The following is a 60,948-nucleotide window of genomic DNA, read 5'->3' as shown; positions in this document are numbered from 1 at the left end:
TATGTGTATATTGATACTCTGGGTATTGTATTCTGATTGATATGTATATATTGTCTTCCACTGTTAAGTTGTATAATAAAATAACTTTTTACCCGGTATCCAATGCGGGTCGGGTCGTATGAATGATAGTAAGATGATTAACATAGTCGATTTGTGGATGTTGTGGATGATGAGTGATTATTTATTTATTATTGAGAAAAAAAAATTTGTACGGAAATCGGGGCGTCACAGCAACTATGTGAGCTAAGACAGATTCGAAAACAAATAGTTCATCCCTATCAAATTACATCATCATTTGTAGCTTATAAAGGTTGATTTCTAACTAATTACAGTTCCTATTGATAATAATTCAAATCATGAGAATATGTTATTAAATACTAACAAATGGTAATTATTGAGGACATTGTGTCGTTTTCTAGTAAACGATCGACGATTTCAATAAACCCCTCGACGGTTGTTTCGACGGATTAAGATATAATATTTGCTATGAGCAAACCATTGACAGTTTCACTAAACCGTCGACAGTTACGCCTGTTGCTGAATAGATGAAAATCCTAATAGTTGAAGATTTGCTACTATCTGATTGTATGCCGCGATATGAGATTCTTTAGTTGTATTACTTGAATAGTTGTTTGTATTTGATAGCCTATGAGCTCTTTGATTTAGCATTTAATACTTTTGAATGTGTAACAAATATATCTGTTCAAATCTTATATATAGGACATCTTTACATCAATGAAAGTGTCTTGCATTTTCTATAGTAATGTCATGTGTATTATAACAAATTTGAGGTAGAAAAACAATGTTCTTGTAATCTGTCTCGGCTCACCCAATTATTGCCATTAAAATTGTTGCAAGGACTTATGTGAAATGGTATGTCATTGCACTGACTTAAAGTAAGATGATATAAAGTTTAATATAAGAAATTGACATTGAGACTAATTCATTCCATGTGAAAAACAAAGAAGTTTATGCCTCTTTACCTTGATGAAGTGGAAACTCTATTGAGGTTCTCGAGGACCACCCTTGGAGAAGTCGAATGAGTAGGACAAAAATATTACTATATTATATTAAATAGATGAGAACATCCATAATATATTTATATGAAACACAAAATATTCATGCATGCATTATATAAGAGAAGAAATTTAGGAATGAGAAAAATAAGTTATATTATCCATGCAACTACTAATAGACAAATTTATGAAAAAGTTCGATTGATTATAAAATGTATCTAATAGGCAAAGAGAAGAATAAAATGCATGTGCATAAAACTTATTCAGGACTTAAAGACGTGATTTAAAAAGTCGATTTTGAGCTAATACGTAATTCATGTATGGTTAGACAGGCTGCCTGGATGTTTTTGTCACGGTTTTTAAAATGTTGATTATATTTTAATATCTTTTTGTATATATTTAATCAATTATGGTATAATAAAAAAATATTTCAATAAAAAACTCTAAAAAGTAGCTAAGCACACCCACTGCACGTGCTCGAAACATTTAAAAAGAATAGAAACCGAAATTATTTCACGCAACAAGCAAACGTGGCGTAATAATTTCTCCGGCCCACGGCTGTGTTAATGCTCTCCCGTGACGGTAAAGTTTCCCTTCCCACCAACTGCAGAGAAGTACAGACACGACGCGACGAGCCTCATTTCTTTACTTTTCCCTCAAAGCACGAATCTCTCTCTCTCGCTCTCTCTCTCTCTCTCTGAACGCATCATAATTTTTATCCCTTTCAAATAATTTCGTTAACTTTTCTTCGGTGGCTGCCTTTTATTCGCCTTTATCAGTTTATCTCCACAAGGTGCTTGCCCTCTCTCTCTCTCTCTATACTGTTCTCTTCCTTTCAGCAATAGCGGCAGCGATGTCGTTTGGGGGGGTAAGCTTTCGATGCACACTTTTCTGATCGTTTGCATCAGTTCAATTTAAATCCGACTTCGTTTAGTCTAAGTATAGTGATTGATTCTGTTCAGTTTAGCGCTGTTTTCGTTAATTTGGATGCATTTGATGGTAAAATTGAGGATATGAGATGTTTGAATGGCCGTACTGTGTTTCTTTGTACATCATATGATGTGGAGTCTATAGTTTAATTGTTCCGGTGGGATCAGTTTTGCTTTGATCTTCGCTCGTGCTTGTATTGATGTACTTTTTGTGGTTCCAACTGCAGTTTACTGCATCATTGGTTTCAACTTCTTGTGTTTCCTACTTCCCAGTTAAAAAAAAAATTGAACATTCTTCTGCATGATTAGTTCCTAATGACAAACGGTGGTTTGTCTTTTTTATTTTTTCCCTTTCAAAAAAATTTAATTTTACATTATTTGTTGAACATAGTGTAAAATCGATGTAAAATTTTTTCTGATCAACTCCTCTGCATAGTGTTTTGTTTGTTGGCATTTGAGGGATGACTGCCCTTTCTTAGAATTGTCAGTTAGTATTGTTTTTGAGATTGGAATATGAATTCAATGTAATTTTAGATATTTTTCCCATAAATTTTCCCCTTTGTTGATCTCTGAATTGTTTATATTTTATTTAGAATTCTATCTATTTATTTTTCATTTGGGAAATGGCCATGATTCTGATTATAACGTGCACACATAACAAACGTATGATTGCGTGCGTGTGGGCACATATTTGGATTTGTTAAAGCTAAATTCACTGACCCTGCATTTGGGAACATGGATTTTGAGCCTCGGATTTGGATTTGGATTTGTCTGGATTTGAACAAAATGTAATACAAAATTTGTATTCAGTGTTTTTTTTTTCTCAAATCCATACAAATCCAAATCCAGGCCCTGAAATTTATGTTCTCAAACACTATTTTTAAGGATTGCTGGGCAAAAGCAATCAAAAGTTCATAAGACTTTACATCACCACGCTTCACCCCAATATAAAAGGACGAGGAGGATATCAACAAAATCTACAATGTCCTTACAAGCAGAGAAACTGTTCCTTTTCCCCAAAAACAGCATGTTTGAGCCATCTTTTCTTTTTAAGCTTGGAAAGAGAGCACCACACTTTCAAAGGCTTTTTGTTCCTCTCCCTTCCAAGTCCCTAGGATGTAAAACATAGTGAGGGGAATTAAGGACCAAATCTTATTATTGACTTCCCTCCCAATAACTCATTGTTGAACAAAGAGCTCACCCTTCAGAGAGTTGGAGCAAACCCAAGAAATTCCCTACAAAGCAACAGTCATTTCCCACAAACTTCTAGCAACTGAACATCGAAGAATAATATGATTTACTGATCCCCCATCACTGCCAAGTGCGCCCCTCTTTTTATCGTGTTGTCTAATTTCAAAACACACTTTCAAGTGGCCTCCCTAGTGAAGAAAGCAACCAAAGAATGAGGTTTGTTAGTTTAAATTTTGTTCACATTCATGTTGTCCTCAAAAGTGTCATATAATTCAGCATGTTTATATGATATTATCATAGAAAATATTCTACATTTTGAGGGAAAATGTAGGAAAGAATAAACAAGAATGTAGAAGATTATGTAGTAGTATATTGATTGTTGCAAGAAGTTAACAATGCCATATGGATTATGTATTGTCATCATTCTTCATGGTCATTTATTGGAGATAAAGATACTTTCCAAGATTAAGGCTTTTGTTTGGTTGATGGCCCTTTGATAGAGTTAACAACAAATCTGATGCAGAGTAGGATGCCTTCTAAGGCTTTGGCCTTCTAAGGCTTTGTCCCAAGATGATTGTTTCTTGTTTGCTAAAAGTTTGGAGACCATATCTCATCTGTTTTTACATTGTCCATTTTCTTGGGGCATATGGAATATTTTTTTTGGATTATTTAGAATGGATTGGCACACAGCCTGCAGTCGGTCGATGAATTTTTGTTTATTTCTTTCATTTGGCTTGGAAAGGAAAAGATGCTTTAGCTTTGTGGAGGTTTGTGTTCTTTGTTGTTTTGTGGGGGATGTGATCAGAGCAAAATGTGTTCTAATTAGAAGAGGTTGCCTGCCACTTTGTTTTGAAACGTGATTCGGTACTTGGCATCTCTTTGGGCTTTTAGTGCAGGCTGTTTTAAGGGTACTTGTTTAGAGGGTTTTCAGTGGGTTTGGAAGGTGTTGGTGTTAGGGTTGTAATTTATATATTTTCATTATGAGGATTTCATGCCTTCTTTGTGTATATTCTTTTCCTTTCATTAATAAATTTATTTTTTAGTGAGCTGCCTTGCAAAATGATATATAGTCACACTCACACCTTTTTAGCATTTTTATTTTTTAATTTTTAAAATGCTTAGCAGAATTCAAAGGGCAGCATTTTTTTGCATTTCTCTCATAATCAATTATGAGATCTCAAACATGATTGACAAATCACAATATACCCCCTTGTCTTAGGGTAGTAGATGCCAGGTTTTGCAAAGCTATGGGATGGAGGGAGACAATGATCACTTGATCAGAGAGGAGAGAAAAAGGAGTTTGTTAGAAAGGAGTGGAAGCTACGGGTAGCCAGAAAGGAGACCTTAAGAAGGAACTTTGTGCTGTGTATTTTGACTACTTCCTTTGATGAAATTTCTGGTCTACTGTCATGAATAGTGCTTAATTTATGGGGGAGCTATTTTGTTAGCTAGTGGGGAAATGACGAAATGGTGGTTTAGGATGGGAAGCTGGTTCTTGGATGGATGATTTTGACCTAATTTGGAGGTAGACCGATTTTATAGAATAGGGTTTAAGGATTGTTGGGTCCTAAAATCCAAATGTATTTAGTTTAATTATTAGTTAGGCAACTTAGGCTTATGTGTATTTTGGTTTGTAAATATATGCGTCTTTAGGGGTTTATTTGTAGTGTCTTGTATTTCAGTTGCTAGTTGCTACAATAAATTAGCATGTTAAAATTTGTGTAGGCAGTTTGTGAACTTGACAATTGACAGTGAGAAATTACGCGTGTTTCACCTTTTTTCTTCTTCCTCTTCTCATTTTTCTCTCTTCTTCCTCTTCTCATCTCCCCTCTCCCATTTCTCTTTCCTTCTGTCCCTTTTTGATGCTACCTCATTTGGTATCAATGCAAGGTTGGTTCAATTTCACACTATTTGTCTTTTTTAGCTTTCCACATAGCAGTTCACCCTTTTGGCCCAATATTTCTATGGTCGCGCTTTCTCCGCAATCCCTTTTTCTCAATGATAGTTCTTGTATACCACCATTCTTTCAAACAAAGAGAGATACATCTATTATAGAAATCTCAGTCACTGTGACTCTACCATCTCCAGAAAAATATTGGCACTGCCCTTGATTTCAATCACTGATTTTTGGCAACAATTTCTTGACACCTACCCCACCAACTGAAACAGGAACTCCCAAAAGGCCTTTCCTGAAAGTTTTATTGCTGTCTGAATGTGTGTGTGATCCCATGTGCTGGCCAAAGATTTTCCATCTGCCAGCTGTTCAAGATCTGAGCCTTGTTTTAGCTTTCCACATTCCAGGCCATCCTATCCTCAATCCAACTCCATTTCTATTTTCACACTTTCTTGCAATCTCTTTTTTTCAATGATTGTTCTTGAACACCAGCATCGTTCCTAAAAAAGAGAGATCCATTTATTCTATAAATCTCACCATTTCTGCGACGCTGCCATCACCAGAAAAATACAGTTATTGCCCTTGATTTCGATCACTGCTTTTTAGAAACAATTTCATGACATCTCCGCCATCAAAACAGAAGCCCTCAAAAGGCCTCTCCCAAAAGTTTTGTTGCTGTCCAATTGTGTATATGATCCCACTTGATGGCCTAAGATTTTCCACATACCACCTGTTCAAGATTTTAGCCTTGTTGGAGTTATATCAACATGCTACCTCTGGAAACATCTTTCTCTGATCTATCTCCGCACCAAATCTCAATATCTCAACACTGGAAAGTCACTACCAGCAACTCATGAACCGCATATGCTGGTGACAAGTGAATTTTTCACATTTCTGTTACTTCTAAAATTGCAAAACACACTGTTCTGGCCACAATATTTTGATTTTCTTCATTGTATTTTGAAGCTGCTTAATAGAAATTTATTTGTACATTTATTTATCCATCCGCATTTTGAAGAATCAATTGACACTGTGATTTAGGACAAGAAGCAAGGCCTTGGGAAGATCCTTGTTGGAGAATACTGAAGAAGAATTGGATTGAGGATTGTTGGGTCTCATTAGTAGTTTATTATGTGTTTAGTATTAGTTAGTATATGATTATGTGTATTTGGGGGTTTGTTTGTAAAATTTGTGTAATGTAGTGGTTTTTGTATTGTAATGTAGTTTGGGGGTTTATATGTAATTTCATGAGAGGAGGCTGCCTAAAGCCATGCTGTAAGCATTTGTTGTTGAATATGAATTGAAATAAACGTGAGTTTTCCCCCTTGTGTCTCCTCTCTCCTATCTTCCCCTTTTTTCCTCTCTTCTATTTCTTCTAATCTCTCTCATGGCTGCAGACCATTGATGCTGCCCCTGCATCATTTGGTATCAGAGCCCAACCACGATCTCTATTCTTCCATTTCAATCCACCCATTCTCCCTCACTCTTCTCCTCTTTGCTTTTTCTTCCCCCTCTCTTCATCTTTTCTCTCTGCTCTGTTCTCTTTATCTATCTCTGTTCTAATCTGCCTTGCTGCTGCTTCTTCCATTCTTCTTATTCTTCGTCTTTTCCTTCTTCCTTTTCTATGTTCTGATCTCCTGTTCTGTCCCTAATCCCCTGCTGTCAAGCAGCATTCTGCCTTCTTTCTTCTTCCCTGTTTCTATTTCCCTTCTCAAGTTCTCCCTCTCCTAATTCTCTCCCATAACTCTCTTAACTCTCTTTCTGATTTCTGAAATCTGTTGATTTCTCCTCTACCTGCAGCAGTTTCTGTCCGGCAATTCTTCCAATATTCCATCATCTTCGTCCTCTTTTCTCTTCATTTTCTTAATTCTTTCTATCTCTCTTTATTTCTGAACTTCAGTTTTTTTTTTTAAAAGAGGGAGCAGTTCTGAACTTTTCAAAAATTCCAATCATGTCCCCAGTCTTTTGAGCATCTCTTTCCTGGATAATTTTTGAGACATCTCATCTTCCATGAAAAACAGAGACCCCCCCCCCCCCGGCGCGGAAACCCTAGCCCCAAAAATTTCTTCGCTCCAACCACCAAAGTAGCCCCATGCGCCAGCCAAACTTCTCCAGCCGTTGGCTTTTCGACCTTTTGTGCTTTTTTCATCACACCGCCAACACCATTAAACTTCTCATCCCATGATTTCCCTCGACCAAAGCTCGTTGCCGGAGTCTTGCCGCCAGCGACCTGCAATTGGGACTCTGCCTGAGTCTTCTCTTGGTTCCAGGTTTGCGAGAATTTGCTTTTGTTTGTGGACACGACATATTGCAAGCAAGCACGATAATTTGACACGAAACCCTAGTAATTGTCACTGCCAGCATAAAAAATCAGTTTTTATTGCTGTAATTTGAGAGTTTTGTAAATGAGTTTGTTTCATTTCAGCATGACACTCAAGATCTAGGGTGAATTGAAGATATTTCTTGAAAATTGAGAGTCAAGTTTAGGTTTTGCATGACTAGATTGAGTATTTTGGGCAAGTGTGTTAATAACTTTTGGTGATATATAGTTCAGTGTATAATAGTATAAATTCAGCAATATGGTGACAAATTATTGGACAAAGGAATGCCATTTATAATGCCTTGGGCACAATTTCAAGCTTTTCCACACCTTTCTCAAGTGTGGAGGAAATGTATGCCAATTCATCATTGATGGAAGATGTCTTATGAACATGGTTTTTAGAAATGGAGTCACTTAAATGCAGCTTCATGCGGAACCTCACCTACAGCCTTGTACGATATCTTGGGGTGATAATTGATAACTCTACCATACATGTTTGTTAAAGATGTTTGGTTCCTATCCAAATGGGTGAATATTTGGCCATGTACACTTTGGTTCTCCTTGGTTGGAATATTTGGCTGTGACCAAGGGCTTGGGAACATGTATATATTGTCCACCATAATGGAAAGAATCATTTTGAAGCCCACTCTACCAATCAACCAACACAAAGAATCAACCACAGTTACTCAACTTGAAGACACTACAAGCAAGGAAATACAAGCGTCTGAGACATCGTCTGAAGTCATTTAGACATTCCTATTGTTGAGTTTGTCATCCTTGATATGTTCATTGGTTCTAATTCTCAGGTCAAGTATATTTTATTGCCAACGGAACGTGGTTTCTTGTATCACTCAAGCGCTGGTTTTCAAGGAATCCAAGTTTGCTCCTAATTTTGATCCTCCAACATTTCAAAATTCAAGGACGGATTTTTTTTTACTAGGGGAGAGTTGATGTTGGACAAGAAGCAAGGCCTTGTGAAGATCCTTGTTGGAGAATGCTTAAGAAGAATTGGATCGAGGATTGTTGGGTTTAGTTAGTAGTTTATTATGTATTTAGTATTAATTAGTATAGGATTATGTTTATTTGGGGGTTGTTTCTAATATTTGTGTAATGTAGGGGTTTGCTTGCAATGTAATGTAGTTTTTGCTCTGTTTCAAGAACTCCGAGACAGCTTCTCATCTCCTTCGACTCCGTGATTTTGCTTGGAGGATTTGGACTGAGCTTTTTGGTATTGTGTGAGAGAGTTGGGTATGCCCTGCATACGTGGAAGACTTATTAGCCCTTTATTTTGTAGGTTTTGGTAGAAGGAAGGATAGGGCAGCCTTATGGAGGTGTGGCTTATTGCTGTATTATGGGGGATATGGATGGAACATAATGCATGGATTCTTTGGGAAAAAAATTAATTTGGTAGCTGGTCTGGGATAAAATCCGGTATTTGGCATCATTGTGGTGTGTTGGTTTTGGGTTTTTCAGAGGGAATAGCTTCCAAAAGATTCAAAGAGATTGGACGAATGTGTTGGCTTGTTGATTTTTTTTTCCTGTTTTTGTAGTTTTTAGTTGTTTTTTCTGGCTTGTTCCAGATTTTCTGTGGGAGATGTCTCATTTTCCCTCTTGTAAATTCTTCTCTTATTAATGAAAATTTCTTTTGCTATATAAAAAGAATAACATTGCTAGACTCAAGAATCAGACTTTATTGCTTTATTTTTGTCAGTTGGCTGCAAGAATATGTTTGATTTCTGCAAGATATTCAAGATATTAGAGGTGAATTGAAGGTAGTAAGTGAGAAAATGAGTCATGTTTGAGCAATTGCATAAATAGATTGAGATTAGTTGCAAGTTGTACTTAGGGTCTTGGTGACATACAACTGTACTAAATGTACACCCCAATTTTTACTAGGTCGTTTCAGAGGCCTTAAGTCAAAATTTTGAAGGTTGGGATTGTGCTGATTGATTAACTGTTCCTAAGTTCCCGAGTTGATAGATTGCAATGTGTTTACTTAACCATGTTCACAAGTGTACCTAACCGAGTGTTTTAAAATCATACCATTGGAAGTTTAAATAAGGTTGAGAATTTCTAAAAAACATTACCTTGTCAAAATTGGTTGATCGAATTTTTTCATATTCATGAAGGATTAGGAGCCCCAAGTCGATTACCCACCGAATCATATTCTTAAGTGCCAATTATATTAAGACTAGGTTGTGAAATTCAAGTGGTGATCAATTGAAAATTGGTTTTTGAATTTTAATACACAGGTAATGGCCCGAGCATGAATTGAAAATTTTCATTAAGGGAGGCACGTGCCCAAATCATGGAGATACAATACAATACAATACAAAGGGATGATGGAATACAGGGAGAAGCTGCCAGTACAAATAGAAATACATACAGGATACACAAAAAATACAGGAGATACAAAAATATAGGAAAATAAAAAATACAAATAAAAATCTTAGGGCGTCCCCTGTTCACTTGAAAGAAGAATGAGAAAAATCAGTTCTTAAAATAAAAAAAAAATTAAACATGTGCGCGATATGAGAATTGTTAAAAGATTTTCCCCCCTTCTCACTGCCCGAATATTCGTTAACTGAACTGCGAGAATAGGGGGAACGAATTTCAGTGGGAATAGATTTCTGTTGGAGGGAAATAGAGTAGTCGAGCGCCAATTGACTTTGCCTAGACTCCCTATAAATAGGGAGTCTCGCACATACTTGTGGGGGGAGAACGGAGAAATTAGCAGAGAGAGGAGGAGAATAGAGCAATTAGCACAGAGAGGAGGCAATTGGCAGAGAAGAGAAAATTTAGAAGATAGAATAGGGTGAAGAATTGAGCAATTAAGAGAGCAGTTGAGAAATGAGAGAGGAGTTTGGACTCTGCAAGACTCCAGAGAATTGGAGTTGGCCACTCAGAGTCCAGGAACCATATTCGGAATCCAGACTGACACTGAGAGCAAATCCTGAACAGACACTCGACAGACTCACATCCCCGACAAGAAGACTGGAGGAGAAAGGACCAGGGGTAAAGCTAGTAGGCCTTTTCCTTCATTGTTGTTACAATCCATATGTTACTATTTTGAAATTGTGAATGCAGGTACCCTCATCCAAGTTTCATGGTTCAAGCCTGAACCTGAACTGAACCCTAAACATTTGAGACCAACCCAAGAGCCTGAACCCAATTTGAATCCCCAACCCGAACCAGGTTCCTTTTGAACCCAGACTGAACCAAGCCCAACAACCCGTTTTATAACTCCCTAAGCCCAAACCCATTTTAAACTGACCTGAAGCCCATTAATTTTTTTTTTTTTTTAAAACAAAGCCCATCTTTTCTTAAAAACCGGGCTTGGGCTCATTTAAAAACCAAGCCCACCTGCCATTTTAAAAAACCCAAACGTGGGGCCCACACATTTTAAAATTGACCTGAGCCCAAACCTGTTTTAAACTCAAGCCCATTCATTTTTAAACTAGCCTAAAACCCATTTTAAAACAAGACTCACGCCCAATCGGTTTTTAAAATTAGCCCGAAGCCCATTTTTAAAACTATGCCCAAACTTCATTTTAAAACCCACTAAAGCCCTTCATTTTAAAACCCACTAAAGCCCTTCATTTTAAAACACACTAAAGCCCAAACCTGTTTCAAAAAACCTAGGCCCATTTTTGCAAATAATCCAAGCCCATTTAAAAAAAATAAACCCCAAGCCCAATATCAAAACAAACCAGAGCCCAGCCTAATACACTGAGCCCATTGAAGTCTGAACCCACTCGGGCCTAATCGAGTCTGCACGAACCCGCAGGAGTCAACCCCATTGCAAACCCTGAGTTAGGGTTCAGACGAGTCAAACTCGTCCCTGAACCCAAACCCTTCTGTGGAACCCTAGAATCATTGAAACCACAACACTCAAATCACAAGAATAGCACTCGAATCACATCAACATTCAGATCATCACATAACCAGAACCACAACATTCAAATCATACACACACAATTGTATAAGCAGAACAGAAAGGAAGAAGGGGGGAAGGTTATGCTTATCTGCAAGTTGAGGTTTAGCTCGAAGCAAAACCCTCACACCCAAATCTTGATCAAACCTTTCTTGGGTTCTCAAATTGAGCCGTCCATCGAGCTTAGAAGGCTTCATAGGTCTTCACAGAGAGTACCGGGGTTTCCTAAGAGATCTTAGGAGAGAGAGTAGAGAAGGAGCGTTAGGTTTTGTTGGTTTAAAGGGAGTTTGCGAGGGAGTTAGGGTTTTAGTTTGATCGAAGACAGGGGGGAGTGTTTTAGCGAGAGAAGGGAAGTATGAAACCCTAGGGTTTCAGAGCTGCTCGTAGGATCTGAGAGGATAAATCAAAGGAATAAGAGAACAGAGAGGAGAGCTTGAAGAGAGCTTGAGAGAGAACGGAGGTAAAGGAGCTTTAGAGAGAACAGAGAGAGAAGACGGAGAGTGAGAGAGGTAGCTAGTGATTTTAGGGTTTCAGAGATCGATTGAAGTAGAAAGGGAAAAACTAGAGAGGGAGATTAGGGTTTCAGGGTGTGTTCGTTCCCGCCGGGGGGGGGGGGGGTGAGAGGAAGAGAGAGAGAGCTTCTGAAGAGAGAATGAAACGAGAAAAATGAACGAGATGAAATTTTTTTAATTTTTATATGCCCAGTTTAGGGACCGTAGGATCGCGACACGTGGCTTCCCATCCACCACTTCTTCATGAGCTACGCGGCCTTCTAACCACCGTCCGATCTGTGTTTCTTTAGGACAGCGTGGATTATGTCACGTCACCGATCCGTGTGCAACAATTCCCGACCGTTCGATTTGTGCTTCCCCACAACGGATAGGATCACGCCACGTCTTTGATCCGAGTTACCGTTGTCTCCCCTCTCGCTGGTCAACACGTGGTTCTCCGTTCTCCATGCAATTAGAGCACTACACGGCCTCCTTACGGCCATTCGATTGGTGCTTCCCAGGGATGGCTACGATGACGCCATGCAATTGGTCCTTGTTTGTATACTCCCATCCATCCGGCCACCGACACGTGTTTAGTGAGACGTCATGACGTCAGGCCTGGGGAGATATTTATCGTATATATAAATATATAATAACAAGGCCACGTGGCCTCACTCGGAAGGCGACACGTGGCCTGGCCCTTGACCCGAACCGGTTCCCCTTTAACCGGTTGACCCACTGAACCGGCTTCAAATCGGTTTTCTTATTTCCTTATTTATTTTTTTTGTATTATATTATTTGTTTGCTTAAAAATTCAGGAAAAATATGTAAAAATCATAAAAAATAAGGAAAATTCAGGAAAAATTCTGAAAAATATTTTTGAGATTAGAAAATTACTTTTGCACATTTTTCATCCTGAATGAGTCTAAAAACCTCCCAAAAATTTGAAAATATTACCTAATATTTAGGAAAATTCTATAATCTCTTTGAAACAAATCTAGGAGTTATTTTATTAAATTATTTTCTTGATTTTTTTCCCTATGATTTCAAAAAGGGGCATAAGCTTTTTAAGCTTCATGTGTCCTAGTTCTGAGGGATGTATTATTGTATGCATATTATGTGAAAAATTGTGAATACTTGTGTGATTTATTGGTGTTTTGTAAATTGTTCAAAGGAAGGCTATTAAATTTAATTTAGGGATAATTTTCAATTAATTAGGTAGTGTAGGGGGTGCTAGTACCTTCCCCTCACATAACTGAACTCCCGATCCTGATCATGGTAACGCAGACCGATTCTACCCTTAATTGGGTGGTAATCACGTGTTCTAACGACACTCCAAAAGGTTAGTGGCGACTCCAATATCCATTTTTCACGAAAATAAATCTATCATTTTTATTTTGCCCTCCTCGAGGCACCCTCGTTCCTGGGGACATCGCGGCACCAAAAAGTTAAAAAATCTGCAACATGGTGACTAAGGTTGAATTATTTGCAGAGGTGAAGAAGTTGTCTAGTTGAGTACAAAATGTAGAAAATGCTTTGGAGACCGTTACTAGTTCATTGAATAGGTTAGCGATTGAAGTTGCAGCTTTGGGTAAAGGCTAGTTGATTCTCTTGCCAAAAATAAAGTGGTATTGTTGTTATTCCCCACACTTTTGAGTTGCATGAAAACAGAAAAAATGATTGTTTGAATGACAGATTAAATTGGAAGTTTCATATTTTAATGATGATGGTCTTCTTGATTTTGGTGGTTGTGTGTATTTTTTGGAGAAATGTTTTTTGGTAGTGTGCCATGAATGAAGCTTGGAAGTTTTATTTGGATGAATCCAAATGGAAGGGAACTGCTCAAATTAGGTGGCTGAAACTAAAGGAGGTCTTTAGAAGGAGAAGATATGGTGAGATTAGAATATGGAATGAGATGAAGCATGCCATGCATGAACCATTTGTAGCTCCCCACTACTATGAACGTGTCCGTTCACAACTTTTAATATGAAGCAAGAAGTTAGGATAATAGTAGATTGCACTAGTAGCTCTATCATTTGGGTACTCTTGCTGACATAGAATGGAAAGAATATGTGATGATTGTTTTATGCATGAAAGGGTTGAAAACTTGAAATCCACATTGCCTCAGGCTTGCTGCATGTCGGCTCATTATAGTTGGAGATGCAACGCATGTTGCGAGATTACTAGTGGAAATGTGGAATTGTGTTAAAGATGTTTAGTTGAACAATTGGGCAAAGGAGTTGAGGCTGCTACAATGTGGAAGTCTAGATCGCTCAAAACCAACTTTAAAGGTTCAATTGAGTTTTTCAAATGCTCAAGTTTTGGCATTGAGCTGGACAATGCCCTAACCAGGTAATGGTAATTGCTGAAAAAGGTGATGATGCCACCGAAGTAATTGAAGCTTAGATAGAAGTTCCAAGTGACTTAGATGAAGATGGCAATGTGGGAGATTGTTTAGTACTTTGACCTATTCTCTCCTCCAACGAGTTTGAAAGAAATGAAGATTGGAGATGAACCGACATTTTTTAGACATGGGTGATTTGTCACAAATAACTTTGTAATTTTGTTATTGTTCTTGGCAGTCATACTAATATAGTTTCTAAAGTTGTGAAAAAGTTAATTTGAGGCTTAGTCACATCTTGATCCATACAAGATTGCTTGGGTGAATAATCCTAGCTTGAACGCCCATGATTGTTGCTTGCTTACCTTCAAGATTGGTTCAATTATGGAGTTAGTGTGGTGTGATATCCTTCTTCTCAAGATTTGCTGCACTCTTTGAAGTAAGCGAGATGATTCCTTCATGGTGATGAACTCCTTGTGCTTTTCCAACTTGATGGAATCAAGTTCTTTGACATGGGGGAACTGATGTAGGATGGGAATTGGTTAGTGGATGGATTATTTTGAACCTTTGATTATTAGTTAGACTTATGTGTATTTGGGGCTTGTTCGTACATAAATGTGTTCATAGGGGTTTATAAATTTTTATTTGTTATTTTCTTGTATTTTAATCTTTTGTGTAATTTGTGTGTTGAAACCATGTAAATTCGGTTTGTGAATTTGAAATTGAGAAGTCGTGTGTTTCCTGTTTGCATCTTCTTCTTCTTTCTCTTCCCCCTTCTCTTGTTCTCCTTCTTTGAGGTCATATCCTCACCGCATGCATGTTGATGTCAAGAGGGGATGTTTAGCAACCCATCTTAGCACCTTTAGTGGTGGAGTCTCATAGCCATTTGTCATAGCATCCAAAAAAATTTCTATTTTTCTTCTATGTTGAAGTTTGTTCTTTCAGTGATCTATATTTTGTTTGAATATTTAGCTTTTTTCTTTCTTCTTTCATTCCGTGACACCATTTTAACTTATTTGATGCCATTTTAAATTAATTTATAGTGTAACAATCACTTATAAGTTTGCTTTTTAAGCAAGGGTTGCCTCCTTCGCAGCAAGGCAACAATGGTGCTCTTTAACCCCACCTTTTTGCATGGCTTTTTTTTTTTTTTGTTTGTTATTAATGACAATGATGAACAACTCCAGTTTATTGCCAATTGTATGAGGAACCATCATGTTTAGGGCGTGTTTGTTTCATGGGCTAGGCTTGGCTAAGCACTGTTAGCCTATGCTTGGTGTAGCACAAGTGTAGGATAGGACTGGCTAGGGGGAGGCTTCTTAGCTCCTTCACATGGTCTAGAGCTGGCTGGTTCCCCCACCAGCCAATGCAGTCTAAGGGAGTTAGAAAGCGAGAAAAATCGAAAAGTAAAAAGGTAAAATTTCACCTGTTGTATCCTATCCCTTATGGATGGCAAACCAAACATGGAGTAGGATAATCATCTTATCGAGTCTGGTCTGATGCTATTTAGCTAATCCAATCCTACAAAATATTAGTCTATGAAACAAAACACTCTTTATCGACATGGGAGCCACCTTTCCATTTTAATGAATGAGGGACTGATCTGGTTTAAGTTACAGGAATTTGATCCACCCCAATGGAACTACCTTTACATCGAAGATATGAGGGAGGGCCTTCCTGATTAAGGTCTGAGGAGCAATCTTCCTCTTTGAGGTTGATAAAGATACCCTTTGATGATGATACTGATTGTAATGATGACTTGTAATTATCATTGTTGATGGGGATAGTTCACAAGGACATCCTTGAAGATATTTGCTTAGTGTCCTGTCTTCCTTGTAGCTTTAAAAAATGTACCAGTCAGCGTAGTTGTAATGGTCATAGTGTAATGGCCATGGCCAATTCGGACAATATGTAATGGGTGATGCACACCATGCCTATGAATTCATTTTTTGCAGCAGCAAACTTGTTAAAAACGTATAGATTCACTTGTTTTGGTCTTAGAATCCTACATACTAATGTTTTATATGAATTTTAGTACATTTTAATCAATCTAAATATAACATATTACGATTTCATCTTGGCTGCTTTAGTTGCTATTGGCCAGAAGAAGCATCCAATTCTACTTTTCACCATTGTATTGTAAGTGAAGTTGTTGCTACTGTGGATTGGAATTTCATTTTAGAGATCTTTAAAACCATATATACACCTGAAATATTCTTTAGTTGGGTGAGAGAATGCATTCCTACTCCCCATTATTCTATTTGTCTCAATGGTTATTGTTAAGGTTGATTTCAAGGGAGAAAAGGGATAAGACATGGTGATCTTCTCTCCCCCTACATTTTTGTCATTGTTATGGAGCTTCTCACTAGAATCTCAAGGGAGCAGCTACTCATGTTGAACTGAAGTATTATTAGGATTGCAGCAAATTGAATACCACTAATCTGTGTTTTGCTGATGATTTATTGATCTTTGCTCAAGGAGATATTAATTTTTATAGAAGCATGAAAAATTCCCTGATTCTGTTTTCTGCTATATCAGGTCTTCACTGCAATCCTTCACTCTAGTCTTTTTCTTCTGGCATTCCAAACAATTTAAAAGAAGCTATTCTAAACTTGTTGAAGTAAATGGAAGTATCCTTCATGTTAAATATTTGGGTCTTCCATTTGTTACAAGCAAGTTAAATAAACTTGATTGCCTCCTCCTTACTGAGAAAATTGCTACAAGAATTTTTTTTGGACACATAAGCATTTATCTTTTGCTGGTAGACTCCAATTAATTAGAACTTTTCTGTTAAGTATAAAGAATTACTGGAGTTTAGCTCTTTTTCTTCCTTCTTCAGTAAAAGATATTGAAAGGATGTTGGCCTTCTTGTGGCATGGGAATGACTGGAATGCTAAGTGATGTAAAGTTAGCCGGTTGCAGGTTTGTAAGCCCTTTCAGGAAGGTGGTTTGGGCATTAAACTCTTCTCTTAGTGGAATGAAATTACAGCTAAAAGCTATTATGGTATATTTGTTCCTTCTTTTCTTTGGGTTAAATGGATCTTGGCTTACAAGCTTAGAAATAAGTCTATATGGGCAATTAAACCTTCTCCAAATAGCTCATGGACTTGGAAGAAAATTCTAAAGGTCAGAGATAAAGTTTATGCATTAATCAAACATACAATTGGAGATGCTAGAAACACCTTACTGCATGATAATTGGACTCCGGTAAGTCCCTTGGTTAATTCTCTTGGGGACAATATTGCAGTAGATTTGGGAATTTATTTAAATGCTAAGGTGGCTGATATTATTTTGGATGGGAATTGGAAATACCCCGTCAGAAAGTATGTCAGAGTTACAGAACTCATCAGGAATACTGATTTCCTGCCCAAGCCTGACATAGAGGATCATGTCAGTTGGAATCTGTGCAGCTTGGGTAGATTTTCCTCTGCTATTGCTTGGAACCATTTCAAAAGTAAAGCTGATTTTGTTGACTGGCATTCAGCTATTTGATTTAATCAAAATATTCCCAGACATGCATTTATTTGCTGGCTATGCATTCTTAATAGATTGGGAACCTGGACCGAATTTCTAAATGGAATCATTCTATCATTCCTTGCTGTGTTCTTTGCAAATGTTTCCCAGAATGCAGAAATCACCTATTTTTTCAATGTCATTTTTCAAAAGGAGTAGTGCAAAAAGTTCTAGGCTCACTTTATATTCAAAGACCATTTCTAGATGTGGATACTGACCTTCAATAGATTTCTTCTCTTTATAATTCCTATTACTCCAAAACGATAAAACTGGCTTGGGCAGCAGTATTAGAGTGAAAAATGAAAAACAAAAGGGCTCAAAAACTTATTGCAGTCATTCACAGCCAGATAATGTAGTGGTCTGTAATGGTTTGTAATAGCCTTTACAATTCTGTGATGGATTGTAGGGGCTAATACGGTTGTGAATCAGAGTATCCCCAAGTAACAGTCTCGGAAGACATCGATACCACTACGTAGTGCTCAATACAACAGTTACGTGAAAAGTGAAGGCATAAGGTGAGGCATTTTAATCCTTATGAGGCAAGGCATAAGCCTTAAACCATTGAGGTATATGCCTTTTGGGAGCTTTATATTTTAAATAATGAAATTTGTATTTTAGAAAATAATATGCAAATAAATTATGAACTACTTTTTGGCCATTCAGGGACTGTTTGGATCAAGGATTTTGTTTGGGCAAAGGAAAGGAAAAGAAAATAAGAAGGGAACTTATTTTCCACTATATTTTCTCTCTTTATCAAATATTATTAGAAATAAAAAATTATTTTAATATATTTAAAAATTAAGATAAATCAAATGGTCATGATGTGCAAAACTAAAAATTTTATTTATTGGTTTTATACATTTTTTTCCCCTTCTCATTTTCTTGGACAAACAAACATAAAAAAATGGATTTCTTTGAATTTTCCTTTCCTTTCCCTAATATTTCCCAAGCTCCAAATGGGATGTCAAAGACTACTAACTTTAATTCATTTAGTCAGTCATGCCAAGGGATACTTGTAACATTCACGTTGAGGCTCACCTTGATTGAGCCTTTTAAAATATTGGTCGAGTCAAATCAACCATTGACAATTTAATATTTTATTATTTGGAGAGAAGACACTTTAATTGTGTGTTGCAACCTTGTGCGTATTGTTAGATTTCTATTATTTAGAACTTGTGGATGGTTGGACCAATAAACCATCTTTACAAGTTATGAGGAGTTTATATGTTTGTTGATGTTTTACTATTCATTGCAGAGATTTTAGCTGTAACTATATGCATGCGTGTCTGAGTGTATTCTAAGAGTCATTTATGATTTTGGTTTTGCATTTCAGGCAAATGCTTCATCAGGAATGGGTGTAGCTGATCACAGCAAAAGCACCTTTACGGAATTGCAGAGAAAGAAGGTTTACCGATATGTAATTTTTAAGATTGATGAGAAGAAAAAGGAGGTTGTGGTTGAAAAGACTGGAGGTCCGGCTGAGAGCTATGATGATTTCATGGGAGCTTTGCCTGAGAATGACTGCCGATATGCAGTTTACGACTTTGATTTTGTGACTTCTGAGAACTGCCAAAAGAGCAAGATATTTTTCATTGCATGGTCAGTTTCTGTTTCAACCGCTTAATTTCTTGCTATTTGGTAGACGTATTGAAATCTGAGTCTAATGTGCTTATGCAGTATCATCTTACTTTATACAAGAAAATAGCTTCTCATATCCTTCTTTCTCTCTGTTGAAACTAAGAACTGTGTTACCTGAGCCATATTGATGTCCTCTCTTAGTAAACAAGTATCCTGAACTTTTCTTAAACGTGAGGACGATATGCTGGGATTTGCTAAGTACTGTCTTCGTCTGATTCTCATCCAATGTCGTACTTAGTTTTGAATTGTTTTATGATGTGCTCATATCTGTTTGTGGTCTGCCATACCTGTTTAAAGGGTGTCCTTAGCTGTAAACATGATATGTGGTGATTTCCTTATGCACACTGTCTTGATTCTTAGTCAAGTGTCTTTTCTTTGCTTTTAGCATTTTGTTTCTTTAATTTAAATTTTTGCATGTGTTCATAGTGGTTTTTAGGATATAAATTTTCTTTTGGGATAAAAAAAAAAGATTGATTTTATTTAAGAGAAAAGCACAAAAAAGGAGCATAAGAAATCCTCCTTATAATATAAAAGAACTAAAGGAAATAGGAATCGAAACAGCACCTGCTTGCTAGTTTTTCTGCAGATATGAAAGGGATAATCGTCTGAAGCAACTGGCAGCAAAAGCCCACAATGGGGCCAAATACCGGATCCTATCCCCATCCCCATCCCCAAAGCATAGATGAAGATATCTTTCTTTCATGTAAGTAAGCATGCATTCTGCTCTGACAAAATCCCTCACAAAATATAAAAAAAACCCCACTTCCCCATAATGCTGAGCCATCACTAGTTCCCAAATTCAGAAAAAGAGATGGCCAAAACCTATAGACTCTGGACACCCAATCCTCTCCCCAAAAAAGAAAAGAAAAGGAAAAAATATTCCACACCCTCCATGAAAAGGAGCAATGAAGAAACAACTAAGAAACAGGTTCTGAATTGTCAAAACATAAACAATATACATCCGGAGATAAAGCCTTAAAAAGGCCTTCTACTTTGCAACAGATTATTAGCGTTAACTCTATTAAGGAATCACTTGGAACCACTTACAAAAAAAAATATTTTTTTTGGAAAGAGTACTTATTTGAAAAAGTACTTATAATAAGTAATAGCAGATTACTTCTTATAAGGTCCTTACTTTCCTCAAACATAGTTTGCAATAGTACTTTTTGAAATAAGTACTTATTTAAAGGGCAAAAGACACCGACTTCCCCTAAGATTTGGCAAAAAGACCTTGATCTCCCTTGAGGTTTCAAAAATTCCAGGGACCTCAGGGGGTGGTCAATGGAATTTTTGAAACTATAGTGGAGGTCCCTATCTTTTTCTTCAAATCTTAGGAGGGGTTAGTATCTTTTTCACATATTTAAATGTAAACCAAACACTATTTATGCGTCAAATGCTCAATTTTTTTTTCAAGAATATTCCCCTAAAGAAGCAAGGACCCATGATCAATATCCATTCTAGAAGGACGTAAGCTCCAGCCCCTCCCTATCACTAGAGACCTATAGAAATGAAAGTCACCAGAGAAATCATTCCCAATTGGGTAGGAGGAGGAAATGGTTTCATTGTGCAAAGAGGACAGCCTATACAAACAAGGAAAAAAAGTGTGAAGCAATGAAGCACCCACCCATATGTCTTCCCAAAGCCAAATGTGAAACCCATTACCCACATGAAGTTTAGTATTAGGGGTAAGAAGGTGATATATTTGCGAAATGCACTTCCAAGGGCTCTGTAGAGAATCTCAACTCCACACTAGAATCCCACCCATTTCCCTTCAAGACTAATTTACATATAATAACTTTGTGCCAAACAGCCTAAGGAAAAACTCCTCTAAAGGAAAACACCAATCCATTTACCCATTGAAGCAATGTTTTTAGATACCAACCTACCAAGACCCAAACCCCCCCTCCTTTTTAGACATACAAACTAACCGCCAACTCACCAAATGATCCTTCTTCTCCCCCATCCTGGACCATAAGAAATCTCTCATGGCTCTTAATATTTCTAGCGATCCCCACTGGAATCCTAAAGATAGGCAAAAAAGAAAAAAATAGAGAGGAATACTAGAAAGACAAGCTTGAATGAGAGTGATATGCCGCCTAGAGAGAATAAGACACCTTTCCATCCATTTTCTTGCTTGGAAACCTTCACCATCACAGAATTCCAAAACCCAAATGACCTAGGATTACCACTTAAGGTAATAAGCAAGAGGCCACTGCAGAATCACTGAATACCACAACTAGCTAAAGTGGACAACTCCAAAGATCTATAACCACTCATCTCCAAATTTATTTTCTTAAATCTTACTAAACAATTGCAAAATGGTAACAAAGACTGCTTATGATCCTCTAAGAAGAAAATAGTATCTTCTTTGTTCATCAGGTTGAATAAGCCAATTAAGAACAGGCCCATTATGGTGAGCCCTCCTTTTCAAAATTTCCATAGAAGTAACCTCCCCAGCCAGATCCTGAGATCCACTCCCCTTTTCAGCATTTGACTAAACATTTGAAGCACTTAGAGTTAAATTATTCCTGATAGGACCCCAACAATTACAAACCACCACGTCATCAGCAACTTTGGCACCCTTCGCTGAACTGAACAAATAATATCCACATAGGAACCAGTTGAGCTTCTCATCACTGGACCAACCCTTTTGTTCAATCTCTTGGAGCTTTGTTGGGTCACGAATGCCACAGCAGTACCATTTAACCATTGAATGTCTCTTCTCTAGCAGAACATTCCTTCAAGATACTGAACAACGTCCACCACCTGCTAGCTTCAATGCCTTCTGGGAACTCAAATGGAACTGCTACAGCATCCATGACTGTACCTCTCCGAACACAAAACTTTCCCCTGTTGCTCCAAAGAAGCTTCGGGTGAAGAAAACCACATTCCAACCTGGGTATCAAGGCCAGAATGCCCTGGCTAGAATGCTGAAATCTGATGGAAGACCCACTGAAAATTTTCATTTCAGCACCACAAATGACATTCGACTATCCATAAACTCAGATATACTAATGGAATAATTCTCCAATCTAACAAATTCCTGTCTGCCTTGAAAGAATGATGAAACCCCATGGAAATTTCCATATTATGGTAAAAGATCACTTAGGTTGCCAACGAAATAAAAACTGATGAGATGAAAATAGGTTGAAAGGACAAATGATTTAGAAATCAAATAGAAAACCCAGGGTGTAAGGTCCAAAGGTTTAGGAATTAACAAGAGTGACGAAAGAAAATTGGAGATGACGAGAGGGACCAGAATATGGATCAAGGTGAACAGAGGTGATGGCAGCAATCATCTGAGTTCAAGAAATTTTATTGGCAATGGGTTACAATTGGTGTTCAGAGACAACGAGGTGAACATAGAGGACAAGAGTGTTCAATGTCGGAGAAGTTTTGGATAGAAATATATAGCCAGTTTTCTTCCCTATCGAGGCAATTACATTGACAATGAAGTATGCCTATATAATTGAGGACACAGTGCCTGAAAGTTGTTGAAGATGGCTATATGCAATGAAGATGCATAGTATGGATTTAATAGTAGGGTTGAAGATGGCTATATGCAATGAAGATGCGTAGTATGGGTTTAATAGTAGGGAATCCTGAGTTGACTGAAGTTGCAACTTGTGAGCATTACAAGTAAAAGGACAGATGAACAAGAGAATGTTGAGGTGGTGGGGAATGACATGGTGGCTTGTAAGTTGACAATCTCCGTAGAACTGGATGATGAAAAAGGATTTGTGTGCTTGATCTTAGGCAGTTGAAGTTGACAGGAGAATATGTCCATACTTCAAATTTTAGCCTAGATTGAGCATAATCCATGAATGTCGTTTTTTTTTTCCTCCCTCGCTTAATAAGAGGTTATATTACTGAAAGGACTCCAGCATGCACAGAAGCTGGAAAAATAAAATAAAATACAAGTATATGCAAAATTGTCTACAAAATTTTCAAGAGGCAAAAAAATTGTTACAGCTGGAACCTTTAATCTAAATACACAGAACAGAAAACCAATTCCCTTTGAGCATTCCTAGTTAATTTACCACACCTTCAGAGGCCCTGGATCCCTCTCTCTCCAAATAATGCATAATAATGTAAGTAATGGCATCCCTCAGATGCTTGTCCCTTTCCTACACTTGGAAGCCCTTCAACCCTGCAGCTCTGACCCCATCGGCCCATCCTATATGCATCAACCCAGTTGATTCCATTAGATTCCACGGCAATGTCATCCCAGTTACAATGCTACAACAAATGCTTTACATCTTGACCTTGCTCTCTACACCAAAAGATATCTGTTTTCTGCAGTCTTATTTTCATCCGACCATCATTGGTTCTGATCCTTCCACAAGTAGCCTCTGAATTAAAAAGGGACCTTGGTAGGATCCTCTGTTATGTACACTAATTAGCAATTAATTGCTGGTGATTTATCCTTGGATTTGAGGCATGTGTGGAAGGAGTGTGTATACCATCACTTTTATGGGATGGAGAGATATCCAATTTGCCACTTGATGGTATTTTCGTTTACATTAAATTTGTGTCCTGGTTAACTAGTATATTGGAGAATAAATGGTGTTAATCCTGTTTGATGGGGTCACACCTGTGGAGTTTTTTCCCCCCCCCTTTTTTTTGTGGGGGGGGGGGGGGTTTTATGGTTGGCATTCCAACGGTTAATCGTGGGTGTGAGGTATGGGGACTACCATCTCCTTGTCTTGTACTCATCTGGGAGCTTCATTCAAAGCTAAAGGGAGAATGAGGCTTTTGCATGAAGAGAAGATTAAGCAGTTGGAAAAGGGCATATTTTTGTCTGCCAGGTTGTGCAAAGGAAAGGAAAGGAAAGAGAAGGAGAAACAAAAAAAAGTTCTTTTTTTTTTGGTGGGGTATGGGAGGGGGACTAGTGCACGATGTTGAATTATTCATTTTTTATTCGCTGTAAGGTCCCCATTTTTTGGTGGCTGAAAGGTTTGAGGGGCTTCAACAAGATTATCTATAAGTGGGGCGTAAGGTGGAATTTAGGTTCAACACTGCGGGTTGAAAAATGATTGGTCTCCTAAGGTGTTTGGTGGATACAGTGCACTTACAGGAATGTGGCCATGGAGATGTGCAAAAAAAAGTTTTGTAAGAAACTAAGAATGCCATGGTATATTGGGGATTTGGTGGGGGACTCATAGGACAAGTGCAATTTATGGAGTTGGTATTGGGCAAGCAATGATGATTGATTGTTTATGCTGGCATGGCATAGTGGGGATTAGCTAGGAAGGGTAAGGAGAATTTGTGGAGTTGGTTTTATAGATTCTTTTATGGGGCATGTTCACGTTAATGTTGGAGAGGATAATTGGTTCAAGTTTTAGAAGAATATTTGGTTTCGTATTAGTAAGCTAATGGAGGAACATCCTCCTTTATTTGAGGTTAAAATGGAAGAGAATCCTTGGGGTCAAGAACTTCCATGATTGAGAATCAGGAAATGCTGTGAGAATTTTTTAAAAGCTATGCATTACTCAGATCTTTAAAGTTTCAGATCTTTGACTAATTATGAGGTGATGGTTGGAGCTCATGCGCTGCTTTGGCATGATCATTGCTATTGCAATGAGCCATTGAAATCTGAACTCCGCGAGCATTTTCGACTTGGCTACCTTAAAGGATGCAACTGTATGGCAAGTGGTCTTGATGGGTTAGGGAGAGAATGTTTTGGGATGTGAAAATTTTTGCAGGAATCCAAAAGAGAGGGAAAAGAGTATGTGGAGCTGTAAGAGGCTAAAATATCTTTTGATGGTGAATATAAATTGAAGGGGTGTAAAGATATCAATGGGACATTTAAGCCCCATTTGGAATGTGGAAAATATTAGAGAAAGGAAAATTCGATAGAATCTATGTTTTTCGTGTTTGGTTGTCAAGGAAACCTAGGAAAGAAAATAGAAAAAACACATGGAATCAATCAACAAAAAATTGCTTTTATACATTATTAATATTTGATTTTTCTTAATTTTTACTGCATTAGAACAAATTTTCATTTTTAATAGTATTAGTATAGAGAGAAAATAGAATGGGAAATGAGTTGGGCAAAAGACACTGATCTCCCCTGAGGTTTTAAATATTATAGAGACCTCCTATGAGATTACAAGAATTCTAGGGACCTCTCTCGAGGTTTACTAAAAAGGTACAAACCTCTCATGTTTTGCAAAAAGACAAGTTGAGGGGAGGTTTGTGTCTTTTTGACAAATATCAAGGGAGGTTTGTGATATTTTTGAAATCACAGGTGAAGTCCATGAAAATTTTGAAATCTCAAGAAAGGTCCTTGTCTTTTTACCAAACTTTAGGGGAGGTGAGTATCTTTTGCTCAGATGAGTTTTCTTCTTATTGCCTTTCCTTTCTTTTCCGTTTGCCAAACAAAATTCTTGATCCAAGTGGACCCTTACTATTGAACGCTGCAAGATGGCTTTTGAGTCAAGTGAGATGCTACTTTTCCTTAAGGAATTTGGCTGACTAGTGCACTTTGCAAAGCTGTATTTTAGTGGCTGCTGTTATAGGAATATCTAAGCTTTTTACTTGACAAAGAGAATCAGCCTAGGAAACGATTTTTCTTGAGCAAAAGGCATGAAGAAGAGAGATAGCTGCCCATACACTGATAAGGGATGCCTGGATTCTTGAGATTAGAGATTAAATTCAATGTAGCAGCGGAAATAATCAAAAACCTCAAATATTACAATACGAAAGTACTAAGCCACAACAAATTTACATGGGTATCACCAAGTAACAATATTTACATCACGTGAAACAAAAAGACATATTTAACTAGTTTTACACAAGCACTTACTCTAAACTATATTTTTCTAACCCTGCCCAGAAGCTCGCTAAGCCTGGTCTCCGGAGCGTCTTGAAATATGAATTAATTATTGGAGTGAGACACCTTTTAGTAAGTAAGGACTCGATCAACATCAGTGTGTGACTAGTATGAGCTTTAGCGTAGAAATAATTTAATAATAATTTCAATCATAATAGAAATTTCATTTATAAACTTTAGGTCACATATCTATAAATAAAAATACGTACCTTTCTCCCAAAACAACATTTAGGCCTATTAAATGACAATATTCACATAAATACACAAATATGTATAAAAGAACTTCTTTTGGCTGATGTATGTCATGTTTAACCCCCATGACGGCTTGTGCGGTCCGAAGATTGGACTTAGCTTGGTTGGCCGACCAAAACTAAATCAAAATAATACGTTTGTAAGATCGATTTGCCTACCACATCCTGGTCCGGAAACAAGTGGGTACAACCCTACTCAGGCCAAATCAACTATCTACCACTAACACTTCCACAACAATGTGGCTACACTAATATTCCTCTGTAGCTACGGTACCGAGCATTCACCACATCCGGCCCATTAGGGTTCTTAAAATATATAATTGCAATTTATGCAATTAAAACAATATCATAATCTCATCAATATTTCCAATATAAAATTTGTACAAAAATATCATCCTTATTCTCAATCTCATCAATATTTGCAATAAATCACATATTAAACATATACCGCAAAAATCCCCAAACTTGCTCAATTATACTATAAAATAAAATAAACTCATGCCACACAATTTGTTTAATAATTATAATTATAAAAATTTCATGAGAAATCATTATGAACATATATTTGGTTGATTTAAATAAAAATGCGGGTATGATTAATTCCACATATTTAATTCAACTCCAATATATTTAAATAAAACTGATATGATCAAATCCCTGTGGTTTAATTTAACTTAAATATATTTAAATAAAAATGGACATGATCAAACTTACGTATTTTAATTTGCTCAGGCATATATTTAAATAAAACAAATATCACCCTATTTATATACTCAATTTAATCAGGTAAATTATAAAATAAAAACTGACATAATTTAGTTCACTTACCCTCAAATTTTGGAGTAGTGCCTACGTGTAGTAGTCGAAATTTTCGCTCCTCAATTTTGTAGGGAAATGAACAGGGAATTGAGATTTTAATTTTTCTTTTCCTTGCAGGAGTAATAGAAAAATGGTGAGATGAAGAGGGAGGGAGAGAGATTGCAGAGTGAGTGGGAGAGAAAAAAGTGGGAGGGGGGGTGGTTCCTGTAACTTTCTAGAAGCTTTCTGAAGCTTCAGGAACATATATATATATATATATATATATATATATATATAAATAAAATATTATTATATTATATTATATTAATATATTATTTTATATTATTTAATAAATAAATAAATAATTAATTAATTAATATAAAAATTTCATTCTCGAAATTTATTAATCTAACATTTAACACGAAGATGTGGAATTATTTAAATGGTTACTCGACTCTAAGAAAGAGCTGGTAGCATGGTTTGAATTCGCGGTCGCGGGTAACGTCGTGGGACGCGGGAGACGCGGGTGTTACGTAACAGGAAGCGGGCGGAACGGTCATGAATTTTTCACGCATGCACAACCATGCCAAAATCGAAAAATATGCATGAAATCCATTAATACATGATTTTTAATGAATTTTGAAGGTTTTCATTCAACCTACAAATGCTTTTTAATAGGCATTATGATTTTTTATATTAATTTTAGTGCGCTGTTTACAAAAAAAACATTTTTTTATAGTTTACATTATTTTAATGAGTAAAAAGATGTAGAAATGTAATTAAAATGAAGAATAAATTAATTAAAGTCATAAAGTTACTAAAAATGAGTCAATAGACTCAATACTCAATATACACATTACACATACATGAATTTAAAAAGTGATTGATATCAAATATCAATAAATAGTTGAAAATATATGAATACAATATTACAAATTTATAACATAACACATGTCACCACAAAAAAAGAATGACGTGGAGGGTCTTCATAATTTTCATCCTTATCTTGAGATTGGGATTGGAAATTATCTCCCCATCCTTGTGGAAATACAGAGCTAAATAAACCCAAGTTTGCGTCATTTCGTTGTTACTCTTGAAAATGTACTGGTGGTGAAAATCCAACTGATATAGGGGGTGCATAATCTCCTCTTTGACCATAACTTGAATAATGTCCATAAGTTGGGGCTGGGGCTAGCTTTGGGTAGTGTGTAGAAGAAGACTCACTAGATCCTGAGATTCCTGATCCACTAGGATAAAAACGTGAGTCACGAGATGCATGTGGATATGCTGGATGAGATCCATATGATTGTGATGATGAACCATTTAAACCAAAGTCACCAAAACTATGAACCACATCATATGAATCTTCAGTAGAATCACTAGGGTCACCACAAGCACTCCTTCTCCTGGGTTGTGAAGATTGGTTCCTTGGAGGAATATCCAAGTCATAATTTTCAAGTATATCATGTAGTTCGATATTTATATATATCCCTTACAAATGATGTCCCTTTGTCATATTCATACTTATATTCTACACCACTGCCGCCACCACCGCCACCACCACCACTCCCCCAACCCCAGTTCCAGCACCACTATTACCATCATCATCATTTGATGGGCTCAAACCAAGATTATCATCACTTTGTGTACGTTTAGGGCTTGAATTTGAATCATCATGCATGTTTATTGGTGGTTGATCAGCTTTTTCTGCATTACCACCAACTTCTTCATTTAACCAGTTTGAATTGTCCTAACCGTCAAGTAGTGGTGTCTCTCTCTCCTCTAACCATTGACTCAAAGGATCATCTTCTTTGAAAATGTAGTCCAAATTGATAGGATTGAAACCATCTTCAATATATTGTTGGTTTCTTCTCATTGTATGTCTTAACTTTAACCTCATGTTGTAATGTATGAAAACCAGTTTTTGTAGTCTCATGTACTTTAATCTATTTCTTGTTTTCGTATGGATGAGGCTAAAGGTGCTCCAATTACGCTCACAGTTTGAAGCTGATGTGGTCTGGTTAAGAACTCTAATTGCTATTCTATGGAGCTTAGGAGCACACAAGTCATAATGAATACACCATTCGGCTGCATGAATGATTAAAAAGAGTTTTATGTCAGTATAGCGTATATTTCAAAAGTCAAATTTGAGCATTAAAAGAGAAAATAGAGTCATTCATCCATTATTTAGTTATATTGCCTATATTTATCAGGATTTATTTGTTTCACTGTCCTTTGAACCAACGGGGTTCCAAACGTATCTAGCCTATTTGGATATAGCAACGACTAAAAAAGGATGATTGTGAAATATAATTAATTAATTAGATGTATTAATAATTATTTTAGAAAATATTACAGAATACTAGAACAATTCATTATTCAATTTAATGGAACCAATATTTACTTGATTAATAGCCCGAATTTGAGTATCTATATCGGGTACCAATTTGCTTATTACTTTTTTAACCCCATCCATGACTTCTCTAGCAACTTTAGGAGAGGGTGAGGCACTATAAAGAAATTGTGGGTTAAAAAAATATCGTACAATTAAATTTAGAAACATATTAATCAATAGTTTTTTAATGCAACTATGCATAATTTAAAAGTTAAAATAGTAAGAAATTGTATTTGATTTACACTTACTAGTAGCGTGCAAATCTTGATGCAATTGAAAACACCGGTTGTCATTAATTTTTCAATAGTCTTTGTAGAACCGGCAATCTTTTTGAATGACTAACTTCTCCCTATCAATTGTCTCTTATATGAAACCCATGGTTGGTTTTTCATCACCATCAACCAATTTAAGAACTTTCACTAAGGGTTCCTGCACTTTAATTATATCGGAGGTCTGTTGCCAAAACTCTTTGTCTAAAATAATCTTCTTCGAATCATATGCTGGGCTTGATTTTACTATCCCAAACCTTGAGTTTTTCCAAGCACCAGATGTAAATGTTTTTTTTTAATTCTTGTTTATGCCTGACAATAGTCTCCAAAGTAATGAAGTTGGTGGCAAATTGAGTGATGGCAGGGTGAAGTAACTCTCTATTATTTGTGAATTTCTTCCTGAAATTCATTGTCCATGTGTGGTTGTAAATAAATGAGGATATTGTTCTTGCATCTTCTAAGACCTTCTTCACGTTACTTTTCTTACCAATATCTGCAAGAATAAGGTCTATGCATTGAGCTGCACATGCTGTCTAATAGAGATTGGGCCTCTTCTGCATTAATAATTTTCCTCATGCCTTCATTGTAGCTTCATTATTAGTCACTACTTGGACAACATTCTCCTCTCCAATTTCTTCAATCATTTCATCCATTAATTTGAAATGAAATTATAGATTCAATAATTTCTACTATTTAATTTAAAACATGCAAGTTCATGATACTATTTGCATATACAAATAAAATTAGAAAATTATCTGAAATAATATTCAGCTATTCTGTTTGGCACATCAGAGGCATCAACTGATTTATGAATATGGTGCCTCTATCGCAATAAACTAAAAAGTTTATAATGTGCTTTCTAGTTGTTCTTGACCAACCATCACACATAAGGGTTACACCTTTCTCCTTCCAAATTCCAACCAAAGAAGCTATATAATTTTTTATTTCTTGATACTCTTGCTCCAAATAAATTTCAGATACCATCATAGGGTGATGGACCCTTCACTCCCTTTCCAACCTATGTAGCAATATCAAGCATATGCTGTATCAATGGAGAGTCAACTACATTCACTGGAATCTGATTATAAATTAGGAATTTTTCAACTGCTTTTCCTAATTTACTTCTTAAACCTTTCAGTAACTTAGTGTTGATTTTTGGTTGTTTTGTACTCTTGCTTCTTTCTAAAATAGGAGCCATTGCCTTTAGTCTAGTTTCAAGGGCATCGGGATTGATCAATTGTCGTTCACTACCTCCAGTTTCTCGACCACTATAAGATTGAGCTCCTGCTCTACTGAAACCACTGGTAGCACCATTGCCAGAGCCACCTCCTTCTTCATAAATATTACCCTTTCCAGTTGTTCTTGTTTGAAATCTTTGTATCTCTTCCCATTGTTGTTGTGATCATATGCTATCTTGTCAAGCAAATCTCATACTTTCTTCTTTCAAGTCTTCTTCATCGCTCAAATTCTCAAAATCTCCTCTAATTTGGGTTTCTGCTTCTTCTTGCCTTTTTTGTTTATCTCTTTTCTTCTCAACATTCTGTTGTAGATGTTTCATCATTTGTTCTCTTACTTGTGTAGTCACATTTGAGCATCCAGCTACTTGATTCTTTTTATGTGCCAAGTGTTGTTTCAAGCGTGTAATGCCTCCTTTAATTATCTTCCCACATAATTTACACATTATAATATGTCTATTACTGTCCACCGCAGTACCAAAATGCCATCCAATATCCTCACTAGGTAAGTTCTCATTTCCTCTCTCAAGTGCCATTTTGATAGACTTCATTGGATGATCTCTACACAAAACATAGTAAAAATACAAAGTTACAACCTTTATAAAAAAATGATAGGTATAATATAATTAGTAATTTAGTAAATATAAAATAGTAAGTACTAAATAGTCCTTCTAATTTTAAATATTTATTACGTAAAAATAAAATAAAATATTTGATTAAAAATAATAAGTAATGTTTATTTAAAATATTTAAATAAATAAAATTATAAAATATTAGATATATTATTTATTAGTAAAATAAGAGTGTTTATGCATATATTTAAGGGATGTGTTCTCGTGTTGAAAGATTTCAATAAATACATATCTTAATAGTGTGTAAATAATTACAAAAAAATTATTCCTTTATCTTTAAAAGGATATTTTCATTATTTTTTTAACTTGATTTCATTTTCATTTATAACTATAATAAATTAACATTGTAATTTTAAAGGTGAAAAAGACTTTTGCTCTACTTTCATATGCATCACTAATAGAGATCCATACAATACACATTGACTATTTAACTATTTTTTCTACAAATTCCAGAAGTAAAAATAAGAATTATTAATGTATTAACTATTAGTTTAAAATTTTGTTTATTAAGTTATCAATTTTTTCTTTATATGATAACTAATAACAAAAAAATAGATCATGTAAAGATTTATTTTACCTAATTTTCAATTTAAGGTCAAAATGATGTTTTAGAACTTAAAAAATATTAAGAAAAAAGAAATATGTGATGGAACTAGATTTTCATAATAACTTTTCAAAAAAAAAATAAGACAATTAAAATATTCATAAATTAAGAAAATTTTATTTTACATATGATTATTATTGATTTCTAATTTTTTACTCTATTAAATTACTTCTTTTTTAATTCAATTTAACATACATAATTTACGACAAAATATAATTTTTTTAAAAGAAAAACATAATGAAAAGTTAAAGTCGCAGTGGACTCTAAAGCTTATCTCATACGTTGGCTGGAGAGTGGAGGAGAAGTCGAGTCTTGAGACTTGAGAGCGCAGAGAGTTTGAGACCGAAGAGGACTCAGAGGAGTCTCAAAGCCTTGAAGGAGTCGAAGCATGAACGATCGATGACTCCAAGCTCCGAAGCCGAAATCGAAGGGTTGGCAGGTGGTGAGTGGCGATGACTGGTGGAAGGAGCTGCTGAATGGCTATTGGCGACTCGCAGAGGCGGCGGAGTTGCTGTAGTGCTGTCGCCGGTGACTTGCCAAGCTGTTGCAAGTTTGCAACTCCTGCAAGGCTGCGAAGAAGAGTAGATGTGCTCATTCTCAAGCTTCGAAGAAGTGAAGCCTTCTTATTTACCTTCGGCCAACAAAAGTTCAAGGTAAGTTTTTTATTTTGCTCTTTGAATGTTAGATTGAATGGTAGATGGGTGGTTGGGAGAGGGGGAAAGTAGCGGAAAGCCTGCTTTAGGGATTCAGGAATATTGGCAAGTTGGTCCGTAACGAAGTGTAACGTTGGGTAACGGCCGTTACGGATCGTCATGGAGACGTAACAGCCATTACGATTGTGAATTTTTTATGCTCCGCAATATCGGCCCGTATTGGTTTCGGAGCCTTCGATTTCTGTCCCAAATTTATTAAAAACCCTAACTGGTGGCGGAGGAAAACCGTGGTTACAAGCGAAGTCTCTGGGAGGTTACAATTAGGCAAGAAAATTCTCCCAAAAACCAACCATAAATATAAACCAAAAACAGAAAAACCAGAACTAAATAAATCTAACCCAACGGCCTAAACTAAACAAACCTACATCAAAACAGCCAAGCAAACTACACAACAGTCGTGGTTACTTGACTTAGGATTGAGCCTTGTCGAACAAATGTGGGTACCTCTAACGTATCTCTTCTTCTAGTTACCATGAGGTCTCCTCAATTGCATGGTTACGCCAGAGCACTTTTATTAATGGAATCTTTTTGGTACGTAACTCCTAATTCTTCTTGTTTAGAATTTGGACGGACACTTCTTCATATGATAGAGTGTCACTGACTTCCAACAACTCATAGCTTATCACATGAGAAATGTCTGAAATGTACTTTTTCAGCATGGATACGTGGAATACATCATGAATCCTAGATAATGTTGGAGGTAAAGTTATTTTGTAGGCAATTGGACCAATCCTTTCCAGTATCTCGAATGACCTGATATACCTGGGGGCTTAGCTTACCTTTCTTTCCAAACCTCATAATTCCCTTCATTGGGGCAATTTTCAGAAATACATTATATCCTACATCAAATTCTAGCTTTCGTCGGCGGGTATCAACATAACTCTTTTGTCGACTTTGAGCTGTTTTAATTTTTATCTCGGATGAGTTTGATTTTCTCAGAGGTTTGCTGTATAATCTATGGCCCCAAAATTTGCCGTTCACCAACTTCATCCCAATACAATGGAGATCGGCACCTCTGACCATGTGACGCTTCATACAGTGCCATCTCGATGCTGGCCCGATAGCTGTTGTCGTAAGCGAACTCAACCAATGGCAGATACTGAATCCAACTTCCTCTGAAATCGAACACATATGCCCGCAACATATCCTCCAATATTTGCATTGTGCTTACTGATTGTTTGTGTGATCACTTTCTGGTTCACCACATTTGGTTTGATTTGTTTAGGCAGATGGACCTGGCTTTAATTGAGACACATTGGGTATTTCCAAGCATGGCAGGGATGTTCCATTGTCCTGAAAAAATGGGGAAAAAAAATATAGAAAAGGAAAGCTGTGGTCTGGAAAATTGTCCTTTCGGTGATGTGCCAGTGTACCTAGAGGGAGAGGAACTTGAGGGCTCTGATCAGAATAAGAATTTGATATTTTGTGAATTGTCTTTGGCCTGTCTAGGTGTGAATAACAGTTTTGTTTTTCATGTCCAAATTTCCAAAGAATACAAAAATACCTTTATTTTATTTTTCAAATTTTCAACATTTATATGGAGAACTTGGAAAACAGTAAAAAGATGTTAGTTTTGCATACAAATGTTGAAAATTAGAAAATAAGGTGGCATTTTTATATTTCTTTGGAAAATTAAAAATGGAAAATGAAAACTGTTTTCCCCGACTGAACAGGCCCTTTCCCTGATTTCTTTTTTGTTGTATGTTGCATAGTTAATTTTAAGTTTTATGCTCTGCCTTGTTTTTTTAAGGTTTGCTAGATAGTTTTATGACCTAGCAAATTAAAGTATTTCTATGTATGATATAGTGTTTATCTTTTCAGGTCGCCATCCGTGTCCAGAATTCGTGCCAAGATGCTGTATGCTACATCCAAGGACAGGTTCAGAAGGGAATTAGATGGCATCCATTACGAAATTCAGGCGACTGACCCAACTGAGATGGATCTTGATGTGCTCAGAGATCGTGCACATTGAGCTAACCTTGTGATATCAAGGGTTTACCATCTCTGGTGATATCTGCTTCTTGTTCCTTTTTGCGATCTAAAGGAGCATATTTTTTAGCTTCAGTTACTGGTCTATGTGTAGTGTTTCTAACTCCTGGATACGTACAGCTTAATCATTAAATAAATTGGCATCTGAGAAGGCTGATTAGGAGGCCTTTGACTAGGATTTCCATGTGCAGGGAAATCTGGGCTTCCTTACTGTCATGATGCTTCCCAGATGAACAATGGTTTATGGCTTTAGTTTACTGCTGATTCTCTACTAATATTTTATAGTTTAAAATGGGTATCTTAAATGAGTAGAATGTCTTAGTTGATTTAATATAAATACAGGTATCATTACAATCTTGACGTAGTTAGGTTTGTATTGTAAATCAATAGATATCATATGGGAACTCCAGGGTTGATTTCATAACTTGTGTTCTATTGAAATGTTGTATGGCTGAAAAAGGATGCATTTGCTCCTTACGTAAAGCTTGTCATTCATTTCATTCAATATCTTCGGTTTCATACTCATGAAATAGGCTGAAAATAGAACGTAAACGAAGTTTAAATGAAGAACATTAAAAAAGAGCGATGAATTTTAGTTCACTCACCCCAATTTTACGCACTCAATATGTAGTCAAAGCGATGTGAGAAGGCAATCTGTTGCAGGATAAATATTTGTCCCTTTGAATTTTGTAAAAAACTTTTAAAATATTTGCTATGGTGCTCTAAAACTTTTGCAATTATGTGTTCATTAGCGTGAGAGTAATGCCCATTAAAACTTTCATGCACTTCCTCAGGAAGGCCGAGTATTTTATTTTCTCGTTTTGAAGGAGTAGAAGCTGCATAAAATCCCATTTACCGTTGTATGAACAAATCATTGTAGAGTACCGTTAACCAGAGTCGCTTCTGTTTGTAACCCCTTTTGGTTCGATTCTAACATTATGGTGCACTGGAATGGTTGATCGGGAGCGAAATAAAATTAAAAATTATATAATAAATATAGAAATCAATTTTATATTATGTCATTCTATTCTTACACATCAAATAAATTATAGATGTTTATACGATCTCTTCTACATTGCAGGGCTATAAATTTTTACTATTTTCATTTGTTCCATATTAAGTAAATTATGAAATATAATAACTAAAGAAAATAGCTATAACAAATTTTATTTTTATCATAGTATTTTTTTTGTATTATATTTTAATTATATTTTTTATTTGTTATTTGATATTTGATTTAAGGGTAAAAATGAGCGCGCTTCTTTACCAAAATTTCAATTTCTTTTTAATTTTAAAAATATTAACAAAACAGGTTATTACTTTTCTTTTTGAGTTTCTATTTCTAGTTTTTAAGTTTTTGTTCTTGAATTTTGTTTTCATAATTTTTGACAATGATAATAAATGAATTTTCAATCTGCCATTTTAAAATTTTAGCTATTAGCAAAAAATTAATCAGATTTTATGGTGTTCATTTAGATGGGATTTTTTAAAGTTCATAATTAATTTCTTTTGAATAAAATCATTCATTTTGTACATATTTTAATTAAAATTAAAATATAATGATTATATGAATTTAAAATATAATTAAAATAAAAATGTCCATAAAAGTTCAAAAAATAAAAAAAATAATGAGAGCTATTTACAAAATAATTTTTAAAAATAATTTTCAACTATTATGTATAATGAGGTTGTTCTTGTAAAGTTGATTTTAAAATATAATAATTAAATAAAATAATTATAATAATTTTTATTTTTACCATAGTATTTTAATTATTTGATTTAAAGATAAAAAATGAACATTTTTTAATCAAGTTTTTAATTTGTTTTATTTCTAAAAATATTAACAAAATAGGTTCTTGGTTTTTAGTTCTTAATTTTTGTTTTTGATTTTTAATTTTAGTTTTTGGCTTTTGTTTTTATAGTTTTTGATAGTGATACCAATGCCCTCCAGTTAATTGAAGATGTAGCTGTCTCAAATGAGTTCTAGCTAGTCCAATTCTGATGATTATTTGTCCTCGGGAACTATATTTTAGGATTTGTTTTAATCATAGACTCCGTGAAAGAAAGGAGAAGGAAATTCATTTTTCATTGTATTTTATGTATATCTCAGATTTTAAAGCATTATTAAAAATAAAAAAATTATTCTAATGCAATTTAAAATAAAAAAATTAAATGTTAATGCTATTTAAAAAATTAAAATTGTGCTTTTTGATTTGATATATCTTTGATTTTTTCTCACTTTCAATGATAACAAAATATGAAGATATGGAGGAGATGCTATTGACACTTCAAAAAGTACTATTGGTACTCCACTTTTATCTTTTCATATATAAAATGATGAGTTTATCCTTTTGACTTCTACATTACAAATTACCAGTAGAAAAGCAAAAAAAGAGTTCAAATTGGATATTTCATTATAAAAAATAAGGGGTAAAATTATCGTTTATTATATGAAATCACATATGCCACAAGACAATACAGTCCGACTCAGACTCTGTAGCTGCAGCTCCACCTACAACTGTAGTACCTAGCAGTGTATAGATATTTCCCAATACTTTTTGCCCCTTCATCACAGTTAGAATGCCCTTACTCACCTTCATTACCCGACTTTCAGACTTGTATCTAAACCCGCTACAGTCTAAAGTGCCTAATGAAATCAAATTCTTCCTTAACTCTAGTATATGCCTAACATCGCATAACGTCCTCACCATACAATCATACATTTTGATTCTGATGTTCCCCATTCCAATAACTTTGTATGAAACATCGTTTCCCATCAGAACAGAACCAAAATTCACCAATCTGTAAGTGGTGAACCTGTCTTTGTTGGGCATCATGTGATAAGAGCACGCCGAATCTAAGATCCAAGAATCCGTGAGACTATATGAACCACAGATGAAACCGAGAGCATATCACCATCACCGCTCCCAGAGTCTCATTCTTCCACTACATTCATCATGTTTGATGAACCTTATTTATTTTTAGCATTCCCTTTTTTCCTTTCTGGGAATTCTGATTTTATGTGCCTCTTTTTCCCGTACTTAAAATACTGTACGTCCTTCCTTTTCCTGGAATTGGACCAAGCCTTATTGTTACTCGGTCCGCTTCGTAACTTGCTTCTCCTACGATCCTAATTACCTTTCACCACAAGCCCTTCACCTTGAGAATTCTCATCGCCGACCGTCTTCCTTTGATGGAAAATATACAGGGCACTCGTGATATCCTCCAACTCCAGAGTTTCTTTCCCCTATGTTAGAATCGTAACCAGATTCTTATACGTAGTAGACGTAGGTAAGGAATTCAACAGCTAGCATCAATGCCCTGTTTTCGTCCTCGAACTTCACATCAACCCGCTTCGGGTCGCTAATGATCTGATTAAATACGTTGATGTTTTGATTCAAATCCGAACCCTCTGCCATCTTAAGCCCATATAGTTTCTACTTAAGATACAACTTGTTCATCAATGACTTGGATATATACCGACTCTTTAGTTTCAGTCAAACTGCTGCCGTCGATTCCTCATCCATGATGTGATACATCACATCATCAGCTAGACAAAGCCTAATAGTAGCCATAACCTTCGCTTCCAACTCCTTCCAATTCATGTCGTCCATGCCTTCTGGCTGTTTTCCGTATAGTGCCTTCACTATACCTTCCTGTACCAACAAGTCCTTAACCCACCTATGCTAAAGTCCAAAATTTCCCGTTCTGTTGAACTTCGCCGAAGAAATCCCAGCCATTGCAACCAATAGCTCTAATACCAATTTTTGGTGCAAATTGTTGAATGCCAATGCGTAGTGGAAACCACAAATCGAATCGGATCAAACAATGTAGCAACCATTGATGAACAATTCGTAAAACAATCAATCACAAAGCGAATAAAGGGAAGAAAATAATCAAAGGCACAATAATTTACTTGGTTTGGTAATGTGCCTACGTCCACAGGAGTAAGCGGTTGATTTTCACTATCAATTGTCAAAAGCTTACATCAAGGGTTACAAAATATTGTTTATATATTAACCCTATGCGTACAGAAGTTTTATAAACTATTTAAAATACTGTTGTAGTAAATCTCGAAGGAAAATCCTCAAATATCCCAATATACTGATCTTCCTGATACAAAATCCGTGTTTAGCATCGAACAATACCGTTGACGGTTTAATACGAAGCTGATTCCTGCAGACTGAAGCTGTCGATGGTTTCAGGGAAACCATCGACGGTTATTTCCTAAGGGTGAACCGTAGACCAAACAATTGATGATTTCTTCCTGCAACCTACTTCCTTGTTCTTTACTTCACCATGCTTTCTCGGTGCATGCGTTCCACTTAATATGAGCCACATATCCAACAGTTTGGGTGATAAACCAGTAAGAGCATTAATAAAGACATCTAGCTTGAAAAAAATATAAATTATGCACATAAAGTAACTTGCTCTTCAACACAGAAGGATTCAAAGTTTTTGGCTTATTTCATGTTTAATCCCGGGGGAGCAAAGTCCGAAGGAACCTCAGCTATGAAGGTTTTCCCGTATACTTACCGTTCTCTTAGTGATCCCCAACATATTCCTTTGCCTCCATTAAAGTGCTTTATGTCGACAAGGAGACGACAGTTGAAAACCTAGAAGGGTATAAAATTAGAAGCTCTATCCCCATGTGGAGGAAATCCAATAAGTGACACAACAAAAGAAGAAGACACCACTGAGCATGTGATCCTTGATGATAAACCAACTATTGGCGAAGGGGATTTGGGTAGCTCAACAGTCCTTCCTCTAATACAAGATGTAGGCGTAGATTTATTTATTGAAATTTATACTAAGAAGACAAAATACAATGTCCAAAATATTGGAGAAGGCACACTGGAAGGGTGAAACGCCCCGAACTCTTAAACCCGGGTCTGGTGCGTTATACCTGATCATATTCTTATAAATCATATTCCAAAACATACGCAGCGGAAAAACATGATCATAATCTCCATATAACATAATACTAGAGTTTACTAATTCTAACTACCAACTATAATAAATTAATCATCCACCAGTATTCAATTATATACATGTCTCCAAAACATTATCCACTAATACCAGTATGTTTAACAACTATCCTTTCATAACTGAGTTAAAACATAAAGATATAAAACATAATATATATATATATATATATATATATATATATATATATCAGAATTAACATAAAAATATACCATTTTTCTTATATCTTCCAAAAATGTTATAAAATCTCGAGCTTTCAAAGCTCGATCTTGAGAAATCCTGAAAAAAAATGAATTCATATTTGGGTGAGACACATCTCAGTAAGGGAAGAAACCATATATTAAAGCAGTGTGTGGCCAACATGAGTTTATATATAACATAATATTTAACATTTGAAAATCCTTAACATAGTTTCCGAAATCATTCCCTAATCCTAATCAAACACATGCAAATGTTTAACCCACGAGATTTCCCGAGGATAGGGGTGATTACCCGCCCATACAAGTAGCACCCCTCTGCTCTGATACTTAGGCAACCCAAAGGTCACAATTTAAGCATACCAGGACACTCACCTTACTCAGTAAGCCCTTAAGTGTTAGATTGATCTTGTACTCACGCATTCAACAATAATTTATTGACAATGGCCCTAAGGATAGGGAAATCTACCCACCCATACAAGTAGGTTCCCTCTGCCCTAGTACGTTATGCAGCTACTACCACATTTGAAGCTATAGTGCACTCGCCTTACTCAGCAAGCCCTCAAGAGAAAGGTACGCCTCGCCCAATCGTAACATGTTCTACGTACATACATACTTCTAATATCATAATATATCATTCTTTTTTGTCATTATACATTCATGCACATTCATTCCTGTTCATAACTTAACGTTGCATTTCGTTTCACTTTAAGTGACTCTTTCCCATTTACATCATTTACCTTTGTCATTTCATTTCATTGCCATTTCATCGTCATTTCATTGCATAATATTTCATTTCATTATTTCGTACTACAGCTGGTCTTTAGCCATCATCAGTTAGTCTACGTAGAAACGTGCTAGATCTGCTAACACAGCTCCTTTTAACTGTCATCAGTTAGTCTACACAGAAGTGTGCAAGATCTGCTAACATGGCTGTCTTTCAGCTGTCTTACATTTACATAGTTGCATTTAACATACACTGAAAACATTATCCATATCATATTTTATTTTCATTGCTTTACTTACTTAGCCTGCATCTCATACATTTAACATATATTTACACAAAATTTACATTTACTCATGCCACACAATTTAACAATAAAATTCATACAATGCCTGTAAAATAAGTCAACCAACATTTAATATTCATATACTAAAAATACCATTCATTTCTTACATAAATACTCTGAAAATATTTTTCCATTTTTATCAGTTCATTTTCACATATACGTATCTAATAAATAACCCTAAACTCGAAAAAATATAATTTAAATGGCTGGCATTTTACCCATATAGAAACATATACACGTACATATAACACAATTTATTTTTTTCATTAAATTCATAAAAATTTTGATTTAATATATATTTTTCCCCTTACCTGATTTCTTGAACTACTCCAATAGGGACTCCGAAAAATACCTGTGGCGCTCCCCCGGACCCTGAAATTAAATTCCTAATTCCAATAAATTATCAATGAATAAAATATTAATTTAATACTTCCTTGGGACATAATTCTTAAATAAATAATAATACCTTTAAATTTAGCCAAATTGCCAAATTTTCTAAATCTCACTCTCGCTTTGGAGTAGGGCCTAGAAAATCCTAATTGACAAATTACCCACGTCAAAATGACGATAACGACGACTAGGACCCCGTGGTGGTGTCTGTTCGTCGATTTAACCACATATTAACGGCGAAATTGAGAAAATGGGAAAAAATTACCTTTCCCCAAGAGCAGTGCCTAAGCTTTTCCCATGAAAAATCTACTTTAGTAGAAATGTCGGCAGCGGAACCAGGATTCCAACGGCACCTTCCGTTTCCCGATCCATCGCAAACTCGCCGAGTAATTGAGAGAAGGAGAGAAGCGGAGACGAACGCAGGAAAATATTTTTTTTCAGGGGGGGGGGCGCGTGCAGTTGTTCTTCTTCTTCCATCTTCTTTCTTCTTCTCTTCTTATCTTCTTTTTGTCAGTACTTTATATATATATATATATATATATATATATATATATATATATATCTTATCATATACTTATTTTATATATATACATATATACATATATATATTTATATATTATATTAACCATATATATATTTCTCTTATTTCAATTAGTTTTTTTTTTTAATCCAATGTAAAAATATTTAATTTAATAACTAATTATTTAATTTATCTTAATTTAATTTAATTTCTTTAATTTTTAATTTTTTTTTCTTCTTTTTCCCACGCCATTCCTTTTATTTATTTATTTGTTATTTTATTTATTATTATTTTTTTCTAAATTATTTTAATCCTTTTTAATTTCCGGGTCTTTACAAAGGCGATAAGGAAATCATTGATTTCTCTAGAGAGGTTGAAAATATCAATGACACGATGTCTTCAGATGAGTCAACACATTACGAAATTGATTTTGATAACACTGTAGACCAAAACAGAGATATACATTGGGAGAGCGGAAAATTTTCCATGTGTCTCAATAATGAATATGATGATTTAATGCAGTGTGATGATGAAATAGATTTGAAAAGAAAAGCTTGTGGAGGAAAAAAGTGCAAGGTTTGAAGAGGTTGATGACTATGATTCTATATTCAGTAGTGTAACGACCTAAAAATTTCATACTATACTGATAATCATTTTACTTTGATACCCCTAAAATCACCTATGCAGCAGAAAACATAAAATCATACATCCATAATTACAATACCAAAATCCAGTATTAACCCAAAGCATACATACATAATTATACATCATCCCAGTATCTTCTACCGAACACTCCCGAATACTATTCAAAATAAAATCTCCTGATAACACTTACCCTTTAGACAGGATAGTGTAGATGACCTCTCTACCTGCGAGCCTGATCCACTCGTCTAGTTGGATCACCTGAAAAATGTTAATTTACTCGGATGAGACAACGCTCAGTAAGAAGAAATATGCTATTACTAGTGTGTGACAACTGAGTCTACATAAATAATTTACTGAAAAATAACTGATCTGAAATATCATGTAAGTACTATACAACTCACATCTACATGGCTTAAAATACAATTGTATTATTTGAGTTTTCTATTTATCCATACTGATAAGAATATAATATATCTGCTACTCTTCTATAAATCTGTATATATATAAATAACTGAGAAATATCCTCAGAAATTTGTATGTCATGATTTAACCCCTCATGACAAGGTTGTGCGGCCCGTAGACTGGACTTAACTCTTGTTGGTCTACCAGGATAAGTCACCTAAATATTCTACCAATCCTCAGTTCGACCTTTACTGCAATCCCTGCAAAGGCACGGTACTAGTATCTACCTCGTCGAACCTGCCTCCCAATCCAAAATACTAAGGAGACTGCAATCTCTCCATAGGCACGGTTGATGGATTCCATACACTATCTGAGATATGTGGTTGCACTCTGATATGAAAATAGCAACGGTACCGTGCTCTGCTGACTAAATCTGTCTGAAATAATTCATCAAAGATTTGATAATGAATAATACTTATATATATAATTATCTTACTGTTTCATTATGATTCCAAAATAATCATAACACTATAAATTTGACATGAAATACTGTATTATCTGACAAAAATAACGGTAATATCTGATTGAAATAACTGTAATATCTGACTGAATAATCTGTAATGTTTGAGTGTTATGGTTTTGGAAATCATGACATTCTGTAAATACTGTAAAATATCTGTATATATAATATCTGTAAAATCTCTATCTAATAAATATCTGTCTATATAATATTTGTCTGTAAAATATATCTGTTTGTAAAATATATCTGTCTATATATACACTGTAATTCATAATTCTGTAAAATCTAGTAAAACTTGTTTCCATGCAAAAACACTGTAAATCATGATATTCTGAAAAACTGTATAAATCTTGAAATGATCTAATATTAATTCATGCCACACAATTAAATAAACAAAAACCCTTGTAATAAAATATGTATTTTTTGATAATAAAAATAATTTATATCCAGTAGAATTCACCCCAAAACACATATATACTACTGATGAAATTTTTGAAATTCCTAGGATAACATATTTTCCTTACCTTGGATAACTAAACTCGTTTACCGATTCAACTCACGGTCACGGCGTTCATAATTCCATTTCCCTGAAAATATCATATATATATATATATATATATATATATATATATATATATATATTCCTGTCAAATAACTGAATTCCTAGAATAATCTCATACTCACATTTCCCGAATTATAAACTATTCATTTTCTTACCTGAATTCCTGGGAACACCCACTAAAAACCTAGCCTGCCTGCCGTGTATATACCAACCCTGAATTGTATAAAACCCCAATTTCTCAATTTAACCTTAGAAATACATTCATATCTAAGCTTATATCTTCAACAAATTAATAATCAATCCAAAATACCCAAATAACACCCTTACCTGGTTTCCTAAACTACGCCTGCAGGGATCCCAAAATTATACTCGCGGTGTTCATCCTAACCCTGAATTCAATAACCCTAATTTAATCAAATCAAACCTAAATAAAATACTATTTTAACATTTCCTAGGTCCATAAATTCCCAATAAACATTTAAACTTCCAAATATAACCAATTTACTTAATTCCCAAATCCCACTCTCGCTTTGGAGTGGTGCCTAAGATACCCAAAATTGAAATTTTACTGTGGCCAAAACAACGACGATCTAGACTAGGACCTCGTGGTGGTGCCCGATCGTCAATTAAGTTGAAGATCTAAGGGGAAATTGAGTAAAAAGTGAGAGTTTACCTTTCCCTAAGAGTGATGTCTACGCCGCTCCCATGAAAAATTTGCTTCGGTAATGTCGGTGGCGGAATTAGGAATCCAATGATATCTTTGGTTATTCGATCGGCTGAATATTGACCAAGAAAATGAGGAGAGTGGGAGAGGAGAGGAGACGAGGAGAGTATAGAGAGAGAGAGTGACGCTCTCTACAAATCTTCTTCAGGAAGATTTGGTATGAATATATATATATATATATATATATATATATATATATATATATATAGACACACACACACACACATCACTTAATTCAATTTTTTTTTACATATCATTTATTTAATTAATTTAATTTAATTTAATTTATTATTTTTAATTAATTAATTAATTAATTTTTTAATTATTATTATTATTATTATTATTATTATTATTTTAAATCACTAGATCCTTTTATAATAATTATTTTTGGGGCATTACAAGTAGTATCCACCAGAATTTGGGATTAAGGTGTCTAGCCAAGTCTTCAGTAGTGGAAAACAAGATCAACATTTCTCAGTTGGAAATGCATTCAAAGAGTTAAATAATAAGAGCCCCTAAACAAGTCTCGATTAAATTATGATGCAATTATTTGCATCAACTTACCAGTCGAAGCTTTGATAGATCCATAGGAGAAGCAATTAGTTTAAGATGATGATGGAACTACATTGCTTTGGAATCAACTCTCTACTAGATATGATTAAACAAATGAGGGCTAGAATGAAAGTAATGTCATTATTGAAGCTTTTAAGTTTGATGCCATTACTGATGTAAGAACTCGAATCGTGATAAATGGGTAAAATAAATAAGAGAGGGGTAAAATTGGTATTTGAACAGGCTTCGTCGACGAAGCCAGAGTTCGTCGACGAAGGCTATGGATTTCTCCTCAACGAAATTCAGGGGCTCGTCGATGAGGAGAAGCCGAGGAGTCTTGGAAAAACCAGAGATCCCAGATTCATTGACGAGGCCACCGATTCGTCGATGAAGTCAGTGAAAGATTCGTCGACGAGAACAACATTTCGTCGACGAATTGGGCCAGGTCAAAGGGCTATAAATAGGAATTTCCTTTACTTCCTCACTAAGTAACTTCAAATATCTCTCTCTCTCTCTCAACCTCTCCCTACTATCTTTTTCTCTAGATTTCTTCGCCTATCGTTGATGGAATCGGAAATCTGAAGTTACCACGAGGATCGTGGAAGGATTCTCTACAAGTTCTACGGATTGGAATCCCATTTTGGAGATTTTCGGATTTTGGAAAAAAATCGAGGTAAGGCTTGGTTTTCATTTCTGATCCGGTAATTTTGTAGGAAACTATTTTGTGAGTATATTCTGTACTGTGATTTGTAGGTTTTGGAACTCGGTTTGCTGTTTAGGGGTCTTGGAGTTTAGGATTTGTTATTCGGGGAAAAGGTAAGGGGAACTGTGTTTTTATTGGTTATTTTTGAAATCGGACTCGGTGAAACTGTGGTTCACGGTACTGTGTGTGTTTTGACTACTCATTTGGGGGGATCTAATGGGGAAAACTATGGGTTTTTCATTATTACAGTTTTGGGAAAAAGGGGGCAACGGGCTGCATCCCTGGTTTTGTTGAAAACCGAGTATATGTGTGATTTATACTATGATATTGGGATGACCGTGCCTTGACTTGTTTAAACTATATTTTTTTGAAAAATCATGATTTAGATTACCAAAAGGGTGTGGTTTGTTTGGTTATATGAGCACGCATGTGTGTGTGATATGTTGAAATGTTAGTAGGAACGCGGTTCCGAACTGTTCCAGGTACTGAGAGGCTTTATATCCAAGGGCATGTATTTTATCGCTTGCTATGTGGGCAAAAGAGTGTCCGGCTCTATATCCGAGGGCGTGTATTTATCGCCTGCCATGTAGGCAAGAGTGTCCGGCTCTATATCCAAGGGCGTGAGCCTATTCCGGTAGATCAGACCAAAGGGAGGAGCGACTGGATACTCCACGTAATGGTTCACCTATTATTTGATCTATGAGATGATTCTTTATGTATTTCCATTCTCTAGGTGGTGCATTTACCTCCATTGTAGTTTCTTCAATTCCAATGGATGGTTCTCTAAGTTTGTTTTTCTTTTCTGAATCATTCTCAATTGATAATTCTTTTAGTTCTTTATTTAATTCGGGTTCATCTTCATCAATTCTCTTGGAGAAGGGATTTGTCTCATTGAACACTACATGAATAGACTCTATAACTGTCAATGTTCGTTTATTATATACTCTATAGGCTTTACTATCTAGAGCATATCCTAGAAAGATACCTTCATTAGATTTTACATCGAATTTTACTAAATGCTCATTGTCTCTAAGCACAAAACACTTACAGCCAAAAACATGAAAATATGATATGTTTGGTCTATGGCCATTTCATAATTCATAAGGAGTCTTATTAAGTGATGGTCTAATTAAAACTCTATTTAGCATATAGCGGGCGGTATTCACTGCCTCGGCCCAGAAGTGTTTAGGTAATTTATGTTCGTTAAGCATAGTTCTGGCCATTTCCTGTATAGATCTATTCTTTCTTTCAACTACTCCATTCTGTTGTAGTGTTCTAGGAGTTGAAAAATTATGGGCAATTCCTAATGAGTTACAATAGTCTTCCATGCCTTGATATTTAAACTCTCTACCCCTATCACTTCGGATTTTGGTAATTGTGTATCCCTTTTCATTTTGTACTTTCTTGCACAGGTTTATAAATTTTTCACATGCTTCATCTTTATGACCTAAGAAAAGTACCCATATGTATCGTGAAAAATCATCAACAATGACAAATGCGTATGATTTTCCTCATAAACTCTGAATTGGGTTTGGTCCAAATAAGTCTAAGTGAAGCATTTGGCCTAGTAGAGGAGATCTCTTTTTTCTTCTTAAAGCTTGTTCTTGCTTGTTTTCCTAGTTGGCATGCATCCCAAATTTTATCTTTCACAAATTTTGTCTTGGGCAGTCCCTTAACTAATTCTTTCTTAACAAGTTTTGAGATTAAATCCATGTTTGCGTGTCCTAGTCTCCTATGCCAAATCCAACTTAATTCATTCATGGCAGATAAGCAGGTTACACTTTGTGCAGTTAAGTTGTCAAAGCTTGTGGTATAAACGTTTTCATGACGCTTAGCAATGAAGAGTGTCTTATTATTAGTTTTATGTTCAACTATGCACTTGTCATGTCTAAATGATACTTTGTAGCCTTTATCACATAGTTGACTTACGCTTAATAAATTGTACTTTAAACTTTCAACTAATAATACATCATTAATAATGAGTGAGGAATCATTACCGACTCTTGTGATCCTTCCTTTAGCATTATCACCAAAAGGAACAAACCCTTCATCCTTGAGTATGATGGAAGTGAATTTTGCTTTATCTCCGGTCATATGGCGTGAGCTTCCGCTATCCATATACCATTTGTCTTTTGAGGATGCTGATCTTAAACAAATCTGCAAGACACAATTAAACAACTAGTTTTGGTACCCAAATTTTCTTGGGTCCAGGGGGGTTAGTGCTAGTTTGACCTTTCACCTTCCATACTCTCTTAATTTTTACATCTTTATTTTTCAAAGGGCAATCAAATTGTATGTGACCCAACCTTCTACATTTAAAGCATGTAGTATATCTATAATGGTTCTTAGTTGGAACAAATAACTTTGATTCTTTTGTAAAATACCCCTTGTAAAGATGTCTTTTCTTTGTATTTTCTTTACCATTAAAACCAAGCCCTTCATTTTCTAGAGAATTTCTTTCAGATCCTAAGAGTTTTTCAAAATTGTTTTGTCCTTCAGTAAATTTACAGATGATTTCAAATTTATCTTTCAAGTCCTTTCCTAACTCCTCAATTTTCAAATTTTTATCTATTATAAATGATGCATGAGATTCATTTTGGTGTTCAACTAGATTTGAAAGTTCTTTGACTTTGCTTCTCAACTCAGAAATTTTCTTTGTTTTCTTCTCAAGCATTTTAATAGTGTATAGGTATTCTTGTTTCAGTTCATCATATGACATCAGTTCATTTTTATTTTCAGATTCACTAGAATAGTACAAAGATGATGAATAAGTTGATTGTACCTCCAAGTCATCATGTGCCATTAGACACAAATTGGCAACCTCGTCATCACTGGATTCATATTCTGAACTGCTAGTGCTGTGTGTATCCCAGCCAACTTTCAGCGCCTTCTTCGTTTTCTTTGAAGCTTTTATGAGTTTGGGGCACTCAGGCTTGATGTGTCCAACTTCTCGGCAATTGTAGCAAGTTGGTGGATCCTCCTTCTTTTTCTTCATGCTTTGCTCTCCTCTTTTTGATTTAGATTTCTAGAATTTTCTGTTGAACTTTTTGTTCTTCTTCAAAAACTTCCCAAACTTCTTTGTGAACAAGGCCATGTCATCATCCGTTTCGGAATCGCTTCCTTCACTTGAATAGCTTGATGATGCCTTAAGTGCAGTGACCTTCTTAGCTTTGCTTTGCTCATTTTTCCTCTCATTTATTGCCAGCTCATAGGTGATGAGTGATCCAATGAGTTCGTCCACTGACATCTCCTTGAGATTTCTCCCTTCAGCTATTGCAGTAGCTTTAGCTTCCCACACTGGAGGTAATCCCTTGAGTATTTTCCTGATCAACTTATAAGAGGGGTAAGTTTTTCCAAGAGCATTTAAAGAGTTAATGATGTGTGTGAATCTAGTGTACATGGATTGTATGGATTCATCAATCATCATTTTAAATGCTTCATATTCACTAGTAAGCATGTCTATTCTGCTATCCTTTACTTCCTTAGTGCCTTCATATGTAATTTTTAATTTTCCCTAAATTTCTTTAGCTGAGTTACATGCCATTACCCTATTAAATTCATTGACATCTAGTGCACAGAAAAGTATATTCATGGCTGTGGCATTAATTTGAATTGAATTCCAATCCTCTTCAGTATATTCATCTTCAGTTTTAGGTACATTAATCATATCAATGACTTTCATGGGAATGTGATTTCCTTTAGTCACAATTTTCCAGACCTTCCAATCTACGTTCAGTAGATATATGCTCATTCTACATTTCCAATAAGTGTAGTTTACACCATAGAAAATGGGTGGTCTAGTGGATGAGTGTCCCTCACCAAATGGAGTTACACTAATGTGTGCCATGTGATCGTTTTACAAATTAACTATCAATTCTAAGTAAACCTCACTCTGATACCAAATGTTGATTAAGGTGTAATCGCAAGAGGGGGGGGGGGGGTGAATTGGGTGTTTTAAAAAAAATTCTTTGAAACCTATTTACCAATCAATCCCTATATCTACGTTTAACTAGTCACTTATCAAGTTGGTGTGAAATTATTCAACATACACAAGCAAGTTGGAAATTGAAATACGATGCGGAAAATAAACAGATAAGGAAAGAAAATAAACAGATAAGGGAAGAGAGAATGCAACCACGATTTTATGAGGTTCAGCTTACTTGGCCTACGTCCTCACCTTGAGCAACCACTCAAGGATTCACTAACCCTGCTCCTTAAAGTGGGACGGAGCTTCCCTTACAATCCGCTGCTTACAAGAGGCACAACTTCCTCCTACTCCGCTGCTTACAAGAGATACAACTCTCTCCTCTCACACCGGTTCACACACCGAACTGTATATACAATAGAATCTGAAAAATACACTAAAAAACAATGCTTCTAACAAAAGCTGGTGAGTACAATTCAAATTCCTAAAATATTGACATATGATATAACTTGAAGCTCGTAAATGAATGAAAACGATAAAATCGTTTTATGTATGATATACCTCAACACATGAATCCCTTTTTAACCAAAATTTTCAAGTAAAGGTAAATTCAAAACTTTTTGGAATAATCTAGGGTTCTTGGTTCACTTTGCAAAAATGCACACTTATATAATTGAAGTGAACTGTGTTGGCAAAAACTTTGTCTTGAATATACACTCAATAAAAATCACAAAATTTTATTTCAAGTACTCAACCACAAAATTGAGTATATTAATTTGCAAAAAAATATCCCTCGATTAAAATTATATTTATAAGTATTAAGGATATTAAATCAAGTTCTAATGTATCTAAAGATAGATCCTTTTAGAAACCACACACTTGAATCAAACCTTTCAATGAGTCACACACCATAAAACAAATAATGATCTAGTTCAAAAAGATTTGATATATATAAAGATACTCTCAAGATCACTCTTTTAATCAAAAACTAGGTTTTTCAATAAGAAGCCCTTTGAGACAATATATGTATATTTATATATTCTTGAACCAAAATTTAATCTACCAAGTTAGATAAACTTTCTCAAGTAATGATCTCTTAGAAAATTAATTTTTTTTTTGTACAAAAAGCACACTCAAGATCAATACTTTTCAATACTAATCAAGAACAAACAATGAGATGATCTGTAAAAATCACAAGATTAATAACTTGAAAGATCAAACCTCAATACTAGATTGAAGTACAGTAAAGTAAACAAGTTCCCTTTGAAAATCTGAATTGATTTGCCCAAGCTTTGAAGATATGAGATTGATGTATAGGCAAAAGAATAGCACTAAGAGTAGATAATCAACAAACTTGCAACAAGGTGTGTTCTTCTCTTTCTTGTGTGTCTCTTTCTCTTCTAGGGTTTAGATATTCATAATATATAGTATATTACCCTTAGAATTGATCTCAGCCGTTGGACCAATAACTCGCGTGTCTTTTTAATAAAGAATTGATTTTTAGGCTTTGCCGCGAGTTCAGGCAATCGAACTCGACTTTAGGCTCCTGAAGTGTCAACTTCAGGCGCCTGAGGTTCCAAGGTCAGGTGACCGAGGTACCTATGCCAGGTTCTGTCTTTCCCATTTAATTCTTCAGGCTACCGAACTTAATCTTCAGGCTACAGAAGAAATTCTTCAAGCTACTGAAGTGAAGTTCAGGCTACCGAACTCCAAATTTTTATTTCCTTTTTCTAATTTTAGAAAATGCTTTACTCTTTTTCTTAGGCCTTTTATAAAACATATTTTCCCTGATTTCAAAAACATTTCTAAGTCTATGAAGGTTCCCTAATGATATACATGAAATGCATGAATCCTAAAATCATTTTAAGTTATGTTGAGCCTCAAGATAAATCTCCCAAACCTCAACACACCTCCTTCAGAGATGTTAAACTCTGTAGCCAATCCTTGCTGTACCTTTTCCATAGCCTCTCCCAACTCTGCATCACTAGCCTGCGCGACTTTTATACGCTCAAATAGGGTCGGTTGGACCACCAAACCAGTAAAATAAGCCAGATGATCACCAACCACCAAATCTATACCTAAGCTCTCCAAATCCCGTATGATGTGACACTGAGTTACAACAGTAGATACAGCTGTAGGTCTTGACTTCTGACTCAACGCATCAGCCACCACATTTGCCTTCCTCAGGAGATAACTGATCGTGAAATCGTAGTCTTTGATCAACTCTAGCCACCTCCTCTGCCTCATATTCAACTCCTTCTGCGTGAAGAAATACCTGAGGCTCTTATGGTCAGTGAAGATCTCACACTGCACCCCGTACAAATAGTGTCATCATATCTTCAGTGCATACACAACAGCAGCTAACTCCAGATCATGCGTAGGGTAATTCTTCTCATACTCATTCAGTTGTCGAGAAGCATACACCACAACCTTACCCTGCTGCATAAGAACACATCCTAATCCCTTCAGAGACGCGTCGCTATAAATCACAAATCCACCATCCCTTAAAGGAATGGTCAACACTGGAGCAGTAACTAGCCGGTGCTTCAACTCCTAAAAGCACTGCTCGTAATCATTGGTCCACTCAAACTGGACTCCCTTCCTTGTCAATCGAGTCAGAGGTCCAGACAGTTTAGAGAAACCCTCTATGAATTGACGATAGTATCCCGCCAGTCCTAGAAAACTCCGAGCCTCCTGCACATTCTTCGACCTTACCCAGTCGACCACAGCTTCAATCTTGCTAGGATCAACTGATATTCCATCCCTAGTAACCACATGGCCTAAGAACGTAATCTGACTCAACTAGAATTCACATTTCTTTAACTTAGCATACATCTTCTTCTCTCGTAGAATTTGTGACACTAACCTCAAATGTTCCATGTGTTCTTCCGTACTTTTCGAGTATACTAGAATGTCCTCAATGAATACCACCATGAACCAATCTAGGTACTCATGGAAAACCCTGTTCATCAGATCCATGAACACCTTCGGAGCATTCGTCAACCCAAAAGGCATGACTAAAAACTCGTAGTGGCCATATCTAGTTCGGAAAGCCGTCTTCGCTACATCCTCTGCTCTAACCCTCACCTGATGATATCCTGACCGCAAATCGATCTTCGAAAAGACCTGCGTCCCCTGCAATTGGTCAAAGAGATCATCTATACGAGGTAAAGGATAACGATTCTTCACAGTTACCTTGTTAATCTCACAGTAATTAATGTACATCCGCATCGACCCGTCCTTCTTCTTCACAAATAGTATTGGAGCTCCCCAGGGCAAAACACTAGGTCGAATGAATCCCTTGTCTAGTAATTCTTGCAGATGCTCCTTCAACTCCCAAAGTTCTGCTGGAGCCATGCGGTACGGAGCTTTAGAGATTGGCACCTTACCAGGCAACAACTCTATCGCAAACTCCACCTCACGATCCGGAGGTAAATCGGGTAAATCATCTGGGAACATATCTAGGAATTCGTTGACTACCCGAATATCCTCGAGTCTCAACTCATTCCACGGTGGTTCCTCCACACAAGCTAAATACCCCTGACATCCATCCAAGAGTAGCCTCCTCGCCTATAGTGCCGATAAAATCTGTGGCGCTGAACGCATACACGATCCCACAAACTCGTACTCCTGCTCCCAGGAGGTCTGAAAACTACCACCTTTCTACGACAATCGATCACGAGATAACTGGAGAACAACCAGTCCATCCCCAGAATGACGTTGAACCCTAAAATGTCGTATACCACAAGATTCACCGGTAACAACTTTCCCTGAATTTCCACTGGGCAGTCTATCAACATCTTCCTACAGAAAGATACACTCTCAAATGGCGTAGTAACAGCTAATACCTCATTCATGTCTCGGGTCTCAATCCCACGCCGTCCCACAAAATTTACAGATACAAAAGAATGGGTTGCACCCGAATCAAACAGAAAAAAAGCTTTATTCGAAAGCAATAATAAGGTACCTGTCACCATGTTACCTATATGCTCAGCGTCCGCTGGAGGAAGAGAGTATACTCTGGCCGGAGCTGTATTCGTTTGAGCGGTTCCTCGAGGTATCTGATTACTCCCTCGGTCCCCACTAACTGCAGGCACATCTCGCCTCGGTGCTCGACAATCATGAGACATGTGGCCTAGCTGGCCATAGTTGTAGCAACTACCACCAAATGACCGACACTCTCCCTCGTGCCACCTGTGACATCTGGTACAACGACCACCGGTCTGGCTCATTTGAGAGTCCTGGTGCTTGGTATTCTGGCGGTAACCCGAGCCCTTGCTCCTCTTCTTCCACGATCCCTGACGAGATCCTGTCTAAGAACCAGAAGGTACCGTACTCTTCCTCGATTCCTGATCCACCTCGTCCTCTCGGATACCAGTCTCGATCACCGTGGCTTTATCCACCAACATCGAGAACTCGTGGATCTGAAGCATACCCACTAGTTTGTGGATATCCTTCCTCAAACCCTTCTCAAACCTCTAAGTCTTCTCATACTCGCTCGAGATCATACATGGTGCAAAGCGGGACAGCTTTATGTATCGAGCCGCATACCCCTGCACTGTCAAACTCCCCTGAGTCAGCGTAGAAAAATCATCTGCCTTCGCATCCCATACGGAAGCTGGAAAGTATCTATTAAAGAACACCTCCTTGAATCGGCTCTACGTCATCTCCTCAGGACCAGCTCTATGCTTCTCCAACAGATTCACCGCAGTCTACCATCGACCCGCTTCCCTAGACAGTTGGAAAGTAGCATAGAGGACTCGCTGCCTATCCGTGCAGTGCAAGACTCCCAGAATCCTCTCAATCTTCTCCATCCAGTCCTCTGCTGTTGTCGGGTCTAGTCCTCCAGAGAACGTCGGAGGATGCATGCGTGTGAACCTCTCAATGGTGCACCCCGCAGCAGTAGGAGAGGGCTCGCGTCTCCTCACACTTCGCCCGATCTCCCGTAACACTTGCCTCGTCAAACCTCGAGGCACAGAAGGAGACTCATCACTCGCAGTCTCCTCGGAGCCACTTCCCAGGTCATTATCCTTGGGGTCCATTCTATAACACAATAGGAATCAATCAGTATCCCTACAACACATACAGTTAACACAATAATCTATACTAATCGTGTTAACTACTCCCTACTAGGTCTAGGTCTTTCCTATCACACCGACACGAAAGTCATCAATGATCTGCCCTACTTTTACTGGAATTGTCATCCAGGAAAAACACGAAATACCATCGACAAATTCCGGTCTAGTAACTGAACAACCCTCAACCAACTCTACCTATATCCACATCCTATACTCTGGTATGTACTCATAACTAAGCCTAACCAAGTCTACAAGATCTAGTAACTTGGTTAGCTCTGATACCAAGCTGTCACGCCCTGAACCCGAAAATGGGACCCGGGGGTGAGCATGTAACCTAACCTGTCCTTGTATCATACAAATCATCACAGATACAGTACAAAGGATGAGGGTCCGACCCCGTGGGGTTCCCAGACACCCTAAACACATCCAATCATAATCATATACGCAGTGGAAAAAGGTCTTCTATATACATATGCAGTATCATACCAGAGTCTATACAAGAGCAGAACATGGCTCTAACAAAACGTACAAACTGGGTGCCCAAATACAACTCAAAATGGCAACCTAAAAAAACTACAGTCCTAGTACTTACCCAAGCACTAACGCAGTACACCGGCCACTACGCTCCCTACACCAGGATGCTAGTTCCGGTTACCCGAAGAACCTGTAAAAATTACGTACAGTAGGGGTGAGACACCTCTCAGTAAGGAAGAACACATGTTATATCGGGGTGTGGCATTTGAGTGTTATCATGACACAACATACACGCAGTTAAATGCATTCCAGTACTAATTTACACAGTGCATACACGCACACATACGACGGCCATTTATACGCAGTCTCGTCACAATACATACACATGATCAGTAATCCTCAGTGTCGTCACACTCTTTGGCCTGAAGCTGGCCGGCGACATACGGCGTTGGCCTGTAGCCAACCCGCGAACACGGCACCACCGGCACATGGCTAGTCCCCGACTCTCATGGCATCATACTGGCGCTAAACTGGTGGATCCACACCCTTCGCCCTGATCTGCCGGAATAGGATCACGCCCTCGTATATAGAGCCAGACATTCTTACCTACATGGAAGGCGATAACACGCCCTCAGATATAGAACCAGAAACTCTCAGTACCTGGGACAATTTCGAAACCGTGTTCCTATTAGCATTTCAACATATCACACACACATGCATGCTCATATAACCAAACAAACCATACTCATTTGGTAATCTAAATCATGATTTTCCAAACAAATACAGTTTAAACAAAGTCAAGGCATGGTCATCCCAATATCACAGTATAAATCACACATATATTCGATTTTCAACAAAACCTGGGATTCAGCCTGTCGCCCCCTTTTTCCCAAAACTGTAATAATGAAAAACCCATAGTTTTCCCCGTTAGATCCCCCCAAATGAGTAGCCAAAACACACACAGGACCGTGGACCATAGTTCCACTGAGTCCGATTTCAAAAATAACCAATATAAACATAGTTCCCTTTACCTTAACCCTGTCAGCAAATCTCGAACTCCAAGGTCCCTAAACAGCGAACCGAGTTCCAAAACCTACAAATCACAGTACATAATATGTTCACAAGACAGTTACCTACAAATCTACTGAATCAGAATTGAAAATCGAGCCTTACCTTGATTTTACGCCGAAATCCAAAAATCTTCGAAACGAGATTCCGATTCTTAGAAGTTGTAGAGAATCCTTCCACGATCCTCGTGGTAGCTTCCATTTCCCGATTTCGTCAACGATCGGTGAAGAATTCTAGAGAGAAGGAGTAGGGAGAGGTTCAGAGAGAGAGAGAGAGAGACATTTGAGATTTCTTAATGAAGAAGCAAAGGAAATTTCCTTTTATAGTCCTTTGATCCGGAAATTTCCAATTTTTCCCCTCTTAATATTTAAACTCATTTTTCATATTTTGGGTTCTTACACTTCGAGTAACTGAAACTAGCGTCCTGGTGTAGGGAGCATAGTGGTCGGTGTACTGCGTTTAGCGCTTGGGTAAGTGTTAGGACTTTATTTTGATGGGTTGCCATTTTGGGATGTGTTGGGCACTCAGTTTGTACGTTTTGATAGAGTCATGTTTTGCTCTTGTATAGAATTTTGTATGGTACTGCATATGTATGTATGGTTTTTCCGCTGTGTATATGATTGTGTTTAGATGTGTTTAGGGTGCTTGGGAACCCCACGGGGTTGGACTCTCATCCTTCGTACTGTATCTATGATGATTCGTATGATACAAGGATAGGTTAGGTTATATTTCCACCTCTGGGTCCCATTTCGGGGTTCGGGGCGTGACAACTGATGCCACCAATAAACCGAAGTTAACTAGCATGATGCCACCATAAAAGAAAAACAGACAGGTGAAGGTTTTGCTCATGATAACCTTCCTACTGAAACCCAAGTTGACTTTTCTGATGAATGATTAAAAGGTAGTATATTGTTGAAGACCTAAATGCTTTAGATAAAGATCGAAATGAAGTCGAGAAGTTCAAAATCCCAAGTTCCATGGAATCTAATCAGCACAATATTTCAGGGATGAACATATCCAGTTACACTAGATGCTCCACTAGAGATTTTGAAAGCATGGAAGGGCAAGATATCCAATTGGATGCTGCAAATGCATTTCTAAAAAAAAATGATATAACCAGCTCAGGCATGAAAGATCATTCTTCCATATAGGAAGAAATTCCAACCAAAAACTGTCCAACACTTGCAATAAATTAAATATAATAAAACTGTCCAACAATGGCCCAACCAATGAGCACCACTTATGAGGCCTGAAAATATGTCCATATGATGAGCACTGCTCATGAGGCGATCCAAGGGTGAGCATAGCTCACTAGGAATGACCCAACTGATGAGCATCGCTCATGAGGCCTGAGAATATGCTCATAAGATGAGCACTACTCATAAGGCAACCAAAAGACCCAAAGGTGAGCATGATTCACTAGGAATGACCCAAATGATGAGCACCGCTCATGAGGCATGAAGACATGTCCGTTTGATGAGCACACCTCATGAGGCAACCAAGGAGTGAGCACTGCTCACAAGCAATGACCCATCTGATGAGCATCACTTGTGAGGCAACCAAGGAGTGAGCACTACTTACCAGCAATGATCCATATGGTGAGCACTGTTCATGAGGCCCCAAAGACATGCCCATCTGATGAGCACAACTCATAAGGCAACCAAGGAGTGAGCACTGCTCAACGAAAACAACCCATTTGATGAGCACTGCTTATGAGGCCCCAAAGACATACCCATATGACGAGCACAACTCATGAGGCAACCAAGGAGTGAGCATTGCTCACTAGTAATGGACCATCTGCTAAGCATTGCTCATGAAGCCCCAAAGACATGCCCACTAGATGAGCACAGCTTATAATGAGACAACCAACGCGTGAGCATGACTCACCAACAATGGCCCATCTGATGAGTACCCTTATGAGGCCATGAAGACTTGCCCACTTGATGAGCATAACTCATGAGGCCATAGAGAAATAGCTTCACAAAGGCTGTTCGGGAGAAGGCTGCTCGGATTAAGGCCCAAAGTTCGATTAAAAATGGGCCGTAGAGCATTTTCATTTGCTCGTGTCGATCTAAATAAGAAGGAAACTGGCTTAGATTGGGCCAAAATTTGATGCAACTAGCTTAGATTGAGCCAAACAAGAAGGCACTCGATTGGGATTGGGTCGATAAAGAAGCCATCCGGCTCAGATTGAGCTGCATAGGAGGGCAGTTAGCTTGGATTGGGTTGATAAAGAATCCAACCGACTCAGATTGAGCTACATAGGAGGGCAGTCAGCTTGGATTGGGTTGATAAAGAATCCAACCGACTTAGATTGAGCCGAATAATCGGCTAGGATTAGGTCGATTAGGAAAGCACTCGGCAAGAATAGGATTGAAAAAGAAGCCAATCAGCTCGGATTGAACCGAATAGGAGGGCAATCGACTCGGATTGGGTCGATAAAGAGATCAACCTGCTCGAGTTAGGCCAATTAGGAAGGCCCTCGTCTTAGCTCGGGTTGAAAAAGAAGCCAACCGACTCGGATTAAGCCAAATAGAAGGGGAGTCGGGTCAGATTGGGTTAATAAACCGACTCAGATTAAATCGAATAGGAAGGCAGCCGCTTGAATTAAGCCGAATAAGCCAACCAGCTCGGATTGAGCATTTGGCTCAATTTGAGATCGGATTAAGTTGAATCATTCAACACTCAACACTAAACTCAGATTGAGCCAAAGAGAAAATTAACCTCTTGGATTGAGCCGAGGTGCTTTGCAACTGGCTTGGATTGTTTTGGAAGCTCCCAAATCTACTTAAATGGGAGACTTCGAAACACTCTCGAATAAAAGAAGCTTTACTTCGAAAATTCAAGAGTAAGGGGGCAACTGGTATACCCAAAATTAATAGACACACTCATGAGGGACTTTGATTATAAAACCATTATTAACACTCCTGCATAAATAACATACCGAAAGTCAAATAGGCATATTCATGAAGGGCTACGGTTATCAAACCACCATTAACACTACTGTGTAAATGCCCTTAAGTTATCCATAACCCTCCATAGTTGTTATAATATGCTCATAAATACTAAATTTAAGGAGGACATGCCTCCACCACTATAAAAGAGTACTTCGAGAGGAGGTAAACATCTCATTCTCATAAACCTTCTATAGTCCCTAATTTAGATATCAAAGTGATTTTTCAGAGTACACCCCAAGTTTTCTAAGTCATTCCTGTTTGAATTTTTGCAGGTGGTCGCGGTTGAAGATCAATCCACATAAGCCATTCAGTTTTTAGTAGCAACAATAGTCACAGAGCATCCTTGGCGATTGAAGAGAGAGAGAGAGAGAGAGAGAGAGAGAGAGAGAGAGAGAGAGAGAGAGAGAGAGAGGGTTAATTCATTTTTGGTCTTTGGATGTACGACGTCTCCTTCCACATATCTGTGTGCTTATTTTTCAAATTTTAAATATATTAAAAATAAATTTTATTTTTTTATATTTAATCAATGATCGAATTCTTCTTTTTGGAGGAAAGTTATGTAGGGTATGCCTGAACTGTTAAGTAAATCTAAGTGGAAGGTTAGAGAAGGAGATGTAAAATTGTGGAATGATAAGTTTCTAGATTCGGGTCCTTAGTTTGCAGAGTGTCCAGATGGTGCACATTCACATATCAGATTAAAATATTTAGTTATCAATAATGCGTGGGATGTGAAAAATTTGCAGAGGATTCTGGGGTACAATAAAGCGGAAGAAGTGATGAAAAATGTGGGAAATTTTAGAAACTCTTTGGACATACTGCTTTGGTTCCCAGGAAAGGATGGTTGCTTTAATACAAAGTCCGCATGGGATGTTATCAGAGTTAGAACTCCAAAGTTTGATTGGGCAAAGTTTGAGTGGGTTTGGAATAAATGATTATCGAAGAAAATTGCTATCTGCATGTGGAAGACCGCTTTTGAGTGCTTAAGTGTTGATGAAAAAGTGAGAAGGGTGGGGGTTTTGCTTGCTTCAGTGTGTAATTGTTGTGAGATGAGGTAGTCAAAAGATATGGAGCATGTGTTAAATAAGGGTGACCTTACTACTGAGGTTTGGAGGAAGGTTTCGGTGGAGGTAGGTGTTTCTTTCCTTAGACAATAAAGTTGGAAAGAAAGAGTCTAAATGTGATTTAAT

General features: G+C 36.7%; 1 protein-coding gene across 4 annotated transcripts; it reads left to right on the top strand.

Moving 5' to 3' along the window:
- Window positions 1–1,540: 1,540 nt before the first annotated feature.
- LOC131150685 (actin-depolymerizing factor-like) lies at window positions 1,541–35,280 on the top strand. 4 transcript variants are annotated; one of them, XM_058101554.1, is made up of 4 exons: window positions 1,541–1,598; window positions 1,796–1,884; window positions 18,963–19,228; window positions 34,821–35,280. In XM_058101554.1, the coding sequence occupies exons 1-4, from the start codon at window positions 1,583–1,585 to the stop codon at window positions 34,969–34,971; spliced, it is 522 nt and encodes a 173-aa protein (XP_057957537.1). In that variant the 5' UTR covers window positions 1,541–1,582; the 3' UTR covers window positions 34,972–35,280. The 4 variants fall into 4 exon arrangements, with proteins under 4 accessions (XP_057957537.1, XP_057957539.1, XP_057957538.1 ...); XM_058101556.1 differs by lacking the exon at window positions 1,541–1,598 and having other exon boundaries at window positions 1,647–1,809; XM_058101555.1 differs by lacking the exon at window positions 1,541–1,598 and having other exon boundaries at window positions 1,881–2,015.
- Window positions 35,281–60,948: the final 25,668 nt, after the last annotated feature.

This window comes from Malania oleifera, chromosome 3 (assembly GCF_029873635.1).
Source record: "Malania oleifera isolate guangnan ecotype guangnan chromosome 3, ASM2987363v1, whole genome shotgun sequence".
Taxonomy (NCBI): domain Eukaryota; kingdom Viridiplantae; phylum Streptophyta; class Magnoliopsida; order Santalales; family Ximeniaceae; genus Malania; species Malania oleifera.
Note: the sequence above shows the minus strand (reverse complement) of the source record. Positions and strands in the feature narration are given on the sequence as shown.

Excerpts from the sequence above, each read along its gene's own strand:
- LOC131150685 (XM_058101554.1), top strand. Across the intron at positions 1,885-18,962 it reads CAGCGATGTCGTTTGGGGGG|GCAAATGCTTCATCAGGAAT; the intron begins GTAAGCTTTCGA and ends TTTGCATTTCAG. Across the intron at positions 19,229-34,820 it reads AAGATATTTTTCATTGCATG|GTCGCCATCCGTGTCCAGAA; the intron begins GTCAGTTTCTGT and ends TTATCTTTTCAG.